The 69,868-nt window shown below is 33.7% G+C and overlaps 8 protein-coding genes, 1 long non-coding RNA gene and 1 pseudogene across 14 annotated transcripts; 6 read left to right on the top strand and 4 right to left on the bottom strand.

The window, feature by feature from the left end:
• Positions 1-1,891: 1,891 nt before the first annotated feature.
• On the top strand, positions 1,892-2,590 carry LOC130494921 (uncharacterized; annotated as a pseudogene).
• A 2,880-nt stretch (positions 2,591-5,470) lies between these two features.
• LOC130494920 (uncharacterized) lies at positions 5,471-6,779 on the bottom strand. The gene is made up of 6 exons (XM_056985761.1): positions 6,715-6,779; positions 6,210-6,259; positions 5,954-6,101; positions 5,781-5,863; positions 5,597-5,687; positions 5,471-5,525 (listed from the first exon to the last, which is right to left on the bottom strand). Exons 1-6 carry the CDS (start codon positions 6,777-6,779, stop codon positions 5,471-5,473), a joined length of 492 nt encoding a protein of 163 aa, XP_056841741.1.
• A 12,849-nt stretch (positions 6,780-19,628) lies between these two features.
• On the bottom strand, positions 19,629-22,753 carry LOC108834840 (uncharacterized). Of its 2 annotated transcripts, none has more exons than XM_056986794.1 (5): positions 22,693-22,753; positions 21,598-22,191; positions 20,586-21,317; positions 20,345-20,506; positions 19,629-20,261 (listed from the first exon to the last, which is right to left on the bottom strand). In XM_056986794.1, exons 2-4 carry the CDS (start codon positions 22,177-22,179, stop codon positions 20,402-20,404), a joined length of 1,419 nt encoding a protein of 472 aa, XP_056842774.1. In that variant the 5' UTR covers positions 22,180-22,191; positions 22,693-22,753; the 3' UTR covers positions 19,629-20,261; positions 20,345-20,401. The 2 variants fall into 2 exon arrangements, with proteins under 2 accessions (XP_056842774.1, XP_056842773.1); XM_056986793.1 differs by lacking the exon at positions 22,693-22,753 and adding an exon at positions 22,363-22,476.
• A 113-nt stretch (positions 22,754-22,866) lies between these two features.
• On the top strand, positions 22,867-26,000 carry LOC130495275 (uncharacterized). Of its 5 annotated transcripts, none has more exons than XR_008934542.1 (6): positions 22,867-24,102; positions 24,364-24,470; positions 24,559-24,583; positions 24,681-24,816; positions 25,246-25,431; positions 25,863-26,000. XR_008934542.1 is itself a non-coding variant. In XM_056986795.1 (6 exons), exons 1-5 carry the CDS (start codon positions 24,040-24,042, stop codon positions 25,288-25,290), a joined length of 330 nt encoding a protein of 109 aa, XP_056842775.1. In that variant the 5' UTR covers positions 22,867-24,039; the 3' UTR covers positions 25,291-25,431; positions 25,863-26,000. The 5 variants fall into 5 exon arrangements, 1 of the variants encoding a protein (XP_056842775.1); XM_056986795.1 differs by having other exon boundaries at positions 24,689-24,778; XR_008934543.1 differs by lacking the exon at positions 24,559-24,583 and having other exon boundaries at positions 24,689-24,816.
• Positions 26,001-37,188: 11,188 nt separating this feature from the next.
• Positions 37,189-40,355, top strand: LOC108863445 (leucine carboxyl methyltransferase 1 homolog). Its single transcript, XM_018637874.2, has 13 exons — positions 37,189-37,349; positions 37,436-37,655; positions 37,738-37,785; positions 37,868-37,949; positions 38,051-38,153; positions 38,290-38,410; positions 38,524-38,571; positions 38,749-38,832; positions 39,217-39,281; positions 39,555-39,606; positions 39,770-39,808; positions 39,929-40,038; positions 40,152-40,355. Exons 1-12 carry the CDS (start codon positions 37,282-37,284, stop codon positions 40,001-40,003), a joined length of 1,005 nt encoding a protein of 334 aa, XP_018493376.1. The 5' UTR covers positions 37,189-37,281; the 3' UTR covers positions 40,004-40,038; positions 40,152-40,355.
• Positions 40,356-40,931: 576 nt separating this feature from the next.
• Positions 40,932-42,754, bottom strand: LOC108863446 (ras-related protein RABD2a). The gene is made up of 8 exons (XM_018637875.2): positions 42,666-42,754; positions 42,480-42,552; positions 42,351-42,398; positions 42,220-42,267; positions 42,004-42,075; positions 41,750-41,905; positions 41,543-41,646; positions 40,932-41,254 (listed from the first exon to the last, which is right to left on the bottom strand). The coding sequence occupies exons 1-8, from the start codon at positions 42,677-42,679 to the stop codon at positions 41,158-41,160; spliced, it is 612 nt and encodes a 203-aa protein (XP_018493377.1). The 5' UTR covers positions 42,680-42,754; the 3' UTR covers positions 40,932-41,157.
• A 490-nt stretch (positions 42,755-43,244) lies between these two features.
• LOC108857435 (protein mago nashi homolog) lies at positions 43,245-44,473 on the bottom strand. Its single transcript, XM_018631423.2, has 3 exons — positions 44,178-44,473; positions 43,768-43,944; positions 43,245-43,502 (listed from the first exon to the last, which is right to left on the bottom strand). The coding sequence occupies exons 1-3, from the start codon at positions 44,391-44,393 to the stop codon at positions 43,443-43,445; spliced, it is 453 nt and encodes a 150-aa protein (XP_018486925.1). The 5' UTR covers positions 44,394-44,473; the 3' UTR covers positions 43,245-43,442.
• Positions 44,474-44,552: 79 nt separating this feature from the next.
• On the top strand, positions 44,553-48,508 carry LOC108857290 (dol-P-Man:Man(7)GlcNAc(2)-PP-Dol alpha-1,6-mannosyltransferase). Its single transcript, XM_018631250.2, has 20 exons — positions 44,553-44,675; positions 44,756-44,841; positions 44,936-44,977; positions 45,057-45,102; positions 45,184-45,270; positions 45,369-45,424; positions 45,512-45,629; positions 45,730-45,788; positions 45,885-45,956; positions 46,044-46,107; positions 46,217-46,320; positions 46,547-46,618; positions 46,730-46,816; positions 46,903-46,970; positions 47,116-47,184; positions 47,271-47,353; positions 47,556-47,655; positions 47,905-47,970; positions 48,058-48,151; positions 48,237-48,508. The coding sequence occupies exons 1-20, from the start codon at positions 44,633-44,635 to the stop codon at positions 48,312-48,314; spliced, it is 1,494 nt and encodes a 497-aa protein (XP_018486752.2). The 5' UTR covers positions 44,553-44,632; the 3' UTR covers positions 48,315-48,508.
• A 3,637-nt stretch (positions 48,509-52,145) lies between these two features.
• On the top strand, positions 52,146-57,033 carry LOC108856796 (very-long-chain aldehyde decarbonylase CER1). The gene is made up of 10 exons (XM_018630682.2): positions 52,146-52,301; positions 52,457-52,674; positions 52,771-53,003; positions 53,107-53,326; positions 55,173-55,551; positions 55,651-55,758; positions 55,843-56,043; positions 56,230-56,337; positions 56,417-56,590; positions 56,671-57,033. The coding sequence occupies exons 1-10, from the start codon at positions 52,242-52,244 to the stop codon at positions 56,854-56,856; spliced, it is 1,887 nt and encodes a 628-aa protein (XP_018486184.1). The 5' UTR covers positions 52,146-52,241; the 3' UTR covers positions 56,857-57,033.
• A 5,550-nt stretch (positions 57,034-62,583) lies between these two features.
• Positions 62,584-63,627, top strand: LOC130512742 (uncharacterized). The gene is made up of 3 exons (XR_008946331.1): positions 62,584-63,020; positions 63,087-63,182; positions 63,283-63,627. It is a non-coding gene; the product is annotated as an uncharacterized LOC130512742 (long non-coding RNA).
• The last annotated feature ends 6,241 nt before the right edge of the window (positions 63,628-69,868 follow it).

Genomic DNA, 69,868 nt, shown 5'->3' with positions numbered 1-69,868 from the left:
TCCCAACAAACATTAAATTTTAAGATTTATCCAAGAATTTCGGATTTATCCAAGGGTTTAGGGTTTACCCAAGGGTTTAGGGTTTAGGATTAGGATTTAGGGTATAGTTTTTTGTTGATTGTGTTATAAATAGTTTTTTTTAAATCAAAGTTTTATAATTTATCCAAAGGTTTACTAAAGGATTTAGGGTTTAACATTTAGAGATTAGTGTTTTTTTGTGGTATTAATTTATTTTTTGAAAGAATATTTATTTTTTGCATTTTTAGTATTATTTTATTTATTTTTACTTTATTTTATTTATTTTTACTTTATTTTTATTTTTAAAACGTAATATAATTTGACAATATTTTATTTCTTTTTTTAAATGATGTCAAATTTGAAATAACTAAATCCTATTGGTTGGTGAATCTAGAGGTTCATCCTAGGGGTTGAACCCAAGAATAACTCTTAACTAAAGGCTATGAGGATGATTCTTATGGTGACACCTAATAATGGCACTATTGTTATTAACACATGTGACAAAGGTTGTTTACTAAAAGTTCTCCTCAGATGATAACAGGGGATTGAAAAAACTATTCTTATACTATCCAACGTCAGACTAAAAATCAACCAATAAAAATTGACATGTCAGTTTCACTTCGGAGCAATCCTCTGATTTGTGTCCATGTCTTTATTTCTATAAATTCAACCATTGACAAATATGTCGTCATCACTCTTGACCCATCCACTTCTTCTTCCTTCTCATCGGAGAATTGCTCATAAATCACTACATTATCTTCTTCACCAATTCACTTGTGTAACGTCTTATTTCGAGACTCTCACACATAAAGACCCAATCATTATTGCATTAACACAATGCTAATCAACTCTTCCAATTCCCACACCTAAAAACTATATTATATATGGCTCTCTTTTACGGTGCTCTCATTTACCAAGATGATACTTTCATCAGTTTACAACTCTTGCCTAATGCTTCTTTTCTACATCTATCCTTTTGCTCCCTTCTTTGCTTTACAATCTTTGTCAAGGTAGTTTGGTTTGATTTTCTTCTGGCTCAATAGATAGCATGTCCACGTTGGATGAAAAAAATCAACCAATGAAAGAATTGTATGCTACCATGTTACAACTTCTTTGTCGACTGAAAAGGATACTAGGCCTTCCGTGTGATCTTCATAAAATAAATCATGGCCTGGTCAAGCCTAGCTTCCCAAAATATCTTTGTAATCACTGTTAGCTTCACCCGCTCCTGATCAATCAATTATGCTATTTACTTCTTTATTTATGATTTATTTCCACCTTTCACTTGATCCTACTCTATAAATCGCTAAACAGCAACCTCTAAACTTAGTTTCAATAAAAACCGTAAGCCTCCATTGAAATTTTTTAAGTTATGGCAATGGAATATAGTTTTGGATTTTGGTTCTAATCAGTTTTCTCCAAATTCCCTTCTCATGATTCCTATTAGTGTAATTCTCATTGAGCTTTTGATGCAAATTGAGTTTCATATCCATTATTGTCTTTCTCTTCCGAGAACTTTCTCAATCCATCTCTGCCTCAAGACTCTTGGTAAGCTTATTTTAGTTTGATTAATTTTCTAATCTTATTCGATTTGATATGATTTAAGACTAATATATTTTTTTGTTACATATAGTTATATGTGGTTTGGATCATGAGGATCTGAAGAGTATTGCCCAAGGCAGCTCTTGGGTCGATCAAAGGCCGTGCAATGCCAACGGGCACAAGCAATCATTGAGGTAAGATGTTGTTAACAAGTTTGATTGTGTCACTTTCTGTTTATTCTTCTCAATTTTCATACTTGTCTTCAGCAAAGCTGAAATAAGTCTGGTTTGTTGAGTATTCATTTCAATTGTGTGTTGTTACTTGATGCTAACATGGTAAAGATGAATCTGATCGTGTTAAACAAGCCGAGAAAATAAAAAGATGTCTATAGAAATCTCTTGCTACTTCTGCAGCCATCTGGGCTGAGCTGGAAAAGAAGAAGCAGAATAAAATGGAAGAACAATAAAGGTCAGATGAAGGGGACTGCAATAGCAGAAATTGTTGCTCTGCATGTCCAACTGGGCGGAGATTCTGATTATTCATCTCGAGTCATGCTTGGTGAAGAAAAGGGTTTCAATATGGATCTGTTTAGAGGTCAAAGAACAAACTTCGCAAAGTTGCGCTAGCTATGCGGTTCAAGGAATTGGGACTGTGTTCAACGGTTATGGACTAAGAGATAGTAAATGGTCGCCATTCATGAAGGAATCTTGGGATAACAACTTGGGAATATCAGCTGATTTGATTGCTGCTCAGGCTGTACATCACTACATATAACTGTAAATACCGAGGGAAATGTCTTTCTGCTCAATGGAAGTTCCCTGGATGACAAATGCCATGATTCCAGATTTGATTGCTAAAATTCAGCATTTGTTATGTACAAGTAACGAATAATGTTGCTTATTCTTGTGTGAGATTGCTGTATTTTCTTATTCTTCTAAATGCTACATGTTTAAACCTCTTTTTTATATTTGTTTTTTAACACTCTTTTTGTAACACTCTTCTTCATATTTGCAGTGCAGCTATTTTCTTAATGAACATTGAACGAATGGTGTTTAGACTTGTTTGGTTACTTGTCATTAACATGTTGAAGATATCCCTTAACAAAATCACAAAAGAGAGAGAGATTGGTTCCAATGGTGGGATACAAAGTAATGGATACATATGAATAGCTTTTGGACTGGATGGATATACAATCAACCAAGTGAATGCATTATGGTGGATTATGGTTTCTACCGAGTACTGACACTAGAACCTTACAGCTAGGTCTGGGCATAAAATCCGGAACCTGAAATCCAAACCGAACCCGAACCGAAAAGTCTGATCCGTTATCCAACCCAAAATGTAAAAATATCCTAATGTGTCTTGTAGGGTGGTACATAATCAGAACCTTTGATCACACGCGATGATACTCCAAGGCCGCATATGGGGAGCTTCTATAAGAACATGTGGAGTGTAGTAGCACCTGAAAGAGTAAGAATGTTTTTGTGGCTAGTTGGGAATCAGGCCATAATGACAAATGCAGAGAGGTTTAGACGGCATCTTAGTGGGACTGATGTTTGTCAGGTATGTAAAGGAGGGATAGAAACAATCTTGCATGTATCAGAGACTGTCCTGCGATGAAAGGAATATGGGATAGATTTGTGCCATCTACGAGGAGACATGCCTTTTTTTCAATGACGCTGTTTGAATGGCTCTATTGGAATTTATGTGAGAAGGATGCAGGGAGTGGAGTTCTGTGGGCCACGATATTTGCCTTGGCTATTTGGTGGGGGTGGAAGTGGAGATGTTGGAATGTGTTTGGTGAGAACCGGCTATGGCGAGACAGAGTAAATTTTTTAAGAAACTTAGCCAAAGAAGTGATGACAGCGAAGGAGACGAAGAATGCGAGTATGGAGAATAGTGGAAGTGTTGAGATCATGATAAAATGGGAACCACCTAGGGTAGGGTGGATGAAGCTTAATACGGATGGAGCATCACATGGAAATCCGGGATTGGCATCTGCAGGGGGTGTGTTGCGAAATGGTGATGGTGAGTGGTGTGGTGGGTTTGCACTTAACATAGGAAGATGCTCTGCCCCTTTAGCGGAACTGTGGGGAGTCTATTATGAACTGGTGATTGCTTGGGAGAAAGGTATTAGTAGGCTGGAGGTGGAAGTTGATTCTAAAATGGTGGTGGAGTTTCTTACAATAGGTATTGGAGATACTTATTCGCTGTCTTTCCTGGTATGATTGTGCCATGGCTTCTTGACAAGGACTGGTTGGTCCGATTCGTTCATGTGTACAGGGAATCAAACCGCTTAGCTGATGGTTTGGCTAACCTTGCATTTTCTTTGCCGTTTGGTTTTCATAAGTTAGATGATGCGCATTTGGATGTTGTTAATCTTTTGTTAGAAGATGTTGATGGTCCGTTAAGGCTAAGACAAGTTCGTTTGTAGGTTGGAGTTGTTGTTTGAATAAAGTCTGGGAGTCTTTTCTCCTAGTTTCCTACCAAAAAAAAAAATATCAGAACCTGAAATGTTATTAACCGAATCCGAACAGGTAACCCAAAAAATTCGAAATTAATAGTAAATATAAATATTTTGAAATATATATAAGTATTTCAATTACTAAATTCAATATTTGTAGTAATATGATATATAATAATAAATATTAAAATTTTAATAAATGTTTGAAGTACATAATTAGTTATAAATAAGTATTTTATAATTTTTTCATTGAAATAATAAGTGTAGTCTCTATAAGGAAATACATATTGTTTACAAATAATGTTCTTTTTCATGTTTGGTTTAACATTTTATTGTTATTTTATCAATTTTCTGTGTGATAGATTAGTTTTTATTTAATTTAGTTTTTTTCTTTATGTTTTGCTTCAAAATTTTATTTTTTTTTACTTCGGTTATATCTGAACCGATATAACCCGAATCCGTATGATATATGGTTACTTTATGAGTTTTTAGGACGCAATACAATTTTGAACCGAACCTGAAGTGTTATTATTGAAACCCGGTCTATATTAATAAAATTTTAGTATGGGACCTAAGAGGGTAAACCCGAAAATCCGAAAACGCGAAAAACTCGACCCGGATACCAACGGGTATCCGAACACCCAGACCGACTTACAGCCACAGCTTTGTTTCAATACGAGGAACTAGATAAGACACATAAACATCTACAAGCAAATTGTCATGACATGACTGAAGTATAAAAAAAAGCAAACACAAACACATCAACCCAAAAACATAGGAGTATAAAAGAAAAATCATGACTTCAAATATAACACATGCATATACTGTATCCTTTTTGCAGGATTAATGTCTACGAAAAAAAATGAGGTAGCAAAGAAAAGAAACATGATAGATATTGTTGAGTTTGAAAACAACAAAATTATGCATGCTTGTTTAATAAATTTGATCTTTATCATACGGATTTCAGAGAAATTTAAAACAACGAATTTACCTTTCAACTCTGAAGAGACTTAACTGTATTATAAGTTTATAACTAAAAAATAATACATACATCTCAGAGCTTCTAACGAACATCTATTATCATGCCATCATTTTTAGAGGCATCAAGTCATATAAATTCTAAGTTAGAACTTGATTGTTAGTAAGAAAATTCAGTCACTCTAAATTAAAAACAAAGTTTGATCAGTTGTTTTAACAATTCTTTTCATGAGAACCATAATATATAAGATAAAAAAATATTTGGATTTGTGTCCACAATATATATAGATATTAGATACAAATATACTTTTCCCGCCTGGGATAAGACCTAGTAGGTTTATAATAAAGAGTATTAACTAGTGGATATTAAAAACATCAACAATGACTTTCTAATGTACATATGATATGTAATACTCTACGATATTTTTGTTCTCGTTTGCTTTATTTATGCAGAGTTTAACTTCATTTTTAGAGTCCAATGGTTTGTGTGAGCCAAAGACGTATCTGAGTCATCACATGATCGCTGCAAATGACATAACCTAAAATCAGAAAATATGAAAAAGAAAAGGAGAGAGAAGTAATCGATGTTTATACCCTCCACATTGTTTGAACATGGTTGGGAATAGATTTGTTCGAAGGGAATCCACACATTTGTATACAAACTCGGAGGGAACTACATCATTGGCTGTGACAAACAAACGAAACACAAGATGATCACACAGTTGATACTTAATTACTAAATCAGATGTGTCTAGAGTATAACTTATATAGCACATACATGTTCCGTGTAAAAGTAAGATTCGTTGCGATTCAGCACGAATATAAGTCCCAAAAGCATTATTCATATTGGTTTGTAAGCTCCTACATAATTGAGTTTCACTTTCCATTATTAGACGTATGTGCGTAACTTAAATTTTAGAAAATTTTGATTAAAGGGCTTATGGAGCCTACGTCAAGCCTGGAAGCCAACCGTTGATCCCTATAACAATTTGTGGGTTAATTATTTGATTTTCAATCTGGACCTGGCCAAATGCGCATGAACTCGCAAAATATAGAGCTGCTGCTGCTCCCAAGCCGACACCTCCTACACCTTTAATAACTACGTACCAAAAATCCAACGATGAAAATTCACATTCTTATTAAAAAAAACAATGATGATAATAATTATTATGAAATTAATTAACAATACATATTTGATGTACTATACATTTTAAATGACTCATGGTAAGAGCCTTTCTAATGGCAGGTGTTGACCAACTGAATAAAAAAGTAAAATGAAAACCGTTTATGAAATGAGAAGTTTTGAGAACCATATATATATAAAAAAATTTCGCCATATTTCTTCTTATACATAATACTATAATAGTATTAGATTTAATGATAAATTTCAAGGAAAGTTGATAAGAAGGAGATTTTGTGAGTTCTAAAAAGAGTAATTTAAAACCATGGAGAGTTGATAAGTGTATATATAATTCCAGATTTACCATTTGTTGGTTCGGTATATAAAATTTCAGCAACACGTGAATTTACACTATCTAATGATTCGAAATCATGTTGCATGCTCTCTGAAACTTTTGTGATGTCGCACCCTGATTCATTATAGGTAATTATAAAAGCAATATTAATAGTTTAATTTTTCCATTAGTATTTTATAGACATCGAATGTTAATTTAATAAAACGAAAACGAAAGACTAAAATCAATTAATCTTACATGCAGTAGCGTTTTTTCCACCCAGGGAAGTAACGGGAAGTCTGGGAGCAGTCGGACAAATCCATTTTATCTATGACAAATCATATATTTGTAATAGAGAAAAAAATTCAGTTTTCTATTTTGGCTACATAAAGTTAACTCATGGAAAAAATGTATGTTAAGTGATCGATCCGTACATTTGGAAGATTCAAATCTTCCAGAGGCTTCATACAGCTGTAGATTTAACATTCGTAGATATGAGTAGAAGTACATAAGAAATGCTAGTTAATGTATATACTAATTTAGTGAAACAAAATTAATATCTTATAAGAAAAGACAAGTTCATAGGAAATGTATGCTTCTTTGAATTTCCACAAGTTCATATATGAATAAATATTTAATGTTCAGAGACAACTAGATTCACCAGAGATGCCAAACTGATAAACTAGTATTTGCAAAATATGGAAATCGTCGTGTTTTAAAAAGTGTTTCAAAAAAAAAGAAAAACAACTTTTAAATTTTTTAAAAAAAAACGTGAATGACGTACTACCAGTGCATGCTGGTATAATTAACACGAGAATGAATTGCTGGACTTTTGTATACAAAAGAACACAAGATAAAGCATGAGAGATTGCTACCGGCGTCCGATATGGTCAAGGTCATGCAGCCATACTATAGTTGCTTTATGGGTTCCTATGGGCTCAATAACATGAGTCGTTCCAAAATTTAATTGTCGTACGGTTCTACTACCTGCAGAGAGTTATTATACGCAAGCAAATTCACTTATCAGCTCCACGCAGAAAATGTGAGAAAAATAGTCAATGATTTTGATAACTATTGAAGAAGCATAAGTAATTAGAACAAGAAAAAAACACAAACCAGAAGCCATGCTATGCTGAGAAGTACTCTTGCTTTTGATGAATTTTTTTTCTTGAATTATTTCGTAAGTTTCTAACTTGCTTTAAGAAAAAATGGTAAGCGAAGGCAGGGGAAGAGATTGTGTATTTATACAAGAAATGAGTGGTCAACTTTTTGTTAACGAATAAAATTAAAGCCTAATGAGTTATTATAGTAATAAAAGTTGAAAAATCTTACTATTAAATGTTGTATGGAAAACAAAGATCTTGCACTAAACTGGACGACACATATTTTCAGATAAATCTTCATAATAAATTTCTACTAGAGCATGCATATCTATCTTATTAAAACAGAAACATTCTGTTCGACCTATAACATTTATTTTGTAAGTTTTTAATTAAATACACCTTTATAATTTATAGTTAAACATACATTAAGTCACTAATGTTCCTTTCTTTATACTACTATCCATGTTTCCAAACAATATACTTATTTCTTTATACTACTATCAATATTTCCAAACAATATATTTTTTATACTACTATCAATGTTTCCAAATAATACAATAATTAATCTTAGTTATTTTATATCTATCATTTTTTCTTTAAAATTTTATAGAAACGTCATAATTTCATAAATTGCAAAATAGTGAACTTTAAAATTTCGATTATAAGATTACAAATTTTGAAACTATTATAATTTAAATCCAATTAGATTACATATCGGTCATCCATCAATTCAATCGGTTAGTCTCGGGTTTTAGTGATTTTTAATATGAATATTTTAAAAACATAAATTGAATTGTCAGATCTCCGGATTAACCGGTATAATCACAATCGGGTTGAATTTAAAAATACTGATTTAAATGCAAAAATATTTTAAATACACACTCTTTAAAAATAACCAAAATATTTATTAAATTATTAGTGAAATTTTTCATCGTAAAATATTCTGCGCTTCAAAAGCGCGGGTCAAAATCTAGTTATTTAGTACAATTCATACGTGTATTCACAATTAAATGATTTCAGTTTTAAAAGTAATTTAACAGTTATGAAGTTTAAGTTATAATATGATTGTCACTTTTAATTTACTAAGGCCAATTAACAATTTACTAAATATCAAAACTATACTAAAAGGAGAATAACAAGCATCATGAGACTGTCCACGTCGACACAAAAATTCAACCACTAATATTTGAGATTTTTGACACGTCATGCCACATCGACATGAATTTTAAGAGCTAACCGTTTGGGTCTGCGGATGTGCAAGGCAGATTCTTAGTGTTTTTTTTTGTTGGCCCAACAGAGCCCACCTTATACCTATCCTAACTAAGTCACGGTTCTGTCTCTGATTCAACTTCGTTCTCTTCGTCTCCCCCTCTCCATTTCGGTTCTTCAATCAATCGATCTTCTCCTCCATTATTTGCTGTAATAAAAGCTCTGTTTAATTTCATCAATGGATTCTTTTCACCTTCCTCTCTATCTATCTATCTATCTATTTATACAACTCTTATTTTTTCTTTTGTCTCCATCGAACTTCATAAAACTCTCTCGACAATCCATCACGATGAAATCCACTGTTAAATCTCAAGTTCCCAGCGATCACAAGGCAACCGGCAAGACCCCTGCTTCTTCCGCGGCTACGAGGAAACCGATCATGAAAAACGCTTTCCTCCGCGATTGTGATCAACTGAATCTAAAGGCAAGACCGCCGTCTGGATTATTACCAGTGGTTTGACAGGCTGCTCAGTGTACAGTCAAAGCATAGCCGCATCGGAGGGGTCCCGCGGCCACATAACGCCGGAGCCATAAAGAACACACGACTCCCGTACTCTTCCACTGTTGACTGCCAAGGGTCTCCACCGTCTCACAAGCCGGAGCAATCACATGCTCCTCCTCCTACGCACGGGTCAAGAAGCAATCACGCCGGAAAGGAATCGTCACCGGGAGAACCACCATCTCCTACTAACGAGCACTCTCAACAATCGAGACAAACCCATCATGATTTACATATTCGGTATCGGCTGCTGCTCCACCGTCCTCAAGCAGAGCCACCAGAAACTCCGAAACGGAAGAGGAAGAGCACCACCAGAAGTAAACCGGACGCCATCTATTCCGACATTAAGCTCTGACGCCTAAGGAAAGGGCGCCGTTGGTCGGAAGATCACCCCAAACGCAATCTCGAAAGTCGCTTAAAGGCCTTAATTATTTTGATAATATGAAATTATGTATCCGTTTGCTGTTGAAATCTGTGAAAAGCTGGGAACTTTTGGTGTAAAGCTACGTTTAAATGATAGGATCCGACTATACTTCTCTGTTTCTTAGTTGATTTAGCATAAATATTGCAGGTTACTAACTTGAGTAAATCTGGGAATATTGTTTTTGTCTTGACCTTGGTTGACTTGTGGAATCAGGGGTTAGAAGCTACTGGTGTTGGGAAGTTTAGAAACAAGAGATTAGTTAGATTTATTGGTTGTTGCGTAGAAGGAGACGAGAGATAGTTGGTAAGAGTATGAGCTTAATGATACTCTCTTCAAGTATCTTATTTACTGTAGTCTGTAGAAGCCTTTTTTTCTTATGTCATGAGATCCCTATTTTGATCTTCTTTATATTATTTTTTGTCTCTTTATGTCTTTGGATGCAGGGGAAAAGCAGCCACTAATGCGTGTTCGAATCACAGACTTAAATTGCACAAGCACTTGATCACTTTTATAACGAAAACCGAAAGTGTCTTGTGACCTGAATGCACACAGAATCTTCTTTAACGAGGAAGGTGATCCTAATATTGTTGCTTTCATAATATTTAGGGTCCTTAATATTTAGCATGTTGATTTCATAATATTTAGGCCCAATGATTAATACATCTGTCTTTGGATACCAAAATGTAATTGCTTGATTGTAAACAACACTTGCTATACATTATAATAAGGTGCTAAAATTCGTATTTGTATGAAAAACAACTACCATGGACTTATTGAGCCTCTTAACCCATCCACTACAGATCTCAAACGTTGCAGTACTCATGACTTAAGATGAACTTTAAATAAGTGTCACTTAACTCTTCCCATTAAGAAGCAGAGCGTCATAACCTCAAAAGTTGTTTCAATATAAATAAAATCTTCCATGAATGATATTTACAATTTAGCAAAAAAAGAAAGGATCTCACTTCCTAGATCGGGTAAATGGTCATCTTCTGCAACCAGTTCATCTCACACCAATTGGCTGCGTTTTCTAAAACATAGTTTCATAATTTCTAACTGACAGTCACCATCGCCTTAAGCCACCTGCACATGTAGTTCCGGAGAGAAATGAGGAATTTGAGGTCCCCAATATTGTATTGTGAGAACTGGAAAGGCCAAACTCTTAAAGTAACATGAAAATAATTATTTTGCAAAGAAAGGTCTGAGCTCTCAAACTATTGTATTACTTCATTTTCTCCAAAGTTCTTTTACAATTCTCTTTTCAGTTTTCACTAATAACACCAACCTTCTTCCTTTTTGTTCTGGCAAAAAAAAAAAACACTATGACTATACACTAATACCTCTCATATACTTTCTTTTTGCTTAAAATACCTCTTATATACTCGAAGAAAATCATCACCGAAAGTTTGGTTAACAAGTTATAATTTTGTGAAAAATACATAATTTAATCCAAAGAAATAATATTAAAAATAAATATAAAAATCATTAGGAAGAAAAAGAATTGCATTAATGATATTACATTTTCATGTTTCATCCAACCCCGACAAACTAACAAATAAAAGAGAAAATCTTGCAGATACATTTTTAATGATTATCACATTGGCCTTAGAGAAGTTGAGATTTAAATCATGAAAAAACACAATAAAAACTTATACATATTCAAAATATTATATTTTTAAAGATAACAAGATCTAATAAATAAAACAATCTAAAATACCATACACACTACCAAGCATCTATACACTCCTAAACAAACAAAGTAAAAAAACACCACAACGTCTTCTTTTGGATTTTGAAAATAAAGTAAATAGTTACAAAAGCTAGATATTTGCCCCCGTACACAACAACCCTCACAAATAATGTAGAAGAATATCAATGATAGTAAATAACAAAAAAGTTCAAAAATAGGGTAAATTTTGTAATACCACAACATTTAGCCCGAAAACAATATAATTTCTGCAATGCATTTTTTTTATGACCCTGGTATCCGAATGCCTCGAGAGGAATTCAACTAACACCTAATGACCATCTCAGAAATCTGGGCATTACTCGCCATAGAGCCCGCCGAAGGTATCCAAGAAGGCTGGTGATCACTCCATGTTAAGCCACCAGTGGCCACGCGCAGCAGATCTGGGCTTCTCCGTATTGGGCCCAAATATCCTTCAAGATAATCACCACAAATCTGCAAGAGGTAGGCTCGAACCCTCGACCTTGCGGACAATAGAAGGGATCACATATCACTTGACCACTGACACGTGGTTTCTCGATGGATTCTGCAATGCATTTACAACTACACAGTTCAAAAAGGATCCCTCTGTTCAAACTCTCAGAACCCTACAAATGTAAAACTACGTTCGGACCACACCTACTAACGAACATATAAATGTGATATCAGACAATCAGCATTACAAATATTATTGAAAAGAACTTAACTGGATACATTTTGTCAAAAAAAAAAACTTAACTGAATACATTAAAAATAACTTAATAAATAAATAAAAGAAATAATGTAATAGTTATAGGACACTAGCATAAATACAAGCTTTCATAAAACAAAATACTAATTTACTTCGACGAATAGACGCGCGCTGCACCTTGAATTTTCCTACTTTACACATAAAACCAGATATAAATTAAAAAAATCTTCTACTACATAACACAATGATATAAATTAAAAGTCTTCCTCACAATAAAAAAGAGATCAAAATGCTACACCTGATAACATCATATAAAAGATAACTATAAACTGAAACAAACATATATATATATATATACATATTCTATTATGTGTTTTGTTTGTTAGTTTATAATATTGTTTTCAGTCTAGAATGTATATATATATTTAAATGCTTCATAAAATTTTAAAATATATTTCAGTTTTGAATATTTTCTTAAAAATGCTTCATATAATATTTTCATAAAATAATACACCCCGCCCGTAGGGCGGGCCAACCACTAGTAACTATAAAGAAGAAGAAGCGTAAGATTCATCATCACCAAAACTACATTTAGAAAGAATCAAGATTGTTTCAAGTACCAAAGTTTGTATTCATGATCATAAAATTGAGGCTCTTGATGAAGCATTCCTCACACATTATCATCACGACAACATGTAAAAGTTAAAGAACCTCAAGAAAAAATGTTAGACAATGGATTACATGGCTTATCCCTTTCACGAGTTGTTTACAGGCAAAACAGCTTGCGTCATGTTGCAAGATAAGGCAATAAAATAGCTCATGCCTCACCCAAGATCATCAAATCTACGACAGAGGTCATTATAAAGTCTACAATAACAATATCATGCTACAACTCTCTTCATCCACACAAGCAAAGAATGGTGATGACAAACCAAGCAGATTGTGAGATTGGATTCTGCAGTGCAGTATCGGCCCTTGGAGGAAGCAAAGGAAGCACTGACTTTCGGCCTTCTAAAATATAAACCAAATTTTAGCCGTCATTTAGCTAAATTTTTTATAGTTCAGTCCGGCAAAACAAACTTTTAAATGTTAGTCTCGGTATGGATTCATATCTATGCATGTATGTTCATTTTTTTCTTACTTTTCAGCAACATTATCCCGGCCCAAATATTTTTTTACAAGTTTCAGGGCCGGGCCTGCTGCATAGAAAATGCAAATTGTGCTGCTTCGAAATCAGGTCACCGATGCAAGGACTTGAAACAAGGATAGTTAAAGTCAAAGATTGTCTTTCATTTGCAAAGTTATAGAAATTACTGCCTTTTTGTCAAAGAAAAAAAGTTCTTGAAATTACTACATACTTGAAAGGAAACATTAAATCTATATATATAAAAGAACCTTTTCATCTCTCCCGTGATGTCCACATCAGCATCCACCTAAGAAATAGGCGAACCCAGAGCGTGACACGTCAGAAACTCACCGTTTCACTAAAGAGTGATTTTATTGTTACGGGCTTCTTCGCGGTGGGCTTCACGGTGCGTTTCTTTTGCGGCCCATCGCCACAGTCTTCTACGGGAACTCTAATCAGATGCTCTCTTTCGTGTTCTTCGTTCGTCTTGAATCGGTGCAGAGACTATCTAGCTTCTGTAACGGTGATTGTGGTTTAATCGTCTTTATTCCCCATCTCACTACGAGTCTACCTCTTGCACTGTCCGTCTGCTATATTTGTATAAATATGCTGCAGCCTCTGGCGATCCCTTTGATGAAGCTGGTATGGATGAAAACTTCGGAGACGGAGAGCGAAGGGAGACTCTCCACTTTCATCTTCAATACTGTAAGTCATTCGATCACCTTCCTCGGTAGAATCATGTGTCTATTCTGATTACTGTATTTTTCATCAGTTAAAACATCATGAAAAATATAGTTTTTTTTTTCTGATTACTGTCTAATCATGTGTCTATTCTGATTATTGTCTATTCTGATTACTGTCTATTTGTTCAGACGTTTTTTTTGAATTTTCTCCTCAAATATTCAACTCCCTCTCCTCTCTCCTCCCGAAACACTCCCTCTTCTCTATAGGGTTTCTCTTCCGAGACATCATCTCTATCCCCCTCATATGAACATTTTAAATCACTTATATCCCCCTTAAATCTTCATATCCCTCTGATTCATTAAAAGAATGACAATTACCAATTTAGCCTCAGATAAAAAAAAAAAAAAAGAAATTGAAAACGAGAAAAACGTCTCAAAACGCAACTCACTCTTTTGCGTTGCGTTTGTGAAAAACGAGAGAGACCCGACGTCGGAGCTGAGATCTCGTCGGAGCTTCTTCTCTCCTCCAGAGCTCACCCATTCGAAAGCTGCGAGTCAGGCTTGTTATTCCGTCGTCTTTCGACGCTGTGCAAGAGGCAATCTTATCTCTGTCCATCGCCGGTGTATTCTTCCGCAGAAGAGGTATGGTTTTGGTTCCAAAGCTCTTGAATGAGCTGAGAAAGCTGATTTGAATGGATGTAGATGTTGGAGGTTGGTATTGGAATGGAAATGAGTTGAATTGAGTAGGAGAATGGTTGCATTGTTCGATTCTCTCGATTCGTAGGCCAGTGAATGTAGATTTCAAATTCAAAATCTGTACGACTGTAAAACTAGGAAAACTAGTATAACTGTAAAACTAGGAAAACTAGTATAACCGAAATTGTTGCATAGTAAAACTGTTATAAAACTGGTATTCGCAGGGGTGATTTTTCTATGAATAATGGATTGTATTGAATGGTTTTGGCAGGTTAGAATGAGCAACGTCGTCATACACTTCAGATGCGAAGGTCAGATGTATTGTTTAGTGTTCAAGCATGCTGCTGAGGAGATAACTCTTTCAATGCTAGAAGCACGCATATGCAAAAAGGTCGGGGTTAATGAATGTAATGTGAAGTTGAATTTGAGCTACATTCCACTGCTGATTGGGAGTGACGAGAAATTCGCCATTTGTGATGATGAGGATCTGCTGAGTTATCTTTTGTCCCTTGATAAAGATAACCGGAGGTGCATTTTGTTTGTGGAGGTGATCAAAATGGCAGTACTAGCAGAGCAGCTTTCAAGAGTGGGGAAACGAAGTTCTCTAGGTATGAATTATGAGGTGTGGCATGAAGATGAAATCGGAGATAAAGCCATAACTTTATATGGTGGCAATAATCAAGTGGATAAACAACCCGAGGGGGGGATTGTGGCGATTGAGGAGATGTTGGAAAAAGGTGATGAAGACGTAAATGTTGATGGCAATGTGGAGGCAAATGTCTATGCAATTGATGATGGTGATGCAATGTGGATGAAAATGTGGATGGCAATGTGGATGAAAATGTTGATGGTAATGTGGATAATGGTCGCGAAGACACAGAAAGGAGGGATGAAAATGGCGATGTTCCACATGTTGGCAAAGAGATCCCGTTTATGGAGGAATGGGAAGACGGTCTTGGTTTGAAAATACAACAAGAGTTTGCTAGTAAAAAGGCAGTGCAAGAAGTGGTGGATAGAGGCGCATGCACGAAAACATTTGGGTTTAATGTGGTGAAATCAGATAAGGAGCGGTTAGTGCTAAAATGCATTAAGGAAGGATGTAAATGGGGACTACGTGCTGCGAAGATTAAAAAATCTCAAATGTTCTCTATTAGAACGTACAACAAGATGCATACATGCTCGCATGGGAGTCAGAGTAATTGCAACTCAAAGAGGAGAGGCTCGCCACAGCTGGTTGCATCTCTATTGCGTGATGATTATCCAGGGCAAATGGAAACTCCTCGGCCTAGCAGTATCCAGGCTCTTGTGTGGACAAAACTGGGTGTCAAAATATCATACTCCACTGCTTTGCGAGGTAGAAACGAAGCTGTAAACGTTTTGCGTGGGACTCCCGAAGAAAGCTATCAGATGTTGTATTGTTATTTGTACATGTTAGAGAAGATCAATCATCAGACAATCACGAGTGTGAAATTGGATGATTCTGACAGATTCAAGTACTTGTTCATAGCACTGGGAGCTAGCATCGAAGGTTTTAAAGTGATGAGGAAAGTTGTAACCGTGGATGCTACTTTTCTGAAAAATGGATATGGTGGTGTACTTGTTTTTGCAACGGCCCAAGATCCTAATCGGCACCACTATCCTTTAGCTTTTGGTGTGCTAGATGGTGAGAATAAGGACAGTTGGAGTTGGTTTTTCGAGATGTTCAAGACTGTTGTGCCAGATTCATCGGAGTTAGTGTTTATGAGTGACAGAAATGGAAGCCTCATCAATGCGATAGCTAATGTATTTCCGAAGGCTCATCATGCGCATTGTATATGGCATTTGGCTCAAAATGTGAAAGGTCATGTAAGTAACGTCAACAAAGAAGTTGTGCAATGGAAATTTATGGAGATTGCTCGGATTTACACAGTTCCTGAATTCGAGACTGAATATGATGCTTTCAAGATTCGATATCCATCAGCTGCCAAGTATTTGGAGGAGAGCAGTGAGAAAGAAAAGTGGGCGAGGTGTTGGTTTCCGGGAGAAAGATACAACATCGACACAAGCAACGTTGTCGAGTCGATGAACAGCGTTTTCAGGGATGCGAGGAAGTACTCTTTAATACCCTTGCTAGATACGATCGTTAAAAAAACAGCTGATTGGTTTAATGACCATAGGAAAGAAACCGTTAGAGGATCCACTGAGCGGAAACTAGTGCCTCTTGTGGAAAACTATGTGCATGACGCATGGTCAGAGGCGAGGAAATTAATTGTTTCGGAGATAAACTCTTTCGACCTGGAATACAGTGTCGTCGCATCAGATGGGAAGCCATATTCGGTGAATTTACGTGGAAAAAGTTGCAGTTGCCGGTTCTTTGATATTGAAAAGTATCCTTGTGTCCACGGACTAGCGGCTTACATTTTCTACTCTAGCAGTCATGGTAGTGGCTCTGTTTTCCAGTTAGAAGATTTGATCTCTAAATACTATTGGACAGAGCTGTGGGCATTGGCATATTACAGGTCTATTTATGTGGTTCCTGATAGGAGTCAATGGGATGTCCCAGATTACATCAAAGAAATGAAGATCATAGCTCCAAAGCGCGTTGAGAAGAGGGGTAGAAAGAGAGTGAAAAGGTTTCCATCTGCTGGTGAACGGCGGCCAAGGACGCAAAATAAAAGGCGTCCAAGACAAAGCCTGCAGTGGTTGCTGTTTGGAAATCGAAATGTATGAGTTTCACTCTGTATTATTGGGACAACTATGGAAAACTCTGATTTGTAATATAACTATGGAAAACTCTGATTTGTAATATCACTATGGAAAACTCTGATTTGTAATATAACTATGGAAAACTTTTCTTTGTAATATTACTATCGAATTAAAAAACGAAATTATTTCTCTGCATCAGAGATTAGCATTTTGATAAACCCGCCAAAAGTACAAGTAGTTGTACCCAGGATAGTAGTTGTACAGAAATTAGAAATAGTTGTACTTCCGGTGAATTTCAATAATTTTGGTTATACATGTACTTATGTTTTGTTTTCATAGTTTTACGATGATGAAATTGTTCTAATAATCTGATTCTTGGTGTTTCCCGTACTAAATTGTATACATAAAAGAGTTCTTGTAATATTTTTGCGGCCACATTTACTACCCAACATACACTTTTGTAGTCACCTACACTAGAGGTCTTGTATTCCATCTAAGATCGATTTGGTAAAACTCTTTTATGTATACAATTTAGTACGGGAAACACCAAGAATCAGATTATTAGAACAATTTCATCATCGTAAAACTATGAAAACAAAACATAAGTACATGTATAACCAAAATTATTGAAATTCACCGGAAGTACAACTATTTGTAATTTCTGTACAACTACTATCCTGGGTACAACTACTTGTACTTTTGGCGGGTTTATCAAAAATTTCAACTTTTGGCGGGTTTCTAAAATGCTTAATTTTGCCGACTCACAAATCGAGGGGAAAAAGTGAGAAAAAGTAAAAAGTAGACTTCTCCTTTTCTCATACATCTCGACTCCTCTCATCTCTCTCACCAGACTCATTTCTCTCTTCTCCATCCCATCTCTCTCATCTTCCTCATTTCCTTTCAATTCCGAACAAGAAATGGATCCATGGGTCGAGAAACAAGAAAAGAGGGAGATGAAGAAGAACAAGAAACACTATGACATGCTCCAGTTTGTTTGCGATGCTCAGCACGGGATTCCATCTTCCTGCCCATGTGGTGGATTCATCAATAACGAGGTTTCTACTAATCCAGCAGATAAGGATTGGTTACCAGGCCGAAGGTACTTCACGTGCAGCGCGTACAAGGTAATGTTTGCAGTTTCTCTGCTTGTTTAACTTACTTCAAGATGTCAAACTGAGTCGAACTCTGTGAAACTTGCAGAATGATGGTCTCCACTTCCGTCAACCATGGGTTAACGGAGTTGAGGAAGAGGTTTGCCGCCTTAAGAGCGAGGTGGCGAAAATGGCGGTGGAGATTGCTCATCTGAAAGACCTTATTACCCATAACTAATGAGCCTTATGTTGTGTTAAGACTTGTGTAAGACTTATGATTTATGTTGTTTCTTTCCTTATGTTGTGTTAAGTCTTGTGTGAGACTTCTGGGAATGATGGTATGTGATGTTGTTCTCTAGTTATTCTCTAGTTATTCTCTAGTTATTCTCTAGTTATTCTCAGTAAAACATACATAGTAGTTATTCAAACGAGATCTCTTATTGAAACTCAGTAAAACATACATAGGTTTTTTTCAACAAACTTAAACATAGAATTCTTCAAACTTCCTGAGAATTTCATCTTCATTTTCATCATTCTTGCCCAAATCGCTTCTCATTTGTAAAATGGTCTGCTTCAACTGCTTAATAACTCGATCCTTCTCACGGATTTCATCACGAGCTTCAAGCAATGCTAATCTCTGCCAATTTGTACCATCCTCTACATCATACCAACAGAAGTATTTGCAGCCTACCTCCTGTCCAGGCTGCCAATGTCCAATTCGAAAATATAAATATTCCACAAAAGAAACTCAAACTCAAGCTCAATTACAATTATCATACCTTAAATCGTGGACAGCCATAAAATCGACGCCCTGGGTTTTTGTCAGTCCACGATTGCACTACTGTCGCCGGCAACCGACAAAAGCAGCGTCTCCGACCAGAATTGACCCTCCTCGATGATCCCGAACCCTCTTCCATCACAACTTTTAGATCTGAGAATAAGAGAAGAGAAAGAGAGAGAGTTGATGGAGAGATGAGAGAGAGAGTTGATGGAGAGATGAGAGAGAGAGTTGATGTCACGAGGAGGGAGGAGGAGAGGACCACTTGTTTCTTTATTGCAATAAGAGAAGAGAAAGAGAGAGAGTGACAGAGACTGACAGATATCAGGAAGAAATGATGTCTCCAATACCTACCTACTTATACTACTCTAAGCAAGAAAACAAAAAGGAAGAAAAAGGCAAATAAAAGAGAAATAAAATGCAACATTTAATGTTTTACATAAATTTCTTACAAACCAAAAGGAGACATAACCTTCGTTTTCGTTCAAAAGATAACATAAGTCTAAAAAACAAACATACCAAAAGCAACCAACATAACATAAGTCTACTTTTAAAACAAACCAAAAGGAGACATAACCTTCTCACTTTTTCTTTGACCTCTTATTACAGCCAACCTCCTTATCAGGCCTCTCCTGATTACTCCTCTTACCAAGTGCTATCTGCTCGTGAATATAAGCCTCTGACACTGCGAGTCTTAAATCAACTTCTCCAACCTTATTCTCAATCCTGTCCATCCGCTCTCCAACATCTTCTCTGAATTTCTTAACGGCCTCTAATATTTCTTTTAGCTGCACCGAGTTCTCTGCTGATTCATTGGCTTCAATGCCGTTTCCACCTGTCTGAGGGGGAGGGCCTTCTCGGGCTGCCACATCCTCCGCAAACATATCGACAAATCTTACAACATATCCACGAGCCACCCTCTTCATCCAGCTATCGACAATTGCATCATCCTTATCTCTGTTATCCTCTGGTTCTGTTATCCGCTCTAGTAGACTCCGTTCCTCTTCTCTGACAGCCAAAACGTTATCAATGTCCTACAGAGTAACCATGTTGAGTCAATGCCTTATTCAAATTTCAAAGAAAGTTTCTTTGTATATTTTGAGGATGGATAACTAACCTGAGTATTACCAAGTGCTTTGTTTATTTTCCATAGCGGAAATCCCTTCATCTCACTTTACTTGAACTTTGTTTGGCACATCCTTGGACATGTTGGGTCTGGGTCATCAACGGCCTCTCTGAATTTACTACCCAATACAGGAATAGCCTCAAATGCTAGCATCTACACATGTACAAAAAACAAAGTAAGTCTCAATATCACACAGGAAGTCTCTATTCGAGTTATTACTTATAAGACTTACCTCCATTGGAAGACAGAAACCAGGAATTGGCCATATCACACCTTCTTTCACCTCCCCATCGAAATGAGCCATAGTGTGTGCAATCTCTTTCATCATGTAATCAAAGGACAGTCTACCCCAAGGGAAAGTTCTACATAAATTCAGATCATCAACTGCTCTCAGCAAGAATGGATCCACGGGAGGGGCTTCATTTCCGCTCTTCGTCTGTCCAAGAAGAACACTCGATAGAAAATACAACACCAACAGCCTCAACCTATCACGAGAAGGTTCCATTCCCTCAAGAACTTTAGCTTTCACGTCTTGATATCTTATTATTCCCCTCCCAAAACATCTCCTCACAAACTTCGTGTCTCCGGCCTCCTTGTAGTTCAATGGATAGTTCCGACAGTTCAATCCAGATATCAAAGCATGTTCTCTGATACCATAGCGGATCGGACAACCATTCACGGCAAACCATGCCTCTTTTTCCTTTGCAATGCGAGTGGTTCGGAGAAGGAGCATCCACATGCCCATTACCTTGTGGTTTCCAGCCTGTGGCATGTGGAATATGTGCTTGAATTGCGGATGATTCACAAACCAATTCTTCTCTGTCGGAGTTATTGGAGGGACTAATTCGGCAAAGGTTTTCATTACATCAGCAATAAAACACCTAGTCGAGATCTTGATCTTCTTCCTATACTCAGACGGTTGGAAGTACATGCCCAAGGGTTTTAACGCCTCATTGTCGGAATCCTACAAACAACAAACAAACACCAAACACATCCTCCATCAAACCGAAACAAAGACATTGTCATTCTTCCTATAACAAACAGACGAGTTATCCACAGTTCTACCAGTTATCCACAGTTCTACCAGTTATCCACAGTTCTACCAGTTATCCATAGTTCTACCAGTTATCCACAGTTCTACCAGTTATCCTTTGTTCTACCATTTATCTTAATTTTATCCTTAGTTCTACCAGTTATCCTTAGCATAATTGACACGGGAAAATAAGGAACATAGAGATTCTCACCTCGCTTTCGGTTTCACTGCTACTTCCTCCATCTCTACCGACATCTACTTCTTCTGACCTCTCTTCCTCTCCTACTCTGGAATTTCCATCCAAGTTTGCCGCTTGCTCCTCTGAGTTCTCTGCCTCTCCTTGTACTCCATTTCCATCCAAGTTTGCCGCTTCCTCCTCTGAGTTCTCTTCCTCTCTTTGTACTACATTTCCATTTCCATCCACGTTTGCCGCTTCCTCCTCTGAGTTCTCTTCCTCTTCACTTTGGTTCTCGGAGGCTTCTTCGTTTCCGTTCTCTTCATCTTCACTTTCGTTGTGGGAAGCCTCTTGATTCTGGTTCTCTTCATCTACACTTTCGTTTCCTGGAGAGACCTCTTCGTTCTGGTTCTCTTCAACTGGGTTCGCATCTTCAATGGGGCTCTCAAGGCTCTCGTGAGACTTCTCGTTCTCTTCATCTTCGTTGCGGTTCACATCTCCATCTTCAACAGACTCCGCTTCCGGTTGAGAAACATCAGTAGCTTCTTTTAAAGGAGGAGAAGTTATATCCTTCAGTGGTTTCGTTCTTCTCTTCTTAGTCCACCTTATCTTTGCCATTCGTCCCTAAACCTAAAGATATAATTAGAGGATTAGGAAATGGAGAAATCGTCTCCAATGAGACCAGAAACCAGAAACGAATCGATACAAAGCAAAACGAGAGAACCGAGACAAATCGAAAGATACACGACGGAACGAGAGACAAACGCCCAGAAATCGAATTCAGAAACCCAGAAACCTTACCTCAAGATCGTTTTCCCCCTTAGCTCTCCTAGTTTCGCGAGAGAGATGAGATAGAGAGGATGAGGAGAGGATCGGGATCGAGAAGGAGAAGAAACTAAACAGTCACTTAGAGAAAATAAGGGGAGGAAAAGAGGGGAAACGAGAGAGTGATTAGAAATCGCGTTTGATTTTAGGGTTGGTTTACTTTTTTACGGTTTACCCATTTAGGTCCGACGGATTGCTGGATGGGTGGGTTTGACCCTGGTTTTCATTGTAAATATCTCCACTTTCCATTCTTTGTTCGTAATTTACTTATTTCTCGATTCAAAAATAAATGTAAAAGAAAATCACCTTATAACGAGGATATTGTAGCTTTAAAATTTTCTTCCACGGGCATTGGAGACGATTTCTCTTTCTTTTCCTTATCTTGTTTCTCCGGCGTCGCCGTCGCGCCCTTTTAGGCGGTTGCCGGAGCCCCGTTGTTTTTCTTCTCCTCCGCTTCTTCTTGTTCTCTTCTGTGGTCTTCGCTTGTTCTTTTCTCGGTGGAGGAAGTGCTTTTCCGTAGATCTCCGGTTCAGATCTGGTTAACTCCGGTGTAGATTTGGGCTGTGCAAGGCGTTGTCGGTGAAGCTTGAGGACGGCTTCCTGCTCGTCATGTCCTTCTCCAGGTTTTCATTCCGGGTTTGCTGTCTGGAGGGTTTTCCAATCTCTGTGGTGGAGCTCTTCGAGGCGGTGGCGCGTGAGGCGTCGGGTAACTTTGCTCGAGGCTGTATCCCTCGTCGCGTGATACGTGGTGTCCGGATTCGTGTCCTCAAGTAGGGTTAGGGTTTTGAGATTCTTGGATCTCGGAATTTTCTCCCTTGGCTTTAGGTTCCTCCGGTGGTCTCCGGTGGTTCCGCGTTTGTCAGTTCGTTCTGCTTTTGTGGTGGTCACTGGTGGCAGTGTGTCGTGATGTCGTCTCCTCGACTTGCGCTGTGAGTTCTGCTTCAGTCGCGTGTTGTTGTAGCGTCTCCTCTAAGCTGTTGGGTTCCGACGTTGTGGCCCTTCGTGTCTCCGTCTCTCTCTCCTTTGTACCTTGCTGCTTCGTGATCTCTCTTGGAAGCGGACGGGTCTCTGATAATGAACAGACTTCGGTTGGGTTTTGGACCTTTTAGCTTGCTTGGTGGCTATTCTCCGGAGATGGTGTTTTCGACCGGTCTCACCGCCCTATATGGGTTTTCGGGTTCAAGAGGTGTACACGGTCCCGGGCTAGATAGTTGGAGGCAGCAATCTTCAGTTCTCTTTTCCGAACGACGGCATCGTCGGTTGTGAACCCTCCTCGTGCTGCCGGTGTTGAGCTTCTTGGGTGAGTTAGCAGGTTCGAGTTGTAATTCTTTGGACAGGTATTGGCTTTTGAGTCTTCTGGAAGTTGTAGGAGCCGGCTGCATCAAGGTATGAGGGCGTCTTTCTCTTTGGTGTCTCGTGGTAACTGGGAGTTCATATTGTCCAAGCTTAGTCTTCTGGTTCTTCACTGCTTCATTGTCGCTCTGTTCAAAGGCTTAGTCTTGTCTTAATTCATTTTGATTATTGTTTGTTGTTAAGGTCTTTGTTTAGTTTAATTTCTCGTATCTCTGCTACTAGTGTCTATGTAAAGTCTGTTTCAAACTTAAAATCTGGTATAATATTTAACATTTTACCAAAAAAAAAAAACATCATCATATGGATACTGCCCAAAACGGAGCCAGGTCTGGTGATTTGAACAATCAAATCCGCCGTTCAAAGGTAAATACATCATGATTCTTACAACAATCGAATCCTTTGCTACTTTTGTTTGCTGTGTCCATCATTCTAATATAGATTTGAACAAGCTAATTGGTTCTCATGTTATAAAGACTCATGTTATAGAGTCTTGCTTTAACTCTAGAACTGCTAAAATAAATCATGCCTTTTCTTTTTGTAACAAATACTTGATTTAGATTTTACAAGCTCAATTTTGTATATATAAAAACTTGGTTTTGTCTGAGAAAAATGATCTTTTACTAGCCAACAATGGAGTTTCAAGACTTTGTCGGGGACGAATATTCAGAAGGAATCTTTTGCTCGAGCTTCCTTCCTGTCGGTTCGACTAAATTACTCCTCCTTTACGAGATGTAATGATTCGTCACCGTTAATAACCATCTTTACTTCTTCCACCCACGATCATGATGATTAATCATTCACTGCTTCTTATCTCTCTAGATTGTGGATCTCAACCTGTAAAAAAGTCAGCCCTTAACCCTTTAGCATCATCCTCACAATTCTTAGTATTTCTAGAAATTTCTTTTCCAGTATAATGGTTAACCCATCAATCATTCTCTCAGATTTGCAGGCTAGCCGATGTTCTTCAACCGTCAAGGTCTCTGATTTTGGAAAGCAAACACGGTGGAGAGCTGACGGATGTGGACATGCTCCTGCTAAGGTGATTCTGTTTTTAAACAGTTTATGAGCTAAGAACAGGTCTGTGTCTATTGTTGTTCTTTTTTTTTGCATCCAATATTAAAGATCTTAACTTTTGAGATCACCTTACTTTTTGTCGTTACTTCTTTACTTATATCAAGAGGATCTGTAATCTACATCATCGGATTTGAGTTTAGATTGTGAATGGAATCACTTAAAGTATATGCTACAGTAGAATCTGTGTGGGTTTGAGAGATACGAGATTCTTATTGTTCTATCATGATCAAATCTTCTGTCCTTTTGTCTCTACAGATTTAGATTTCTGTGTTTAAAAAGTTTCTGGGGTACTTGAAAAAGATTTCAACGTTTCTTATCATGAAAAGTAGGAAACTTAATTACTGGATTGTTGATGCTTGCTTTCATAAGAGTTGTACTAGCTTTGTGAGCTCATAGTACTTGCTTTCATAAGACATGTATTTGATCTTACAGGTATTTGATCATAAGAGTTGGCGTGTTTGGAGACGTGTGCAATGAAAAGAGATAAATGCGCAAGAGAATGGATGCGGATTATGTTGAATATTATGAATCTTTGTGAATTGGATTTGTTAGGTTAGTGGGAATAATTGTTTTCAGAAAAAAAAGGTTAGTGATAATGATGATGATGATAGGTGGAAGGTGATGAGTCAACTTTTCTTGTACGCCCTATTTTCCTACACGCAATTTCCTATAGGTTTTCTTAGTTTTCTATACCCTTTTTTCATAATTTTATTTTTGATCAAAACACAAAATCCCTAATCAAAGCTTCCCCCTCTTCAAAACTATACCCTAACCCCCTATGGATTAGTGAACCCATGGGTAAGTATTTAACTTCTATACCTTTCAAAAATCGTTTTTAACCATATTTTGATGATTTTCGTGAAACTATGAAAAAACAGTTTTTTGACTTTTGAAATATTTTTATCAAATTCTATAAATCAAATAAAAAATATTCACGTTTCCGATTTAATTTTATAATTTTTCGTTAGACACATAAAATTAAAAGAAGAAAAATGTCTAATAGAGATTGAGGAGTGAAAAATAGGGGCATGAGAGGAATTGCCTAGAAGGTGATTATGGTGCAGTTGTCTTGAGAAACACCAAGCATGGCATGATACGCTAGATTTGATCAAAAAAGGCATGATGCAGTTGATATACACAACATTGTTGCTTTGTAATCTATCTTTTTTTTAATGGCTTTCTGCTAATTAATCTCTAACAATTATTCAATCCAAATTCTAATAAACACATTTCTTCTCATATATAATTTACAAGAATTTCAAATAATACCAAAATATCTTATTATAGCAAAATTAAACTTTTTTCTTTTCAACTAAAAATGATTATAGTAAATTATATTATATTGATATAGCAAGTTAGTTACATATAATATATACATCTATCGGTTATTATACTAACTATAGTCTAAAAGTTAATCATAGCATTTATTCTGAAAATTCTATTGGTTATTAGATTACATGGACTACTTGATCATAAAATAAGAAAACATAAAAATTATAAATAAATATTAAATAGTAACGAACAATACTTTTTGTGTTGTATAACTAATTAAGATATTTATTTATTTTGATACATCCATATAAATAAAGTATGATAATAAAATCGGTTATATTCACCTTACAAAAAAAACATTGTTGTAAGTTAGATAAATATTGTTGTAAGTTACATAAATTTTATAATTTTATATTTTAAATTTAAAATTATTAATTTTTTAATCCAAATTGAAAAAAAAATATCTTCTGATATTTTATACACAAAACAATTTCTAATAATACCCAAATATCTCATAATTACAAAATAAAAAAAAACTTTATTCTCAACTATAAAGATTATAGTTACAAATATATTACATCTAATGTTATAAAAATAAAAATAAAATTTAATAGAACAAATTAAAAAATCACTCTCTATGTTCTAAAAATTATTCACAAGTCAATCCTTTTGGACCACAAATAACTCACCGAATATGAGATCAAAATTTTGTAGAAGAAAACAGCATAAAAACTATTTGTTGCCTTCACAGCATATCAATGTTACGATATTAGAAACAACCTTTTTTGGATAATAGAAACAATTAGCGTAAACAAGTAAAATGTATCTTACCACATATAATCTCTCTTTACCTAAAACTTTATAATGATCATATACATTTTTCAACAAATGCAAATCTAAAACACAAACCACAAAATTATACAAAACTTAATAACCTAAATCACAAGTAAAGTATATTCCACCCGTAGGGCGGGCCGATTCTAGTGTTCTATACTTACACGTTGGAAAGAGTAATATTTGCAAAACAAATATTAGCGATGCAAAAAAAATAAAAGAAAAAGCAATACCAAAAGTTATGTATGTTTGTTTTTGATTTAACAATACCTAAGTATTACAAAAGCTTTTAACATTTCATAACGTCTTCATAGACTTTATCATGGTCTGTTTCATATAAATGTGTCGTTCTAGAGAAAAATTTTCGTTGCAAAATAAGTGTCGTTAGCATTTCAATAAAAATTATTAATTTTATTTTCCATTTTATTTTTCTATTGGTTGAAAGATAAGTAGATGTATGAGTAATGCTATTTTATATAGAAAATATGCAAAATTAAATTATTTATTAATCTGTGTGTACAAATCTAAAACGACAATTAAAATGAAACAGAAAGAGTACTTGATAAATTAATAAGCAATATAAATTAATAAAAATTCTGGCCCGAGTTCACTCGATTTAAAATATAATACAAATCAATAAAATAATAAGATAATATTTTTTTTGCAAAATCTTATGTAAACACACAGTCTCATTAAAATCATAAATTAATAATTATATGTATATAAATTTTATTTGAGTACAAACATAGCATTTTATGTTTATTTTATCTTCACAATAAAATTATTTTTACATTTTCTTAAATTTTCAATATATTTTTATAATATTTAAACTTATATCTAAAACAGCATTTAAATTTTATGAAAGGTATTTTATATACAACAATAATATTATATAAACAATATGAATGTAGAATTTCTAAAACTTCATTTAATATAATATTAGTAAAATAAATTATTTTCTTATTTTATAAAAAATGCATATATTCTAAAATAGAAAAATATAATTTTTCTAAATTAATAACTCTAAAAGTAATAAATCATCACAATCCCAAAATTGTTAGTTTATAAAGTTTTTACCATAGTAGTTTAGAATTTGAGCTCATAAGATTCTTTGAAATTAATTCTAATTTGCTAAAAAAATATTTAAAAATTGGGTTATACGTCTATGAGATTATAAACTATTTATATGTTCTTTTCGAACATCAACTATTTCTATGTTAAGTTCAAAAAATTTGAGTTCCATGTATAATTCACGCAATTAATTTTATATGCAATGCAAAATCTTATTATTCATTTCTAAATCCCATTTAACTGTTTAATTAAACAAGTAAAAAAATTATACAAACCAAGAGAACATAGAAAACCAAGAGTTATTCTTGGGTTCACTCCATAGGGTGAACCCTTAAGTTCACTAACCAATAGTATTGTGTTAATTTATATTTAGTATATTTTATAAAAAGAAATAAAATAATTACCAAGTTATATTGTGTTTTAAAAATAAAATGTTAAAATATATAAAATAGTAGTTGACAAAAAAAAGAATTTTAAAATAATTTTGATGATTTTTAAAACCGTCAGAAAAAACAGTAAATCCTAAACCGTTGGATGAATCCTAAACTCTAAGATTTATGGTTTGCTGACAAAAAAAAAAGATTTATGGTTTATCCAAAGATTCAGAGTTTAGTGTTCAAATTTAGCGTTTATGATTTAGGGTTCAGGGTTTTGTATTTTGGTGACGGTGTTAAAAAAATATATTTTTAAATTATTTTTATTTTGACTATTTCTAGTATTTTAATTATTTTATCCTTTTTAATTTGAAAACATAATATAATTTTACAATCATTTGTTTCCTTTTTTAAAACATACTCAATATAAAATAACACAATACTATTGGTTGGTGAACTTAAATGTTCACTTAGCCCTCGATTGGTACAACAGATGAAGAAGCAGTAGCAGTATGCCCTAAAAGCAGTATTCTGCAGAAGCTGTATGCTTTCTTTAAAACTTTTAATAAATGATTGGTAAATCAGTAGCAGTATACATTTTTAATTTTTTTTAATAAAAGTTATCATATAATATTTTTATTTTAAAATAATATAGATTAATTATAATATATATATATGTTAATATGTATTAAATTATAATATATATATATATATATATATTTGTTATTAAAAATAATGAATCTTAATTAATAACATAAATTAAATTAATTTTAAATGTGAAATATTATTATTTTAAAATAATGAAAAATTTATTTAAGATAAAAAATTATTTTTGGATATAAAATCATTTTGAATATTATTAAATAAATAAAATAATATAAAAATATTTTTGGAAATAAAATAAATAAATTATCATTATATATATTTTTTTATTTTATATATTAATATATAAAAAGATATAATTAATTTATTTTATTTACTAATTTCAAAATTATGTTTATATCGAGAATTTTATTTTAAAAAAAATTTACAATTAAGATATCTATTTTTAAAAATAATATTTCACATTTAAAATAAATTATATTTTTTGATGTGAAATACTAGTTTTTAAAAAATATTTATATTGTAAATTTATTTTAGAAATCCAAATTTCATTTTCTGGATATAATAATTTTATAATATTATTAAATCAAATAAATGAATCAATTATATATTTTTTTTAAATTTATAAATTAGAAATGCAAATGTTCTTTCAAAAGCTTCATATGAGAGCATTTGCCAATGAGCATTTAGAGAGCATTAGCATTTAGTAAGTGCTTTTCTAAATGCTTTTGTAACAACTGTTGATTGGATAATATATAGCATAATGCTAATGCTAATGTTCTACCAATCAAAACTTTAGAGGGTGAATCAAAAAAAAAAAAAAAGTAGAAAACCACGAAAAAGGCACATGCTATTCATCTTCTTTACCGTAGTAAATATTTTTTATATATTAGCTGTACAGAGTTGATCATCATATGTAATGGAATAGATGTTATCCCTTTATTATTATTAATAATAGGGAAGTAAAATAAAAAAGTAACTTTTAATTTAATATTTATTTACTTCAGTGTCATTCTGACATGGTGACTTAACAGCCCTTCTCAGACCATATTTGAAAACACCATTTATTTAGGGGGTGTATTCAATTTAACATTTGATGTGATTTGATTTTTAGTGGAGTTTTAGATGATTTTAATAAGTTGCAGAGATTTAGGTGATTTTTGTTAAACTACTCTAGAATATCACATAAAACTATGAGATTTGAGTTTTAATTTTTTTAACTAATAAACTCCACCCAAACACCCTAAAATCACCTCAAAACTTTAAAACTCCACAACTTAAAATGTTTTCAATAACAGTGGATTTTAGAGTACTTTAGGAAATGTCAAGTTGAATAACAGTGGATTTTAAATGAACTTTTAAAATTCATATTTGAATAATAGTGGATTTGTCATTTTATTACAAATCACCTAAAACTCTCGGTTGAATACACACCCCCCCCTTACTAGATTTATTACGGATTTTGCCATTGGTATTACTACTCGAATATTGAAATACACTAAAGTTACAGTCATATCAATAAATCGTTTCTTTCTTGGGATTATACCAAATATGACTCACAACTTGATTTCAAATGCAAAACTAAACCCAAACTTGAATCAAATGCAAAAGTAACCTAAAAGACTATTGAAATTACAATCAGTCCCTTGTGAAGAAACAAAAAACTGATTTTTTTTTACGTTTCTAACTCCCGTAAGTCTTCTGTCCAGACGACTTTTCAGTAAGTCGTCCAGGCGACTTACTTGAAAGTCTTCTGGTATAGTTCTTCTTAAAAATAATTTAAATTTTTTGTAAAAAATATTTTGATAAGTGAAAAACTGAAATCATGTAATTAACATATGTTTTAAGTGATATAAATTAAGATATAACAAAAGTGAATTGTTTTCAACATAGATGACAGAAAGTAGTGAATCATGATATTCTTTGGTTTAGGTATTGACAACATATGTTGTAGTACTGTATGTGTTCTAAGGGTTAGATTTTTGGAAAGCTTAAATTTTTTTAAAAAAATTAAATTTACCTAAGTATATTTATTTCTGTGTATAGTAAACATTTTTTAAGTTTAATTTGATTTTGTAACGTGTTTAATTAGTTAATTTAGTCAATTTAGTTTAGAGGTTAAATTTAGGGTCTGGACGACTTACAAGTAAGTCTTCTAGACGACTGGACGACTTACAAGTAAGTCTTCTAGACGAGACGACTTACAAGTAAATCTTCTGGACGAGACGACTTACTTGAAAGTCTTCTAGTATAGTTGATCTTTTTTTTTTGTCATCAGCGTAAACAAAAACTCTCATCTAAACTCGGAAAACCAAGCCGGTAGCTCTGCACCCATGTGAACAACAAAAGACGGCTGTATCCTGACACTTCGTGCTAGTTTGTCCGCCTGGATATTCTGCGCTCGTGGTACATGAATTATCTCTGAGTTGACGAGAACGTCTCGAAGGGTCTTTATATCTTCCAAATAACTTGCAAAAGCTGGCCATTCCTCTGGTTCCGAAACCATCTTCACCAATTGAGAACAATCCGTTGCAAACGTAACCCTGAACTGACGTAAATTTTTCATACATTCCATTGCCCATATCAAAGCCTCCACTTCAGCATGAAGGGAAGAGAGACTCGCTCTAACATTCCTTGCTCCCATTAAACTATCAAAGCCTTCTAAAGTACTATACCAACCTTGTCCTGAGGCTTTGTCTTTGTCTTTCCATGAACCATCGGTGAAACACCATCGACCCGGTCTTGAAGCTGTGTCACTGCTAACGGCCTGTTGTACCTGACTCTGTGTATTCGTATTCTGTGCTTCAATCCATAATGCTGATTCTGTCTCCGCCAGCTTCAACGTATCTCTCGGGTCAACATCAAGATTACTAAAGATCTTTAAATTCCTTCCTTTCCAAATATACCAGAGAATCCAAGCAAATTGATGATTTTCCATTTTTGGATCAATTCTCCAAAATAAATAATCCATGTTGGTAAAAAGAGATTGATATGGGAAAACATCATGATTTGATGGAATCAGTATAGTTGATCTTAAAAATAATTTATAAAATTTTCAAAAAATATTTTGATAAGTGAAAAATTGAAATCATGTAATTAACATATGTTATAAGTGATATAAAATAAGATATCATAAAAGTGAATTGTTTTCAACATAGATGAGTGAAAGTATTAAGTTTCCCGCTAAAAATATTTAGTTTCCCGCTAAAAATATTTTAGTTTTCCGCTAAAAATATTGAAGTCTTCTGGACGACTTACAAGTAAGTCGTCTAGGAAGTCTTCTATTCACAAGATTTACTTAAAAGTCTTCTGAATCTAAAATATTTAACCTTATTAGATTTTTTGTCTCCGTATATAAAGAAAAATTTACACATTCTCTCTCCTCCTCTCAAATGACTGCAACAAAAATGTAATATTCATCATTCTAAAACTCTCAAACCTCTCTCTAATATCTTTGAACTTATAAACACCAAGCTTTATATCAATTGGTTATTTTTGTCTCATGTCTTTTTCACTAATTTATCTTGTTTCTGCAGGTTTTTCAGCACATGATTCTCATCTTCCACTCATTTAAAAGTAGATCTATTAATTTTAGATATGTATTTTTATGTCTCATTTTTCTTCATTTTGTAACTTCTTGTTGCATAAAGGCTTTACCTTTTTCTCACACTAAAACTCTTCAAACCACTCTAATCTCTTAGACTTTAAAACACCAAATTTTATATGGATTTTTTCAGTTTTGTCTCATGTCTTTCTCAATCATCTATTTCTTTTGCAGGTATTTAATCAGATGGTTCTCAACTTCCACTTGGATATGTACATTGTGTGTTCTATAAAAGTATATCTATAGAATCTTCCACTTATTTTATATGTTTTTAAGTCATTTGAACGTTTTTGGATGTGCAGATTTTTTCAGATCTGGATATGCAGGTTTTTCAGATCTGGAAGACTTCTAGGACGACTTACAGGAGGTCCATACGACTTCCAGGAGGTCCAAACAACTTCCAGGAGGTCCAGACGACTTCCAGGAGGTCCAGACGACTTACAGGAGGTCCATACGACTTACTGGACCTCCTGGATGTCGTCTGGACCTCCTGGAAGTCTCCTGACGAAGTTTTTTTCCATATCAAGTGGAGTCTAAGCTTGTCTTTATATATGAATGATATATAATAGTTTTGTTTGTGGTATGTTTTGTGATTTGCATGTGTATTCCCTTAGTTGTGATTTTTTTGTAAAATCATTAATAATGTTTCCCAAGATGTAATATATGTGCTAACAATGTGTTTACACATTTACAAATCAATGAAATAATAGATTTCGATAGATTTTCTCTTATCTTTGGATTTCCATATGCAATAATAAACTCAAATGACCTTCTTCTCATCTTAATAAATAAGAATTTTGGTAGCCTCATACTCATACTGATATAACATTTTAAGAAGTATTTTAACCATTGTTCCAACTCATAACAATAATCATCATTGGTTTCTATAACAATAATACTTAAGAGATGGAAACAAACAATAGTAACTAGTCAAAGCATATCACATTTTTTACAAGTTTGTGTTGAAAATGTTTTTTTGTAGAAGACTTACCAGTAAGTCTTCTGGTAACCTCATAAATATCACCAATTATGTTATAAATTTCATTCAATATTCCCAATATTGATTAATATACATGAATTAATAAAAAAATGTTAAAAAATCTTTATATTATTAGAGAAAATGAAAGTTTACTAAAGATAAGTCTGGCGTCTGGAAGACTTACTAGTAAGTCGTCCGGAAGACTTACAAGTAAGTCGTCTGGAGAGGTCTTTTTTGCAATTGACTTTTAAATGGGACGACTTACTTGTAAGTCGTCCAATTTTATTTGTTAAAAAAAAACTCCAGACGACTTACCAGTAAGTCGTTAAGTCGTCCATGATAAACATGTTATTTTTGCATGTGACCGAATTGTGTCAGATATTTTGACTTTTCCTGGACGACTTACTTGTAAGTCGTCTCTGAGAAAACAAAAAAAAACTCAATATTTTATTATTTCTAGACGACTTACATGTAAGTCGTCTGACGATTTTCAAGTAAGTCGTCTGACGATTTACATGTAAGTCGTCATAGGTTAATTTAAAATTTGAAAATAAAACTTAAATATTTACTTAAAAGTCGTCTGAGATAAGTAAGGTTTGACCAGAATCTCAGAAAATTTTTTTTGGACGACTTAACTTAAGTCGTCTGACTGGACGATTTTCAAGTAAGTCGTCTGACTGGACGACTTACAAGTAAGTCCTCTAGGAAAAATTAAATATTTAAGTTTTATTTTTCAATTGCAAAACTAACCTGAGAAGACTTACTTGTAAGTCGTCTAGAAATAATAAAATATTGATTTTTCTGTTTTCCCAGAGACGACTTACAAGTAAGCCTACCAGGAAAAATCAAATATCTGACAAAATTCGGTCAAATGCAAAACTCACTCGTTTATCCTAGAAGACTTACTGGTAAGTCGTCCGGAGTTTTTTTTAACAAACAAAATTGGATGACTTACAAGTAAGTCACCGAGTTTGACCAGAAGACTTACCTTAAGTCTTGTACAGCCAGAAGACTTACAGGTTAGGCTTCTAGGCGAACATATCTGGAAAAAAATTCAATTTCATACTTTAAATTAGTGAGATGACTTCTTTAGCACACATAAGTCTTCTCCAACCACATAGAACCTCAAACAAAAGTAACCCACCAAGAATGATAAGCTTGAATGGTTCTATCAATCATAAAAAAATTATAATAAAAAACTTGAGTTTTTTGGATGAATATGGAGACAAAGTGAAAGAGATGTTGTTTTAGTTCATAACAATTGGGAAAAAGAGAGTGTAAATCGATTTGAGATGCATTAAGAGCTTCAAATTGGTTGTTCATGGTAGTTGGGGTATTGATGGCAATGGTAATCTTGTAAATACTTGAAGATGATGAGGTTGAGAGAGTAAAAATACCATTTTCGAAAAGAAAAAAATAAATGGCATTTTTATAAATAATGTGAATTTGTGGGATGAAGAAGACAAAGAAAAAATCCAAAAAAAATATAGATTAATTTTGTATTTGAATTTGAGTTTTGAGTCAATTTTCAAAAAAAAAACCCTTGTTTCTTTATATAAATGGCTACAAACATGATGGCCCATTAGTTAAACTATTTTGGTTACAATTCTTTTAGGTCCATAGTAATATACAACTACTATTAAGTAATTCAAAGTCGGCATAAAGCCATAAACATACAACATGCAACATCTTCTTTTTTTTTCGGCGAGCAACAAACATCAAGAATGCATGCCTTTAGTTTTTTATAGATCAAACATATCATCCCATATATATTACACAAGCAAGTAACCATTGGTTATTTTTTGTATATTAGTAAAGCAAACAACTATATATATATATATAACAAGAAAAGAGGATTAATAAATTTTAAAAATATGTAACACCTATTTCTTCCATTCCATCAAAGTTATAGTTTTAGAGTTTCCTTTCACACATTTTAAGAATAAAATTACAATACCCAAAATAACCATACTTTAATACATAACTTTCTAAAATATACTGTTTTATGTAATAATTGTTTTAATTATATGGACACAATAGAGAAAGAAGATACAAAATTACATTAAAAACACATAATATTTTTTTTTTATGAAACGAATAAACATCTCAAAACTATTATATTCGTAGAACGTAAAAAATATAAATTAAAAATCGTTTTATCCTGCGCAAAGCGCAGGTCTTAACCTAATATGATATAATACAGTTGATACCAATGTTAAAAAGCTTTAAACAATGAAAAATGTTTTAAATAAAATAAAACAATCAAAGAAAATAATATTTATATTACACAATACATGCGATCATATGTAATAGAATAGATCCTATATGATAATGGAGTTGATACCAGTGTTCAAAAGATATAAACAATGATTTTTTTTTAAAATAAAATAAAAAAATCAAAGAAAATTAATATTTACATTACACAATCGCTGCGAAGCGCGAAAAAAAGATCTAGTATTTAATAGTAGTTAATACTCCTTCCGTTTCATATTAAGTGTCGTTGTACATAAAATTTTTCGTTGCAAAATAAATATCGTTTTATGCATTTCAATGTAAAATTTATTAATTTTATTATCTAGTTTATTTTTCTATTAGTTGTAATATGGGTAGGTGTATTGGCAATGATGTTTTATATAGAAAATATGCAAAATTAAATGATTTCTTAATAAGTGTGCACAATTTTTAAAGTGACACTTATTATGAAACATATGGTGTAGTTTAAGGGTGTATAAATGAGTTATAACTTATAAGCTGATTCAATGCAGTTCGATTTTTCATGATCTCTATTTTTAGGTTCATTTAATAAATGAGTTTAATGATCGAGTTTAAATTAGATCATGAGTTATATGAACGATCTTTAATGAACATGCGTTAATTCATGAATTTTGTCGTTTTTATACTATATATATATGTGTGTGTGTGTGTGGATGATTTCTAATTTTTCTTATGTAAGAAAATATATTTTCTATAACAATAATCATATTAATCTTCTAGAATTAAAATTTAAAACCATAAAGTAATAAATATATATAAAATGTAAAAGAATATTGATATCAATCCTCAGATCATGTATCTTTAGAATTAAATATATTCCTATGACTCTCATGCGGAATATATATTTTTACGATTTGAATAGATGAAGAATTTGAAGATGAATAATCACAAGAATTTTATGTCAAATATATTTTTAGATCACTAATTAAGCTTTGATTTAATATATTATTATGTCTTGGTTTTATTCATTATTTAATATTAAGGCTTTTGAAATTTAAAATTTAAATTATATTATAAAAATATTATTCTATATAGTTTTTTAATTTATTTTTATAATTTTTTTTATATATTTGATCGGGAGTTAGCTCAATTAACTCATAATCTAGATAATTTAAGTTTGAGTTTGTATATTGAAATTCATATAATAAATAAGCTGAACTGAGCTATCTCATGAAAGACCGGAGCTCACAATAATCTAAACTGAGTTAATCGAGTTAGCTCATTTTAACACTCGTAGAAACAGTACCCAAACTTATTTTTGGTCCTTGTTACTTAATAGTTAGTTTCCTTTTTTCGTTGCGAACTTACTGGGCCTAAGCCCAAAGCAAATACCATATACCACGTTTGATGATCATCTCATATTTTAGGCCCAAAACCAGAGCCAGAGGGTTCGTCTTGGAGAAACAATCGGTAATTGCTAGGGATTGATTGATTGATCGGAAGGAAGGAAGGAAGATATGGCAGAATCTCGCAGCAATAGAGCGGCGGTTCAGGCTACAAACGACGATGCATCCGCCAGTAAACTGTACGCTGCCCTCTTTCCTTTTTCGTAAATTAGTAGATCGTAGATGGGGAATAAGTTTGTGACTGTGCTATTGGATTTTTTTGAAGGTCTTGTGTCAAAAAGGGTTACATGAAAGACGATTATGTTCATCTCTTTGTCAAAAGACCCCTTCGAAGATCCCCGATTATTAATCGAGGTTACTTTTCCCGTTGGGCTGCCTTCCGAAAGCTTTTGGCTCAGTTTCTGGAAAGTGGGCCTCCTGCTCAACCCAAGAAACAGATACTCTCACTCGGAGCTGGCTTCGATACTACTTACTTCCAGCTACTGGTGCCTCTCTTTTTTTTTCTTCTGCCTCTGAATTCTCCATTTTGGGAGCTTCTCTTCTCATTTTCCCATTTTTTTTTTGTAGGATGAGGGGAAAGGGCCCTATTTGTACGTGGAACTGGACTTTAAGGAGGTACCCCTTCTTGTAATTGGGCACAAACTTATTCATCAGGAACACTTAGTCTGTTGCTAAATGGGTTTGCTTCTTACGTTAGGTCACAAGTAAGAAGGCTGCGGTTATAGAAAACTCCAGCCAGCTGAGGGACAAACTAGGAGCTAATTCATCTATTTCAATTGGTGAGAATTGTAGAATGTTTCTTTTTTTTTATACAGTTATCTTGTAGTTTAGTTAGTTACACTCTTAATTTATTATGTTGCGTTGCTGTTTAACTCTGCAGAGGAAGGCCAAGTTCTCACTGATCATTACAAGTTACTTCCAGTTGACCTGCGTGATATACCAAAACTAAGAGATGTTATATCATTTGCTGGTATGGATCCTAGGTATGCATGAACAGTTTCCCTTTGTTGTTACACACTGTTATGACGTATTTTATGAACCCTCAGCCCTCAGTCTTCTACTGGGGTTACAGAGATGCTGACTGATGATAAACCTACTTGATCCCTAATATCATTACAGTCTGCCGACATTTATTATTGCAGAATGTGTTCTGATTTACCTGGATCCAGATTCAAGCCGTGCCATCGTCAATTGGGCGTCAGAGGCTTTTTCAACTGCAGTATTTTTCTTATATGAGCAGGTTTTTCTGGGATTTTGTTCTACGTAGTTCTCAACTGTGTGTGTTTTTTTTTTAATATTGTAGATATTATCTTACTGCTGATGTGTCTTAACTCGTTGGGTTTCGGTTTGCAGATCCGTCCAGATGATGCATTTGGACATCAGATGATTATAAACTTGGAGGTAAGAATGTCTACTTTAGTTGCAGCGACATCTCCATGAGCAAAGCTTAATTTGCTGAGCTATGAGGAATCTAGTAAAAACATTTAAATGTCATCATTTTGCCTCTGGGGTACATTTTGTGTAGCCTTCACTGAAGCTCGTTCTGATTTATTTTACCCGTGTGTTTCTGTGCTTCAGAGTCGGGGTTGTGCACTCTTAAGCATTGATGCAACACCGACTTTACTTGCAAAGGAGAGATTGTTTCTTGACAATGGATGGCAGGTGCGCTTTGCAGTTAGATATCAATATGATTAAATGCAGACTGGTATATGTATTAATGCCTCCAATCTTGCATCGAGTTGCTAAACAATTTGACATACGGCTTCAAATTGTAAATGCGAATGTGCTAGGGTTTGAGTGCAAATTCAACTAACGAAAATGTGCGGTGTCAAAATTGTATGTTATGTTATTGAATATTGGATTTTCATCAAACCGTATCTGTTCGAAGGACCTTAATGCAGTTTCCAGTCTTTCGTTCTGCTTGTGATGGCTGGTTGTAGCTAGACAATGTTGCATTGTCTGATGGACGCAGGGCTAACTTTCAATTATAATCTATAATCTATGGTCTTCTCATATATTAATGTACTCTTTGTTCTGGCATATTAGAGAGCTGTTGCCTGGGATATGCTAAAAGTGTATGGAAGTTTTGTTGATACTCAAGAAAAACGCAGGTCAGTGCTGAAGTTACCCTTAAAAATTATGTAACTGTGTTATAATTTTCATATCGATTATCTGGTCTGAGTTCTTTCGAAAAAGTTCTCTTTCACAAGAAATGCCTAGTAATTGTTGTTGAGTTCTAAGCTGACCCTTGTTTTTAAGCTCTTGTTTTATCCTGTTTTTTTTTATTTTTGTATTCTCTTTTTTTGGGGTCTCTTATATCTCCAAATTTTGACGTTTCTTCAGAAACCTTGCTTATATTAAATAAGATAATTGTGTGTTTTCAGGATCGAGCGATTGGAGCTGTTTGACGAATTTGAAGAGTGGCACATGATGCAGGCAAGTCCATCTCCACCTTATTAACTTAGTTTTCCATCCATTTTATGTATGAGGGGTATTGAATAGCAAGGATCTCTCCAAGTATATATGTTAGTTCTGGATGATTCGTCACTGTTGATATAAATGTGGGTAAATAAGTGATTATGGTTTTGTTTTTGAACAGGAACACTACTGCGTCACATATGCTGTCAACGACGCAATGGTACGTAAATGAGACATGCGCTCAAGTAGTTATAACTCAAAAATATGATTTTTTAGTTCTGGTTATGATGAGTAGGTTTGGGGGAAAAGTGTTTTAGTAAAGAGCGTTCTGTTTTGACAGGGGATATTTGGGGATTTCGGTTTCACAAGCGGAAGCCGTGAAAGCATGAACATCTCATCTGCAATGTCACCTTGAAAAAAGAATGGGAGGAGTGTTTTTGTTTGAAAACGGTAAGTTAGTGTTTCTTTCTTTTACATTTATTGGAGAAACTAAGAACCCTGGTGGGTTGATATGTGCGCACTTTGTGGATTGGAAGTTGAAAGCATTTTCTTCGTCTTTGCAGGAAACAAGCTGCTTTTGAGATTAAGCTGAATGAATGCTACCGACTTTATCTCTTCGAGTTACGTGGGCCCGTCGTCGCCTTCGACTTTAACTCAGTTTCTTCTTCTTTTTGTTTCTGCTATTCTTGTTTGTCATACCAATGAACGACGATGCAAATTCAAATCTTCTTTTTTTTTTGTCATCTATTGGATTAATATTGAAATCACCTTGCATTACACAAAGCCGGCAAAAGAACAAAACTTTTCCGGAATCAGAAGCCGACGAGGTAAACAACACCCCTCAATACCAAAAGAGAAACAACAACGAAAAAACTAGCTTAAACTAAAACAAGGAAGGCAAATATCACTACCGGAGAGAAGAGCTCCACCACACATTCAAAGGCGAGCTTACCATACGAGAACTCAACCATAGATAGTACCATCACTCTACGGTAAAGCCTATAGAAACTTTCTAAACACGTCTTATTCACACAACCGGTAAGAGGATAAAAACCACTCCAATCCTGAACAATAACAAACAAACCGATGACAAATGCAAATCTTCATTGTCTGTTTAAACGTTTCTCTTAAAAAATTAAAAGTAACAGAGAAAATAGAGATTTATTTTCTTACGTAATAATAAATTTTGCAAAACAAAAGCTGACAGCATAATTAATGACCAGTGAATCGTCAACTTTCTTACCAATTTAGAAATTGCTTCCAAGTTAAGGTAATTTGTTATATGTGAACATGAAAACAACATGAAAAGACGCGATATAAATCAGTGGGTGTTTCGTAAGAAATCAGTGGGTTTTCTAATAAACATTGTTAAGCAAAACGACAGTATCGATATGAATACACTGAAGGCAGCCATAAAAATGTGTTGGTACGGAAATGTTGATACGCAAAGAGAAAAACAACCACCAAAGGACACTTGAGCTTAATTACAGACCAGATATTACATACAAAGTACAAGTGAACTGAAGAGAAAACAATATTGGACTCGAAGAAAAGGATATTGCTAGACAATCAAGTTGAGCAACAGCCATTCTTTTGGACAACAGGCTGTCCTCTGATCTGCACTGTTGGCGGTCTGGCATTGTTCCCAGCTGGTTGGCTTGCCATACTGCATCCAAACCACAAATCAATTACTTTCCTTAGCACCATAGACATTAACTGGTTCGTTCTCTATATATACTGATTGGCTACACCCAAACTACATGAAAGTTTAGAGCTTCTAGTTGAATTTTCAAAATTCGAACACTGCAGGGTCAACATCCCTCTGCTCTTAAAGTTTTTTTTTTATTTCCCTTTGCTATTATAACAAAATATAGCAATGACCACTTGCTGGAGTTCAAAGTTTGTGTCTCCTGAATCTTACGAGAGCATTAATTAGCCGCCAATAGTAACTAACCTCTGTTTGATCGATGCGGACATCGCCATGAAAGCCTGCTCCACGTTCGTAGCATCTTTAGCACTAGTCTCCATGAAAGGAATTCCAATTTCATCGGCAAAAGCCTTGGAATGTACCAAAATTTCATCAGAAGAGCGATTAGCCATACAAAAATAATAATAGATGACATGACCCACAAAACTGGAGAGGGAGAGTCCTGTACTGTACCTTTGCCGTTTCATATGGAACGGCTCTGTTTTCAGTAAGATCACACTTGTTTCCAACCAGGAGTTTGTTCACATTGTCACTAGCATAACGATCAATTTCACTCAACCACTGCTTCACGTTGTTAAAGCTTTCTTGATCTGTGACGTCGTAGACAATCTACCGGGGGGAGGCCACCACGGATTAAGTTAGCACAGAAAAAAAAAACAACGGAGAGAGAGAGAGAGAGAGAGAGAGAGAGAGAGTAAGTAGGTTACAATGATTCCATGTGCGCCGCGGTAATAACTGCTAGTAATTGTCCTGAACCGCTCTTGACCAGCAGTGTCCCACTGAAAAGTATAGAGTCACCATTGAGACTAGTTAATGAAAAGCAAGAAGACATGAGGAACATATGCAGAGTTAAGAACTTAAACTTGTCATTGGTTAACTACTGTTTGGGAATAAAATACAAAGAGGAAAGTAAGGTTGCATACAATTTGGAGCTTAATCGTCTTCCCGTCTTGCTCCACAGTCCGAATTTTCTATAGAAAAGAAAAATTATAGAAAAGTGAGATTAACAACAACAGGGGCCTCCAGGAAACAAATAACTGTGAAACAAACTTACAAAATCGACTCCAATAGTGCTTATGTAACTTTCTACATACGAATCATCCTGCAAACACCAAGGCAGAGTCACATGAAGTATCCAACAAGAAGGAAAGCAACAGTGGTTCGATTAGTTGTACAAACTTACAGAGAATCTCAACAGTAGACAAGACTTCCCCACGCCAGAATCCCCGATGAGCAGGAGCTTAAAGAGGTAGTCGCTACACAGATTAAAAGGATCAAACACAAAGATCTCGAAGCCTACACAATCGTAGGATCTATGTGAACTGAAGAAAGAGTAGATGGACATAAAGGTGATGAGAAAGGAACTTACTACTCGGGATTCATGGTTGGAACAGAAACTAGAGCAGAACAAGAGCAAAATCTAAAGGGTGGGAGCAGAGATCTGTTAAAAGAATGAGGAGATCTAGAAAGAGGCCAACAACTGGGCCTTGGAAGAGAATCCTATATTCATTTAAATAAGGCCCAAAATAAACAAAGATGGACCTGCTTCCACACGTAATTATCTGCTTTTCGGGCTCCCTTGTGAAAACAACACACCTCACATACATAATCATGTGTCCATCACCCCCCACATATTGGTTGCTCTTTCTTCTTCACTCCTTCCCACTACTTTACCAGCTCATCTTGAGGTTGCAGTGCTACTAGGTACTTAAACAATCCAATATGATAACAAACTAGGTATCTACGAGAAACTGACTGGCTTTAAATGTGGAACTTATCTAATTTCATTACTGAGTTTATTTACCAAAAGTGTTCTTCAACACAATGGACCGGCGGGGCTTTGAGTAAATATATAGCTAGCTGAAAGATAAGCTTGGCAACTGATTACGCATGTTCTCAACATAGTCTCGAAAATAACAGCACCGGGGCAAAGCCCACTGCTTACAAGTGCCAAACCGTTGTGTCCATTTCCAATACCAACGCTCATTTAAGATTCATTGCAACAACAAGAAGAAGAAAAAAAACAGCATACGAGTGAAACACCCAGGGTTTTCAAGTTAACAACACAAGAAACAGGCATGAGCCAGAAACATAAAAGCAACTAAACTTCAGGTCCATGATCCCAGTAGCTAAACTGGTTTCTTCTCTAAATAGGCTTGATCTTGAAGTGCAGCGAGATGAGCGAAAAAACCAGACATTTCAAGTCCTGCAACCAAAAAGGAATATGTCAAGAGCAAAGAATAAGTAACAGATGTATGCTAATGCAAACAGAGTAACTAGAGAAACATTGTCAAATCAGCTGACAGAGAACAAAACCAGAATATGCCTCCCCAACAAACATACGACCCCAGGTAAGAATCCCCCGCCAAGATTGATGATTAAGAGTTTAGAGGAATATCCTAAAGCACGAATTTGCTATGTTGGTATAAAAAAATTCAACAAGGAAAAAGAGAGAGAGAGAGAGAGGTGACCTGAACAAGATAGTAAAAGATGCGAAGACCTTCAGGATCATCACTGCTCTGGACATCAACGAGAGAACCAATCTTAGATGTAGCAAAGGAGATATGCTCATTTCCCATCACGATCTCAAGCTCTTGCCTTCCAACACGGTCAGGTTCCGGCCACTTAAAATCATCTTCTTTCATTATCTATAGCAAACAAAACAAAACAAAACAAAAAAGCAGCACGAGTCAGACACACAATATACTGAAAGCGCGCATGATAGATCAATCATACCCTAAGAACACTAACTAAGCCCAAGAGAGGAATTAAAACATAGATAAATCAAACTCCAAAACAAAACCCTAATCGAGCTGAGAGGAATTAAAAAAAAAAATTAGAACCAAATCTGAGGAGTTAAGATAGGAAAGAAAGAAAGAACCTCGCTCTCGGAGACGATACGCTTGCACTCGTTGAGAACGGCGGGGGTGAGAAACACCTCCTTCCGGATCATCGTATCGTTCTTGTAGTTCGAGTTATTTGCGTAACGGAGCTTACCGTCCGGTCTAAACTCGAACTCCAGGAACTCGTGTCCAAATTTCCCCTTGTGTCCCACATAGTACCTCAGGTAGAACTCGTTTTCTTCTTCCGCCGCCATGCCCTTCCTTCCTTCTCCGTCTCTCCCGATTTCCCTTCTGCCCTTTTTTTTCTCTCTCTTAATAACCCCCAAAAGGAAAAAGAAACACTAGCAAAGGCTAACTCATATTAATGGGGTTAGCTATCAGCCCATTTAAATAAACATGAGCCCAACAAGCAGGCCCAATTTTAAAATATCTGTCCCCCATCGAAATCGTCAGCCTGATATCGATTGACATCGAGAAGGAAGTTGCAGAGACGATGCGGACGGATTCGAAAATGGCTAAGTTTCTTCAATCCTATGGTAAATTGATTATTGTGCATTCTCTTTCACTTTTTTTTTTCTTGTAAATTGAAACTTTTGAGATTCTGTTGTGGGAAAAGGATATGATCTGATCCTGGGAGCTATAGCTGCAATTTATGTGCTCATGGCACCATTCACTAAAGTGGAAGAGAGCTTTAACGTACAGGTACTGTGCCTCCTTCTTTTCACTTTCCAATCTCTACTCTCCTTTTCTTTTTTTGTACTGAGTGCTCTCTCGTCTCAATTTGCATGTTGACCAGTCAATGCACGACATTCTTTACCATCGCCATCGTTTGGACTCGGTGAGTGACCTCTCCTTCTTAAGGCATGTTTGAATTCTACAAAATTTTCCGACATGTGTTTTATTTTATTCTGTGTCAGTATGATCATTTGGAGTTCCCTGGTGTTGTCCCTCGAACTTTTATTGGTAAGGGGCTGTTGGCTGTTTCTAGTCATTTCTCTTTCTATGGACGATAAATATCAAACTACTCTGTGGTTGTTCTTGCAGGAGCCTTTATAGTCTCTTTCTTTGCATCACCCGTTGTATTCATCATCAGCTTCCTTGGCTTCCCCAAAATTTATAGTCTTGTTGCAGGTTCGATTTCCCCTTTAATGAATTCTCCAACCAACCAACTAACCACTGTTTTCTTGATTTCTAAACACGGACTAAACCAGTTCATTTGACTTATGTAGCTCGTTTAGTGTTGGGGTGTATCATACTATCCACACTTAGATTTTTCCGGATTCAGGTGTGATGTTTATTTGCTACTTCTGCTTGTTTCTATTCCCACACTTCTCTATCTGCACAACTGAGCGAAAGCTACCTATTTTAACAGATAAGGAACAAGTTTGGACATCAAGTGGAGTCTTTCTTCGTACTTCTCACCAGTCTCCAGTTTCATTTACTTTTCTACTCCACTCGTCCTCTGCCTAATATTCTTGCTTTGGGATTAGGTGATTCTTTTCTCTTCATCTTTGTATTTGTCCTAGCAATCTTCCACATGGCCTATCTAGCGTAGGCCTCTGCTAATGTTGTGAAATCTTGTTTGCGCAGTTAATCTGGCATATGGTAATTGGTTGAAGGGAAACTTCTATTCAGCTTTGAACTTCCTGGTATGTATTATTTTTGTGGTACCGGTTATAACTAGCATCATTCATGGCCTTCCCGGAACTGTGGATTTTCTGACATGCCTTTCATCTGATAATCAGATTTTTGCCACTGTTATCTTCAGATGCGATGTGATATTACTGCTTGGCCCTATCGCTCTCGAGTTTTTATTGGTGAGTTTGTGATGAACAGTTTGGTTTCTGAATATTATGTATGTGTAATTTGTTGCATGAGGATGCTTTACATTTTATTAATTACAGACCAGATCGATCTCCTTCTGGAAAACGCTCAAGTATTGTGTTGGAACCGCTGTGGTGGCTGTAGGTTAGTTAAAGTCCCCCCTTCTTTCATTCTGTGATATATTTTTGTTTTTCCCTTCGGATACTAGTTTCCGAGTCAGGCTCTTGTGGTCATGGAATATTCCTTAGCACAGGTCTTACCATTTGCGTTGACTCTATCATGTGGAAGAAGTTTGTTTGGCCAGAATTTGAAGTTTTCTGGTTTAACTCCATTCTGAACCGGAGTTCTGACTGGGGTGTATCCTTCAAAATTTGTTTCCTATGTTTATTTTGTATGATGGATAAACCTTTTAGCATCTTTTCCACTGCCTGGTTAGAGAATTTGGATTCTTTACAATGATAACCGTTTTAGATCTTCATACTTCAGTGTCATTGCCAGTGCAAAGCTTATTTTGCAAATATTGTGGCGCTTGTAGTTTTTATTAAATTCTCTGTTGTTCCTTGAAAATTATTTGCTAAACCAGACACATTCCATTCATTGGTACTTCACCTCAGCACTCCCACGGTCTTTACTTGTAGCGTATCCTCTTTCTCTGGTAATTATCTGACCTCCTAACGTCTGTCATATAGCCTTATTCCATTTGAGTTGGCAGATCTGATTGTTTCTCTATTATTTTTCTCATTTGTTTTCTTTTTGGATTATGCAGTTTGGTATTTTACTTGACAGGAGGGTTCCATTCCATATTGTTCCAGTTATATCATTTGTTATGCTCTACTCTAAGCTTCCACACAAGGTATTCAGATGAATTACTTATCTCAGTAGCCAAGGGATTTTCTTTTTTGCTGATGAAGGCTTCCCTATCTTTCTTGCTATATGTAGGAACTCCGTTTTATTATTAGCTCAGTGCCAATGCTCAACTTATCTGCTGCTGTTGCTGCTAGCAGAATGTATGAGTCCTATCAGATGTTTGCTAGCTAAGCTCTCAATCATAGCTAAAACGTTTTTTTTTATTCAGTCTCTCAAGAGCTATTTTTGATACACTTACACTTACTACTGACGAGCCTCGTGCTATAATCCGGTTTCCCTGTACAGCTACAAGAACAGGAAGAAAACTATTTGGAAACTGGCAAACATGGTTATGCTAGCATTATTTGCAATCAGGTATAAATAGTAGGCAATTATCTTTGATATATGCAATAGAAGGGAATGTATTTGCTAGTCTGCTTAACCCTATCATTATCATATAGTGCAGGGTGCACGGTTCTCACATTCATGGCATCTTACAACAACTATCCAAGCGGCTATGCTCTTAAGCGCTTGCATCAGATAAGTGAGTGACTTGTTCTTTTCGGGGTATCTTGTTATTGCAGCAGCGTTTGCTTTGGAACCGAACAAGAAAATATGGTAGCCAGTCTTTGTTCGTCTCACATGCCACGTATTATATACATAATCATCTTTGTTTTGTGGTGATAAAGGGTTGATAATTTTCCTACGATATGATTAGTTTTACGGGGTGACTTCCATGTTTTCAGGCCATCCTGCAAATGTAATGGGAGAAGAGTGGGTTCACATAGACACCTTTAGTGCTATGAATGGAATATCTCGCTTTTGTGAAAGTGCTTTTCCTTGGAGGTGAGTGTGGTTGATTATTCTTTCTATTAGCTGTCCTAGCCCGTTTTAGTGTTGGTAGAAGTAAAAGAGACATCAAGGTACCTGGATAACAACTTGCCACTTGTAAAGGATCGAATTGTGCCTGAGAGATGCATCTGTTTGTTTGCCATATTCATTTTCTTGGAGACAGTTACCACTAACTGGGAAAATATCATATGTTACTCCACGGCCTTTGAATAAATAGCTATTTTTTTCTCGTGTGCAACGCAGATACTCAAAAGAGGAAAACATTGTGGTGGAGGAGTTACGAAACCGAAATTTCACGTACCTTGTGAGGTGAGTATATTCATCATAGAATAGAAAGCAAACTCTTAGTCAAAGAAGATACCATTTAATAAAGTTGTAATGTTTTTTTTTGAGCAGCGAGCACCCGTCTGTGGATGGATACAAGTGCTTGTTTTCTGAAGAAGGCTTCGACAGAATCGAACTGCGGCGAGGTTTCCCTCCCATTGTTCTGGTAAATTTGTTAGCTTTGGGGAATATTTCATCAGAATAGGTGGTGCGTTGGAATGCAGTGTTGAGTTTAAAATGTTGAGTTGCAGGTGAAAAGAGCCAAAGTATACGTGCACCGGGATATGAAGACGGATGACCAGTTGCATAAGAAATGGCCAGGATGTTAGATTCATTGTTTTTGGTCGATGTAGCACGGCTTTGTTATCCTGAGAGAGAGAGGAGAAGATGTAACGATGTCCAGATATTAGTATACTTCCTTCCATATGTCTGTCGCTTTTCTGATTCGTTGTTTTGGTCGATGTATCACAGCTCTCTGAGTTTACTTTTTTTTTTATTTTGGTTCGAGACGCTCACCATTTCACTTGCCGGGTTTCCTACGACCATTCTAACACTTATTCCGCCTTGGTCGATGTAGCACAGCTTAGTGTTGTGTGTACTTGAACATAATTCTGATTGAGATTATGGTCCTAACTAATGTAAATTAATAATGTTTACATTGTTTTTAATCTTCAAAAAGGATTATATTAAACATTGGAGTGATGCAAGGTGAAACATTTAAACTGGATGTGTATACGGCACTAGGAAGTAAAGCTTGCGGTTCAACAGATTTTAACCGCATAAGCCAACAGATGAATGAAGAATGAAGGAGAGTACAAAATATTTAATTACTTCATTAAATGGATGGCGTTGTTGGCCGGTGGAGGTGGGACAATTGTACATTGAGTGTAAAGCCGATTTTTGGCAGGGCATCATCACGTTCAATGTCCTTTGGTTCCTCTCCTACCATATTTGAAGTTTGAGGTTTCTCTTCTCTTTTTTTTCTTCGCGTAATTAATTAAAGTTGTAGTAGTTAAATATACTAGCTACGCAAAGTGGTTCGCCCACATGGTGATATCATGTCACGTATTGTACCCAATGCACGTCCTTTACTAGAGTTATTAAACTGGATTGTGAATGTATGATTGAACTGGTATTAGCATTGTATATAAATAGGTGTACAATACATTGATACAGTTACGAGATTCAATACATAATGTTACAAATTAACAATTTTTTGCTCTCACTCTCTCTCTCTCATCACCATCTTCGTTGAGCTGGAGCCTTGCTTTGAGCTTCACCATTTCTAGTATCTTTCAAACTTCTTTGGACATTACATATACTAGCTACGCAAAGTGTACCTTTAGATGGCGTAGAGGCCTAGAGCTCTGACGGAGTGGCCAAAGCTAGAGATCCCCTTGGTAGCTTCAAATATCTCTTGGTTTCCCGCTGGTGATAGTGAGCATGCATGTACTCGTACGTGACGGTTGAAGATGAGGGGAAAGACCTTGGGAGACCGATGATAGTGACGCTGATGCATGCTGTGGAGAACAGCCTGATATCATGGATCAGTGCGTCTCGTCAAAGGATGCCCATGGGCCATGGGGAGGAAAAAACTCGTGGACAACCTAGTTACCATAAATAATTATTTCTAATATTATGTAGATTATTTGGAAAGTGGTAATAGAATTATCATTTCTTTTTAGATATCAAATTATAACAATTTTAAGAGTTCATTTATGATCGACACGTAATAAGGTGACTTCTCAATCAATATATAGTAGGATTTATATTTTTATAAATAATTTATAACATTCTATAAATTATTTTAAAATTCTGATAAATTTATTCTGTAAATTTAAAAATAATATTAATAAACATGTTTGGATTTTGTAATATTTAAAATAGTTATTATATAATTATATTTGAATACAATTCATCAAGTAGAGTATAAAAATATTATAATTATCTTATATAAAAATTCGTTCATTACATTTTATAGTTTATAAATATTAAAAGTAATAAATAAAACATTATTAATCTTTCTATAATTTCGAGAATTAATTGCCATGAATGTTATTTGTAATGTTTTTTAAATTATATGGCAAGTGATGTTAAATAATTTTATATTTATCTTAAATTTTTAGATCTAATTTAAATAAATAAAAATTAAAAATAATCAACCAATCAAATTATAACAATTTTTTAAAACTTCAGTACGAAAGATCTGTCACCTGAAACCACTAAAATGACTTTTCATTTTTTATATAAGGGGATGCGTAAAATACTAAAACCTGTAGCTGGCATTAATTTATAAAAAAACAGCGGGCCCTTTATACACAAGCTCTGGGCCACCGTTCTGTTCGCATCTGTAAGCGGTTAAGCCGGCCTTGATTGTTCTTGTAAGTGCATACATGAGTAAAAATATATATTGACTTCATGATGAACAACATGGGAGTGCAACTTTGAGCTTTTCCCTAAGCGTCTAAGGTAGAGCAGTCGTTACAAGGGAGGCCGTTAGGGAGAGAGTAGGAATCATCCGACTTTATCCTCCTAACACACTACTCCATTTACCAGAAGCGCCTTGGCTTCCCGTCACTAGATTTCCTCTCTCCCCTTGTAGTCTTGGTCCCCATGGCACCTCACCTGGTTCATGTGTCCCTTGACTCCCCTCTTCTCCCTCGTCCTCACTTCTATTTTCTCCTCCCCAACCTTTGTCTTCGAGAGAAACAGTCTCCCCAAACTCATCTTTCACTCTAACCGTATTCCCAAATCTGCTTCCCTTCCCTTCCAGATTTTTGCAATTTATAATGTTTTAATCGATAATATATGAGATATATACTCTAACCTAACTCAGTGTGGGTGCACACTCTAAATTTTACTAGGTGATCCACCAATTTTTTAATGAGCTATGGAACAAAAACTGAAACATATGCAGGGTCTGTCCTGAAATCTTAGAGTATATTGTAATGTCTATGTAAAAAAAAAATTTGGGACTTCATTTTTTTTTTCTGAAACTTATATTTTTTTTCAAAAATTTTGGTGGCCTGTTGCAAATGTTTGATTACACATAGTATATGGTGGCTTCGCCCCTAGCCTGCCTTTGTTAAGTTTGCTGCCACATGGTGAGCTTCATATGTATTAGAAGGACAAACAATTAGGCCCATTGGAAAATAAAATCAGAAATATTAGCGAAAAAGATCCAATGATCTGCATCTGCTTATTGAAACAATCCTCTTAATAGGAAAACCTTTACTGATAAGAAATGAAAAAAAAATGAAAAATACTTAAGAAACGCTAGCCCATAACTATGTTAACAAAATAATATCTAGGTGCATCATCAGATCAATAGTTACAACCACTTTTACGAGGTATTGCTTCAAACGGGCCTTACACTCATGGTATACCTAATCAAGGAGTGAGTAGGGTATTCGTAGTATATTTGTGGCGGTGGGAGAGATGGAGTTACAGAAAACGAAAATGTAGAAGTATTTAATGCTCGCTTAAGAAGGCGTGCCCTGTTTTAAGTTTTCATTCATTTAATGTTGGAGCAACAGACACTAGCTGGCGCTCTGACGTGAATGATCTTGATTGGCTACTAGTTGCTGAAGCATCCATCAAGACCATCACCTAAGAGCATAAATATCGGTTGGTTCTAAGCTTAGTCCTAAGTGGTTTTGGTGTGGGATCCACCACTTTTTCTCAATTACCCAACCCATATGTCCTAATATAAGAAACGTCCTAAACTCTATCCTTAACTTTTTTCTCTTCTTCCTTTATCTGATTGGTTTCTCTCCATGTGATCGGACAAAAGAAAATTTAAAAAAAAAAAACAATTTACTTTAGGACTTTCACAAGTCCTATTGATAATGATGCTCTAATGTTGCCTAACTTGGTTCATCAGTATTTAGATGGGAAATTGACAGTCTTTCATTATACAAACTAAAAACCACCGGATTTAGAAAGCCATATCTACGTTACTGATGCATATTTCTGCTTACGTCGAGGATATGATATAATCGGCAATCGATATTCGATAGGTGTCGGGGGAGATTAGCTGAGTGTCATAAATAAGGATCCATGTGGGAAGTATCGAATGGAGGAGTACATGTTTGGTCCAGGTAGGGCCCTCACAGGGAAGTGGGCTGGTGGGAAGATAGGGGTTGGCTTCGTCATTCTACATCTACCCAAGAGTTTGATAGTACCTTTCTATATAATGTACGTGACAAAGAATTGGAGAAACGCACCCATATTCCCTTATTACACTAGACGGTATAATGGCTACGAAACCAGGGATCCTCACCGATTGGCCTTGGACACCCCTTGGGAATTTCAAGGTGCACTCTTTTCTCTCTTTCCTTTGTCTATTTAACTATTATATACATTGTTCTACTAAAAACACTATAATATAGTGTATATATATAAATCTTGCTTATGATTGAATCCCGTTTTTGATGCATGATATGGGACGTGGAAACAATTAATACAATAGTACATAGTAATTGCACCATGGGCGGTCCATAGCACATACAAGTTTGTGACTGATGATCCGGTGGATCTCGGGTACTCCCTCGTATTACCCTTCTTGCTCTTCAGAATTCTTCACAACCAGGTTTGGATCTCTCTTTCCCGTTACTATACAACCAACGGAAAGAGGCGCATCCTAGACAAAGGTATCGACTTCAATCAGGTCGACAGGGAGACTGACTGGTTCGTTTTCCATTTTGTTTGTTATTATTTATAATTGCGTCGCTTGTGATTTATGCGAGCCAAGTATGTATTAACTCTTGATATTTACACGCGCAGGGATGACCAAATATTATTCAACGGATTGCTGTTCTATATAGGGATCCAGCTGTTGCCGCAGGCGAAGCAACTTCCCTTGTGGAGGACAGACGGAGTGTTGATGGCGGCGATACTTCACGCCGGGCCGGTGGAGTTCCTCTATTATTGGCTCCACAAAGCTCTTCACCACCACTTCCTTTACTCCCGCTACCATTCCCACCACCACTCCTCTATCGTCACTGAGCCCATCACTTGTAACTCTTATTTCTTATCTTTTTTAATTTTCATCAAACATACGTAAAAAATATACTTTTTCACGTCCTAACTAGTAATATATATTTTAATCATTATATGCAGCGGTGATACATCCATTTGCGGAGCATATAGCATACTTCATTCTTTTCTCCATACCATTGATGACAACGTTGTTAACGAAAACGGCATCCATAGCGTCGTTCGCCGGATATGTAATCTACATAGACTTCATGAACAACATGGGGCACTGCAACTTCGAGCTCGTCCCTAAGCGCCTTTTCCACCTCTTTCCTCCCCTCAAGTTCCTCTGCTACACTCCCTCGTATGTTGTTGCACTTTCTGTTAATTTCTATATATATATTTATATACATTTATTTTTGATAAAAAATATATTTATTACTGTCGACTGTATATAGAGGGAAATATCAAATTTAGTACCAATCTACTCTTAAAACAATTTTGAAAAGAACCTACGCATTAATTAGAAATCATTCTTTCTATATAAAAAATAAAAACAACGATTTTATTTCCAATTATTAAATTTTATTCGTACGCATCATAAAATTTAAGCAAATAAAAGATATTGATGTACATGTATATAAAAATATCAATATCTTTTATTTGCTTAAATTTTCTGATGCAATGGCCCTGGTTTGTTTTGCTAGTTACTTTTTTTTATCGCTATTTAATGGTCATTACTAGTCTCTACCTTTATTTAGATAAGGTCTAAATATTATACAAAATCTGTTTCTTACAAACTTTATTTTACTATAAGATCCGAAGTTTTATATTTGTAATACTTATGTTTTCAAATTGAAAGCTTTTATCGAAAAAAGAAAAAAATTTCTGATGCGCATAAATAAAATTAATAATTTGAAGTAAAATCGTTGTTTTTTTTGTTTTTGAAGTAATAATTAGGATGCATTGGTCCGAGTGGTCAAAGAGTTCCGTTGGAACTACTGTCATCCGGATTTGATTTGGACTGGCCATCTAACCATGTATTAAATAGAATTAACGTACTAATGATTAGTTATTGAACCTAAAAATTCTTTGAACATTACACTACGATTATAAAATAAAATAATAATACATGCATATATATCACGTGCATTTGCATGTAAAAATTCTTCTTTCATCTATAAAAGAGGTGGCGTGATATACTTGTACCCGTTATTTGGTTGCTAACTACCGAATCCGTGGACCACATAAAAAGACAATTTAATCTTATATCTCTCAACTTATCGGCACATAATTTCAGCACTCACAATTTATGTATTTAGAGCCTATTTAACGAAACAGCATTTGAAAAGTAAAATATCAAATTCATTAGGGTATATATGGCCGCTCTAAAGTCTAGAGTTATTAATAATGGTGAAAAAAAAACAAACCGAACCAATCAAACTGAAACCGGTTAAAATTAAACTAAAGTCTATTATCAAATAGTTTGGTTTAAGATTTTTTCAATCCGAACAAACCGAACCAAAGTCGATCCAAACTGAACCAAGTTAATCCGAACCGATAAACCAATGTTTTTATTTATTATTTGAATTAAACATATACTAGTAATATACAATATACTAAAATCTTAAAATTAAAGTCACTATTAACTTTATTTAACAATGTTAGTTTTTTTTTAATTTTCTATTTACTTTAATTAACTTTGATTTGATTGTGTTCTTATAATTTTTTTGTGGTTTTTAAGATTTTTGTTTTTGTTTTATATTATATTTGTTTCTTATTAAAAATTTTGTATTCTTTTAAAGGTTTTTATTTCGGTTTACATAATTTTTTTTATAATTACCAACATGATGATTTCATAACCATATGTTTATGTTTAAAATTTGATTTCTCTTAAAAGAACTAAACTAAGGAAACCCAATTAAACCGAAACGAAACAAAAATCGACTGAACACAAAGCAAACCGAAACCGATCCAAACTAAACTAAGTATGGTTTATTTCAGCTGAAAAATTCTAGAACCGAATCAATCAAATAACTAAATTGAATCGAATTCAAACCGAACTAATAAAATAACCGAAGTGTCCACCACCAGTTATTAACACATCCTTTTGTTTTCCTATGTATCGATAGCAAGTGCAATGTGATAAAACACTCTTATTGTCATAATATCATTCTTTTGGATTATAAAATTATCATGATGAGTTGCAGATTCCACTCGCTGCACCACACCCAATTCCGGACCAACTACTCCCTCTTCATGCCCTTGTATGACTACATCTACGGCACAATGGATAAATCCTCGGATACATTGTATGAGAAATCTCTAGAAAGAGGAGAAGATAAAGTGGACGTCGTGCACTTAACTCACCTGACGACGCCCGAGTCCATATACCATTTGCGGATTGGCTTGGCTTCATTTGCTTCCTATCCCTTCTCTTACAGATGGTTCATGCGCCTTTTGTGGCCTTTCACATCTCTCTCCATGCTCTTCACTCTCTTCTACGCCAGCAGCCCCTTTGTCGCTGAGAGAAACTCTTTTGAGAAGCTCAACTTGCAGTCTTGGATCATACCCAGATATAATCTGCAGGTCCTTCCTCATCTTCAGCTTTATGTTTTGACTCTTTTGCGAATTTATTAGCTGTATAAGTAGTATAGGTTGGTTTACTGATGCATCTGATGCATGCAGTACTTGTTAAAATGGAGGAAGGACGCGATCAACAACATGATTGAGAAAGCAATACTAGAGGCAAATAAAAAAGGAGTGAAGGTGCTTAGCCTGGGTCTCATGAACCAAGTACAGAAACAAGCTTTCACTGTTTTGGTTTTACATTGGTGAAATGTGATGTCATAGTATTAAAACTGTGGTGGGCTGGAACAGGGGGAGGAGCTAAACAGGAATGGAGAGGTGTATATTGACAAGCATCCAGAAATGAAAGTAAGATTGGTGGATGGCAGTAGATTGTCAGCAGCCGTCGTGATCAATAGTCTACCCAAATCAACGACAAAAGTAGTGATGACAGGCAATCTCACAAAGGTGGCATACACCATCGCCTCTGCTCTTTGCCAGAGAGGAGTTCAGGTTGTGTTTTTCTCCTTCGTTTTCCCTTTTTTTTTTGTTTTGCTTGTCACTGCCTAAATTAAAAAAGAAGTTGGTTTGAATTCCTTATGTCCATAGGAGAAAGCTTAAGCCCGCACCTTCACCTATCCAAGCTTTTTTTAAGTTGTATTATAATTCATTACTTTTGCTTGCAAATGTTATCTGCAGGTCTCGACTCTATTACCAGAAAAGTATGAGAACCTAAGATCATTTGTTCCACAAGAATGCAGAGACCGTTTGGTCCTTTTAACCTCTGAAGCACTCCCATCAAACAAGGTAACTAAGTATACCATTAAACAGTTAAAGTTGCATAACAATCGAAGAGCATATTAAACTAATGGAATTTTGGTTGAAGATATGGCTGATGGGAGAAGGAACAACTAGAGAGGAGCAGGAAATGGCCACAAAAGGAACGTTATTTATCCCAATCTCACAGTTCCCCCTCAAGCAGTTTCGTAGAGATTGTACCTATCATACACCACCGGCTTTAATAATTCCAAAATCTCTAGTGAATATCCACTCCTGTGAGGTAAGTATACAAAGCTATCCAATCCAGTTAATTTTTTTTTTTGTAGATATCCTAACTAACTAAATAAAACACATATTCAGAACTGGTTACCGAGAAAGGCGATGAGTGCAACTAGAGTGGCTGGCATATTGCACGCCTTAGAAGGATGGGAAATGCATGAGTGCGGTACATCCATTCTTCTCTCAGATTTGGACCAAGTATGGGAAGCTTGTCTCAGCCACGGCTTCCAGCCTCTGCTGCTTCCGCATCACTTCAAATACCCCTGATTCCCTACTTTCAAATGATGTGTGTTGTTTCCGTAATTGATCATATATGATGTACAATAAGCTTCTAGACAATGGATCCAGAATTTCACCTCTGTATTTGTTTTCATACTTTTAAATGATGTATGTTGTTCGCTGATGGTTTCACTCAATCTATGACAACCTACTATACTATTGCAATGCATGTGTTATACGCTGCTGAATATCTACTTCTGATTTGGCATTTTCAAAGCTTTTTCTTTTCTTCCGAGAGTTTTTTTTTTTTTGATCAAATTCTTCTGAGAGTATAAAATGAAAGAATTATGTCGTATGCGTTTCCTTTTTGGTCTAAAAACTGTTTGTGAAAGAGCTTGTCGGAAGATGATGGTCGTCTTGTTATAAACCATGGATCGATATGGACGCCTCTAGAATCTGCCACTCCATATATTGATTGGAAAATTACTATTACCTGATCATTTCATTTTGCTTCAGATTGGAGGTTTGCGGGTACAGTTCGAGTTTGGATATCCATTTAAATTTATTACACAAATTCAAACATTCCTGTAAAGAACACTTTTCTTCATGGAGATCTGAAAGAATATATATAGTGGAGCAACCTGAAAGGCTTGTTAGGATAGGAGAGGAGAAGATTGTGTGCAAAATAAAGAGGTATATCTCTACATATTGAAGCATGCTTCTAGGTAGCGGTACAGATGACTTGACTCTTACATGTTAACTAGGTGATAACCCGCGCCCTGCGCGGAGTGAATAGATTTTTAGAGATGGTCAAATTGAATTAATATAAATTATAAATATAAAATTCACTAAAAAAAAATTAAACTGATCTTCGATTTTATTTTTAAACTTGTGTATTAGTTTTACAATTTTACTTGGAACTTGTATCGTAAAAGTGAATCAATAAGAGTAAGCGGATACTAATAAAAAAATTATCATTTAAAGATACATAAAACATAGATATAGAATATAAAATTGTTATCATTAAAAAATCATAAATAAAAGATAAAACGAAACATAATAAATAATAAAACCATGCTGAAACAAAATATAACAAAACATAAAATGATTAAAAATTACTAAAAACTGCTGTGAATAGTGCCATTAGAATCCTTCATTTGCAATCCTATTATGAGGAATCCAAAAATCATTTTATCGAAAATTTAAAACATCATTGAACAAAATCTGTTAACAAAATGTAGTACCTCAGTCTAAAATCGTCGATTTCTGAAACATCATTGGACTCAAAGACAATTTTCGAAAAACCATCAATGTTAATAGTATTCTTCAATCGACCTTATTATGAAATTTTTTTAACAAAATGCACATATTAAATCAGCTATAACATATTTTCAATTAAAAAATAAAATAAATTATCTGCTCGCCAATGGTGAATCGGTGTGTGTTCATGCCTTCATGAAAGGGGGTATGTATACGTATTTGGCTGATTATGTCAATCAGAGAAAAATTGAAATCTCCCTAATTATGGCTAAATCCTGACTACAATCACGCAGTTTGAGGTTGAAGATAATTTAAAACTTTCCATGACACAGGTTATAAAATCACAAAGAACCTCTAATTAGGTAAATCATTTCATATATAAAGATAACTGTAATCAATTCATTTTTCTATTAAAACATTGTATTTATATCCATTTGATTTGGTTATGTTACCTCGGCATCAAAATCTTTCCAAATTTTGTTTAATAAAATATTAACCATAATCTAACATTCTCTATATAAAAAACCATCATTATGAATTGATATACAACCTGTGAATATCCAAGCAGAATCGGCAGACTTGAATTAAATCATTAATTTTATACACTTATACTCCACGATTTTCGCTCTAAGCATTTATAATTAGTATATTTAGTTTTTTTTCTTTCTTCGATTGTAATCATAAATATAGAGATTTTTCATTAATATAACTTCTATTTAAATTTATTTTATATTTACGATTGAATAAAATGCGTTGATACGACATAGTTAACTTTTTTTCAAGACATAACCTTGGTAGATAATATGTGAAGTTATATCTCATGAATAATACTTGAAATATTTTTCGGTGGATTAGTTTTATATATCAATCCGACGTTTGTCTTTATAGTAGTGACGAAAATATACAATATGTAGCCATATATTAACAAAGTATCTCTTTTCTAATTTTTAAATCATATACCAAGTATCCCTAATATTACCAATTATATGTCAAAGTCTACATCGAATTTTTAACATTTGCACCAAAAAAAAATCTACTTCGAATGGAACTCTTCATAAAATATTTAGACAATCTTAATTTATCTTATATTGTTTCATATCAAATTACCATATTTATCTTCCTTTGTTGTATAAGGATTTAGAGAAATATATATTTGTATTTATGATTGTACTAAAATGAGGTAACTGAATTGCTCATAGTTTGTAAAGGAGATGTAAGGATTTAACATATATATATATATTTTTCAAAGAATAATTGCATGATACCTATCAAAAATGGTAACTCTCAATCTAATATATGAATAAATGCATGATATGTTTTGAAAAAAGGAATCAATATGGAGTATTAAATTCATCTTTTGCATTGCACATGAAGCCATGGTCGACGATGATTAATAATAAGAGGATACTTACACATTTAGCTGAAATATGATAGAGTTTGATTTCAATTAGCTGGAATATTCTGTATTCATGGAAAGATCATTTTGTTTCTATCAGCTTCAGCCCTTATTATATTTATAAAAAGATGCTCGAACTTAAGTGGAGAAAAAAATATTAAAGGTTCATACAAGTAAATGAATCTTTCTGAAAGCTTGAATCAAGAACAGTTTTCAAACAGTCTTTAATAAGGCTGTAGTTCTACGTTTTGACAGGTTATTACGAAACGCATACGTTAACATTATGCAAGCGTACTCCAGCTTTAATAACGCTGATTTGAAATCACAGGAACTTTATTATTTAGTCCATATTAGTTTTTTATACATTGTTAAAAAATATTTATGGTTTATGAGCATTATTCATTGTTTCAGTATTTGATAATGGGGTACGGAATGTTGAGTATCCGAACTTTATATACATACAGTATCAGTAAATTTTCTTATATACATATAGTATCAGTAATTTTTTTTATATAATTGCACTTTAGAAATGAAAAGTGCAGTTACTATAAAACAAACCTACTAATAAATTTGTCTATTTTGAATAAGAAATGAAAAGCGCAATTATATATGAAAAAATTGGTCAACCTGAATTCTCACAACATTCTACGAAATGGTTTAATATGGAAACTACGTGACTTTGTTATATATGGAAAAACAAAATCAAACATAAATGATTGATTGAAAAATTAATCATCTTTTATTATCTTTAATGATAGTAACAATGATTCATATGTTATAACAAAATTTGGTTGATTTAACAATGGCAAAATAATGTAATTAGTCTAGTAATGAAAGGGTTTTATTAAGATAGGGGTGAGAGTGAATGTGAGGATGCCACCTAGGAAATGGCATTGTGTAAATAACACATCAAGTTAAGGTTGTTTTCTTTTAGTGCTCCTAAAATAATATATAGGGGATGTATGATTGTTCTCTTTATATGAAGTTCCTTGACAATCCTCTCATATTCTTTTTATTTTATGTTGATGATATGATCATCACCGGGAACAAAAAGGAAGGTATTGTTCAATTAAAAGGATTATCTGGAAATTAGTTTGAAAAAGATTTTGGTGCAGCAAAGATGACTTTGGGATTGAATTTCACATAGACAAAAAGATCATGTGAGATTTTGGCTATTGGACAGGCGTTACATAGAGAAAGCTTTAAAACATTTTGACATGTCGAGTGCAAAACTGGTTTCTAAACCTTGAATGAAACAATTGTACTTTCAATGTACTAGTGTCTTTAGACTGATAAGGAGATCAGAAATATGGCACAAGTTCATTATTCAAGTGCAGCTGGATGTTTGATGTATGGTAGGTGTGCGATAGACATGATCTATCACAAGTAACTAGTCAAGTAAAAAAGTACATGTTGAATCATGGAAAAGGCCATTGGGATGCTATAAAATGGATTTTTACATACTTGATAGGTTTACATACTTGATAGGTACAAGTGATTATGAGCTTATGATTGGATGTATAAAGTGTGGTTCAATTTTAGGATTTGATGATTCAGATTATGCAGATCTAAACAACAGGAAGTTTACTACAATGTATGTTTTTTTCTGTTCCAGGAGGACATTATCTTTGAAATATGCAAGACAGTATATTGTTGCAATGTCTACTATGGAAGCTGAATAAATAGCGCTGGGAGAGACAGTCGTCAAAGAAGCAGTTTGGGTCCAAAAATTAAGTGCATCATGCCAGGACAAACTATATAGTTTTGAAATTTCAAAAAAACATAGCGTTGCAACCTAATGAAAAGTTTTACTAACGAACAGCATAAGTTGGAAAATGCAGCATATATTGACCATGTTTGTTTATAACAAATAAGTTCAAGCATTTCTTAAATTTACTCAATGTGTTTCCCAATATTAAAAGCATTGGTTCTCTATAAAATAGATGAAATACAAAAGTTTTGAAGAGATTATTTGTCAAAACAAAATTTCTTATTTGCAACTTAAATCTCACTACAAAATAGTTTTATGTATGTATCAATCAAGCTTCCTTTCTTAAATTTCGTACCTTAAAAAACTAATGGCGGTTCACCACACACGAAAATATTGTTATTTTGGGTGTTTTAAGATCGGATAAGATTTAAACAAATACACTGGTTTTTTTTCTCGGCTATCTATTTGGTTAGACTAAATTTTAGTCAGATGAAGGGATTTTTCGAAGAGAATTTCTATTTGATTGTGTCTAATATATATCTGAGAAACTAAAACTTCTGGTCTTAGTCTAGTTGGTCCGTCCAATCATTCTCGTTCCAAAGTGTTGGAAGATGGGCATTCGGCCCATTCACGAGCTGGACATGAGATCACTAGGAAAAACTCCAACGACAAAATGCCGATTCAACAAATCAATAACCTAACGACACATGCAAGGAACATACGCCTAGAAGTATAGACTGAGCCGATCACCGATCAAATGCCTAAAATCTGCACAAGCAAAGGTACAATGATGATCGCAGAACTAACTCTCTGACACAATAACAACTATGAGGAAGGAAGAGTAGATCAAAAACGTATAAATAGAAGAGCATTCAATAAGGAAAGGGGACAGAGAAATATCGGGAAAACTAGAGAAATAATAGAAAGAGAAATAGCTTTGACCAACGAGTCAGTATTTACGACGACAAGTTCTTTCTTTCTATTTCCTTTCGGTTTTTTGTTTACACTTTGATAAATGAAACATTTATCCTATTTACATCCAATTACCATATTCTAAACTCCATTTCCAGATTTAGGATTTAACACAAAGAATATGATGCAGGTTCACCCACGCAAAGTTAATTACCTGTAGATTCCAAAAATTATCAATCTCTGAAGTAATAACTGTTCCATCGAAATGTAGTCATATCTACTAGATTTGAGCAGTCTGTCTCGAAGCGGATGAATGAGATCTTCATGTCTTTATATATAAAAGAGAGTTTGAATCTCTCCTAGGGTGTCCACCTAGGATTCCAGGTCACAAATTCAGCTCTTGAGAGAGCGACACCTGTCCAGGCCAATGATATTCTGCGTTTCATTTAATCTCTTTCTATTGTTTCCATGTGTTTTGTATGTTTCCTGGCTTTTCTTTCAATTTTTTGGGCTTTCTACTCTTCTAAGCCCAGAACGTTACCTCATCTCTTCCCGTGGTCGTCGAATCAGTTACCTAGCTCTAGCCGACTTTGCAAAACCTCCATTGAAACGCTTCACTCTGCATTCATACCAAGCAATAATTCTTCTCATTATTTCCTCCTATCCACGAAACCCACTACGTCCTACTTAATTTTCCTTTATTACCTTTTCTAGGTTTCTGATCTTATAAATAGGGATGAAAGCGTCACAAATCTCATCGCTTCTTAGCTTCTATGCTTTAATTTCTTTTTAAACCATTGTTACGACGATGGCAAATTATTTTTAGGTCGTTGTATGCAAACTGTTGTGGCGCCTCATCTTTGCTACTGGGAAGCCCGGAGAGTGAAGAAAAGTGGGGGAGTTTATGGGTACTTGCTACTTCTAGATGGGAAGGTTGTCTTACTAATTTTCAAATCGCCGTTTGATCCTTAATTCTCACTAACCAGGAATCCATCACAGTTCATCGTCTAAAGATGCCACCGCTGAAGAGCTAGAGCGCTCTGTGAATGAACGCCTCTCCAAACCTTATCGAGGATCATTGTTCTAGAGGCCCAGGTTTTGTATGATCCCTGACACTGTTCTTCATCAATGGCACATATTTTCTCTAATTCTAGCTTGCCCGGTTCACCTATCTAGCTTTCATATCTTAGAGCAGACCAGGGCCAGTTAAACAAGTTGCTCGAAAAGGAGAGGCAGAGAGCGGCAGAGAATACACAAGAGTATCTGGCAGCTAAGGAGGAAGCCGATACCCTAGAAGGTCGAGCAAACCAACTTGAAATGTAAATTAGGAAACTGCGGAGAAAACATAAGCAAGTGTTACAAAAAGGGCAGCTCCAAAACGAGCTTATTCAGAAGGTGCTACATAGTCTTACAGAAGAAACAATCACTTCAGACTTTCAGACTCTGTGCCTCTGAGTAACTCTGCCTTAATCTTCATGAATCTGCTTCTGAGTTGTTGATGCAGTTGGGAGGTATAACAAAATTACGTTCTGTTTCAATATCTGCAACATCAAGGATATGAAAGACGAAGGAATCTATCCTTCACAAGCATGTGCTGTGTTTTCTTATTTCATAAGTTGGGTTAAAAAATTTAATATATAAAAAACTATCATGTTTGCTATCGTGAATAACCCCTTTTTACATAGATCAGGTTAAAAATGTATAGTTAGCTATAAAAAACCTGTCACTCCTCACTGTAATCATCGTACAAGATAGCGTCTCTCGAGCCTGGAGAGAAGAGCGACAGTGTTATGCTGGTGCGGAGAGGTGAAAGGTGTAACTGTAACGTCTGCTGTTTTGTGCTATCAAGGAGTCCCACCGGATCTGTGGCAGCCTCGGGGAGATGGAGTTTCCTCTAGGTTTATGTATCAAGTGTTAATATTGATGAGTTGATTTTCTCCAATAACGATATATTGTCATCTTTCAAACAAATATAAATCTTTGTCTACCAAAAATAAACCCACCTCATGAGACATCAGTATTCATTAGTTTAGTATATTTATTTATATACATATAAAAAATAGTCTTTTCTTCTTATGACACCTTATCAAGTTGTTTATAAACTTAACACTTTTGTCATAATTTATTACATATTAGTTAATTGTTTTAAAATTTTCATCTTCTTATTATTTAAACTAAATCTGTTAACAAAAAAAATTAAAACCCCTAAACCATTATAATTAATATTTTATTTTAAAATCAAACAAAAATTTAGACATTGATCTTTTTGTTAACAAATAATCATTTAGTGAAATATATAATATAATCTTAAAATAAACAAATTCAACAATATGTTAAGCAAATTCATTGGAACAAAAATATAAATCAATCTACGGTATAACATAATAACTTATAATTAATACATAATAAAAATAGTTTTTTTCATAAAAAGGTCTATAGAGAATAAGATATAAAATAGATTAATTAACATTTAGTGATGCTACATAATATTATTTAAGTTTAATGAAAATTTTAACAAAGATATTATAGTTTAGTAAAAAATGACACAATATTTAAACATATTCAAAATAAATAGAGATTGGAAAGTAGAAAAACCTATTTATCATTTTGTTTTTATTTACGTTTCATCAAACCTAAGCCAAAGGAAAAGGTGAATCTCACTAAAATAGTTTTCCATTTTTAGGTAAAAAAGATAAAACTTAGGAAATAATTAGCAAAAAAAAGAGAAATGATCCAAACAACAGATAATGAGTAATAAATAATCAAAAAAATATTTAACAAATATCAATTACGAAAAATAAAATAATAAGATACACCAAATAAAACAAAAAATGGTATTAATAATGAAACTTGATTTTGATGGAAATTTAGTCTACAAAAAATAATTTAGTAAAAGTACATAATTTAAGATCATTTCCAACCCAATTCACCTGTATTCTTCTTATAAAATAGAGATTGCTATTTTCACCTCTATATTTAGAGGAAGAAATAACATTTCCCAATAATAAAGATATTTTTTTTTACATAGTGGTCTTTTAACTTTTCAATCTTATAATTATAACCAAAAATAAAACCTTCTTTAGCGAAATACACTTTTCATATAAATCGAATAATATTTTTATTTACAGAATAGTTTCTAAAGAAATATTTAGTTTAAATAATATCATAATTTTATGAAATGTTAAAATAAATTGAGTTAGTTTTAAACTTTCACAAATAAAAGGTATTATTTGTAAAATTGAAAAAAAATATCAAGAATATTATTTTAGCGGAAAAATAGAGAAATACATTGGAGATCAATTCATCTCCATTATAGAATTCCTCTATTTTAGAGGAAAACTAAGGAAATATATAGAGATGGTCTAATCATAAAAATATATAGATTTTATGAATAAATAGCAAAATTTTCTTAATAAAATAAAACAAGAAAGAAAATCTATTTATGTTATCATTTTTCATGTGTCATTAAATCCCAACCAAATAAACTTAAAAAGATGGAAAATCACAAATAATTTTTTATGTAGTTGCCAAACTCAACTATAGAAAAATTAACAAGAGGATAATAAAAATATCAATAAATGATTAGTACTTGATAAAAATATATTTTTCCTAAAAATTACAATAATTCGTGAATTAGACAGATAAAAATATCATACATACTACTATCATAGTATCATTAAAGAATCAAAACACTCCTCAATAAAGAAAAATGACACTACACACCTGAACATTGAAATTAAAGTGAATAATTAAAAAGTCGAGATGAGTGCCACAATAGACAACAACTCCACAAAGAAAACATTTTGTATAAAGGCTTAACAAAGAAAACATACTGATAATTGATGACATAAAAAAGAAAACAAATAAAATCAAGTAATTATACTGTACAAATTTAAAAAAAAAACATTCAGAGAATCACAATATTATTATTATTGTACTATAAAAATCACCCGTAAATAAGGATTAACAAAAACATAAAACCAACCCTTTGAATCTAAGACAATTGGCAAATGAAACATTTAACTAAAATAAATATAATATCCTTCATCATTTAAAATGTCCTAAAAGACAATAAACAATATTGTACACATCTTTTGAAAATACAAATCTAAAATGCAAACTACCAAATAATTATAAAAAAAAAAATTGGAATCACCGATAAAGTATACCCCGCCCGTAGGGCGGGCCTACCCTAGTTTCTCATACATGAAGCTACCCAAAGTAATCTTTCCATCTAAGCATGTAAAGTCGAGAAACGTTTGTTGTACACACATAATCCAAATGATTTAATATCCATGTGATCTTTAAAACTTCACTCTAAACCACTAACATTGCCATTAATGATCTATGAAACACCAACTTAGCAAGTTAAGATTCGAGATATCTAAAGGAATACTATCTCAGTAACTGTAGTACGAGGACTGTTGTGATCCTCGTCCACTTCCTCTTTCTTTTGATTAGATTTTTCTAATTTTCTGTCTTAAGGAAAGCTAATTGGTGAATATCAATAGGAAACATGATTTTCCAATAAAAATAAATTTCATTCTTAATTGTGGCTTTAGTCAAAACCACATTTTTTCTTTTCCAAAACAGAAATTTAATGTTTTGGTATTCCATATACATTATTTGTAAAGTGATTTCAGACATTTTACTTATGTATCATCTCTACAGTCACTTTCACACAAAAATATGACATCATACTAAAAATGATGTTATGGACAGTTACATTTAAATGTTGATTTATATTTTTTGTAATTTTGTATAATATAATAAAAACTCATACATCATAATTAATGTAAATACATTTTAAATATGACATTAATTAATATAATAATAAAATATAACAATATTTCAAAAAATTTGAAATATTATTTAATATTGTTTTTATAATTATATAATTTTACTACTATTTTTTTCTTCAAAATTTTATCCTATTTTAAAAAATTTATAACTTTAAATGTAATACCATTTGTTTATTTTTGATATCTACAAATTTTAGAAATATTTTAATATACTTTTGATCACTATATAATATTTATGTCAAATTTTTTTCTTAATTTTCACAAGTTGATTTAATATTTTTAAACATATACTAGAGTTTTGACCTGCACATCCATGCGGGTGTTATTTTTTTATTTTTTGTGTAGATGTCGAATATTAATTGTACAATCTAATATTTTCTGTTTTGTCCTCCTTTTATTAACTTCAAAAACAGAACTTTGGTGTTTATTGATCAATATTACATTAGAGTTTCTCATTTTAGGATATCTATTTTATGTCTCTTACTGATGCTACTATTTTTAAATTTAATTTCAAAATTCTTTTGCTATGTTTACATATTTAAACTAGGTGATTTTTCCGTGCTCATGCACGGATATAAATATTTATATAGTAAATACATTATAATATTTTATTCACACTATGATAGTTTATTAATATTTTTTAATTATTCTGTTATTTATATTGTAATCAATATGCATGGTTTGTTTTAAATAACTTTGCATTATTTTAATTAGATTATAATTTTGGATAATAATATCCTGACTGTTTGGTTATTATTTGGATATATTATATAACATTTACTTTTTACGATTCAACTAAGATATTTTGTTATACAGATTAAAATTTTGATTAATTTTGTTATTTTTATATAGTTTGATTCTTGCCTTAAATTATATATATATATATATATATATATATATATATATATATATATATTTGGTCGGATTATGTATAATTTAATATATGTTGTTTTGAAAATTAAATAGTAAAAGTAAACTAAAGTGTTGATCGGTTCAAAATTACATCTTAATTGTAATAGTTGGTTAATATATTTGTAGTATAATTTGAGAATTTCATATTTATTTAGTAAAATGTTGAGAATAAATGATAATATATTACTTTTATTTATTGTTTGACTTTGTATAAAATAATTTGGATTGGTCTAGTTACTCATTTGTGGGTATATTGTGTTATATATTTCTGTTAAATTCAAGTATAACTATTTCTAATCTTATTCAACCAAATCATATTCATTGTATTCATTGCATTAGTTTGGTTTTCATATTAGATGTGTATATATATTTATGAACTGACTATTTGTAAATAGCCTATACCTATGTTAATTTTATAGTACTTGGTAATTTGGAATATGATAATTATCACAAATAAAATTATAAAAATATAATGATGATAGGTATGAAATTGCATGAAAATATAATTGATACATTCGAAAAAGGAATATTAGTTCTTTATATTAATATCAAGATTATTTTTCTAAAATTTCCTATTTATGAAATCAAATTATATATAAAAATTATTTTCGGTTTAAGTTTATAAATATTTTCTTTATCATACATGTTATTTGAAAAATATAAAAGGGAACATAAAAAGATTAAATTAAATTTGATTCATTAAAGATATCTTAGTTTATGCTATTTAAATTATTTTGTAATAATATGAGAAATATATTAATTTAAATAAAATGCTTAATACTTTTAAAAATATATATTATATTGTGAAGATTATTTTTAAAAGGGAAGATTATATTTTCTTACTTTAAAATTAAGATTATTTTGTGAAATTTCCTTATTATGAATTACACTATATATAAAAGATATTTTCGTTTTTAAATTACTATATTTTCTTTATATATAGGTTATTTGAAGAAAAAAAGGAAACCTAAATAGAAAAAATAAAATAAATGTTTATTAATGATAATTAGATATATTTGATTCGTTAATGGTATCATCGTAATCAACCACCGTGAGAGTTAACGTGAGCGCGACACGTAGGAAACTGACTTTTCAAATAATATTATAGAGATAACCTTATATATAATTAATAAAAACTGATATAAAACTGATGATTTTGAAAAATTATAGCTAAACAATATTTATAAAATTTGTAAATATATAAGAAATTAATTATTTTACGTTTACTTTTTATAAATTTTTTAAAATTGTATAAAATTTCGAAAATTTAAAGTAATAAAATTTGTATAGTTATAAAAAATATAATTAAATAATATTTCGAAATTAGCAATGTTCATATTTGAATATTTTTATTTTAATGAGGATCTTTGAGTTATTACCATATTCTAATTTTTTTACCAAAAATATAAATCAACATAAATGTAATATATGAGTTATTACTACATAATTAATAAAAATGATATAATAATGATAATTTTGAAAAAGTATAGCTAAACAATATTTATAAAATTTGTAAATATATAAGAAATTAATGATTTTAGGTTTTTTTTATAAATTTTTAAAAATTCTAAAAAAATTCGAAAATTGAAAGTAATAAAATTGTATAGTTATAAAAATATAATTAAATAAGATTTCGAAATTAGTAGTGTTCATATTTGAATATTTTATTTTAATGAGGATCTATGAATTATTACCATATTCTAAAAAGTTTACCAAAAATATAAATCAACATAAATGTAATATATGAGTTATTACTATATTCTAAAAATTTTACCTAAAATATAAATTTACATTAAATATAGTTGTCCATGTCATATTTTTCATATGCCATGTCATCAAATTGAGTAGACATGTCACATTTTTTTTTGCAAAACTGATTCTGAAGAGGACATGTGGCAAAATCACTTCGCAAATATAGTCTAAGGGACTACTCAGTTGAAAAAAAGATTTTAGATAAAATATTATAAATACCAAAACCATAGGAAAAAAAGATTATCACAATGTTGTTTTTAAATATTTGTTCGTATTTGATTTGTCATGTAGCTGCGACATGTTGCACGGTTGTTT

This window comes from Raphanus sativus, chromosome 5 (genome assembly GCF_000801105.2).
Source record: "Raphanus sativus cultivar WK10039 chromosome 5, ASM80110v3, whole genome shotgun sequence".
Taxonomy (NCBI): domain Eukaryota; kingdom Viridiplantae; phylum Streptophyta; class Magnoliopsida; order Brassicales; family Brassicaceae; genus Raphanus; species Raphanus sativus.
The sequence above is the reverse complement of the archived record's forward strand: the minus strand, read 5'-3'. Positions and strand labels throughout refer to the sequence as shown.

Bases quoted from the DNA above. Each gene is read 5' to 3' on its own strand.
- LOC108857435 (XM_018631423.2), bottom strand. From the start codon at position 44,393: ATGGCGGCGGAAGAAGAAAACGAGTTCTACCTGAGGTACTATGTGGGA. The intron at 43,945-44,177 runs GTTCTTTCTTTC...TGTTTGCTATAG, and splicing joins GTATCGTCTCCGAGAGCGAG to ATAATGAAAGAAGATGATTT. The intron at 43,503-43,767 runs GTCACCTCTCTC...TTTTGGTTGCAG, and splicing joins TCTTTTACTATCTTGTTCAG to GACTTGAAATGTCTGGTTTT.
- LOC108857290 (XM_018631250.2), top strand. From the start codon at position 44,633: ATGCGGACGGATTCGAAAATGGCTAAGTTTCTTCAATCCTATG. The intron at 46,971-47,115 runs GTATGAGTCCTA...TTCCCTGTACAG, and splicing joins GCTGTTGCTGCTAGCAGAAT to CTACAAGAACAGGAAGAAAA. The intron at 47,185-47,270 runs GTATAAATAGTA...ATTATCATATAG, and splicing joins CTAGCATTATTTGCAATCAG to TGCAGGGTGCACGGTTCTCA.
- LOC108834840 (XM_056986794.1), bottom strand. From the start codon at position 22,179: ATGGCAAAGATAAGGTGGACTAAGAAGAGAAGAACGAAACCACTGAAG. The intron at 21,318-21,597 runs GTGAGAATCTCT...TGTTGTTTGTAG, and splicing joins GCAGTGAAACCGAAAGCGAG to GATTCCGACAATGAGGCGTT. The intron at 20,507-20,585 runs GTAAGTCTTATA...GTACATGTGTAG, and splicing joins GTTTCTGTCTTCCAATGGAG to ATGCTAGCATTTGAGGCTAT.
- LOC130495275 (XM_056986795.1), top strand. From the start codon at position 24,040: ATGGATACTGCCCAAAACGGAGCCAGGTCTGGTGATTTGAACAATCAA. The intron at 24,471-24,558 runs GTAATGATTCGT...TTATCTCTCTAG, and splicing joins TTACTCCTCCTTTACGAGAT to ATTGTGGATCTCAACCTGTA. The intron at 24,584-24,688 runs GTCAGCCCTTAA...TCAGATTTGCAG, and splicing joins GGATCTCAACCTGTAAAAAA to GCTAGCCGATGTTCTTCAAC.
- LOC108856796 (XM_018630682.2), top strand. From the start codon at position 52,242: ATGGCTACGAAACCAGGGATCCTCACCGATTGGCCTTGGACACCCCTT. The intron at 55,552-55,650 runs GTCCTTCCTCAT...TGATGCATGCAG, and splicing joins TACCCAGATATAATCTGCAG to TACTTGTTAAAATGGAGGAA. The intron at 56,591-56,670 runs GTAAGTATACAA...ACACATATTCAG, and splicing joins TGAATATCCACTCCTGTGAG to AACTGGTTACCGAGAAAGGC.
- LOC108863446 (XM_018637875.2), bottom strand. The intron at 42,076-42,219 runs GTATGCAACCTT...TATACTTTTCAG, and splicing joins AGACGATTAAGCTCCAAATT to TGGGACACTGCTGGTCAAGA. The intron at 41,906-42,003 runs GTAACCTACTTA...TCCCCCCGGTAG, and splicing joins GCGGCGCACATGGAATCATT to ATTGTCTACGACGTCACAGA.
- LOC108863445 (XM_018637874.2), top strand. From the start codon at position 37,282: ATGGCAGAATCTCGCAGCAATAGAGCGGCGGTTCAGGCTACAAACGAC. The intron at 37,350-37,435 runs GTACGCTGCCCT...ATTTTTTTGAAG, and splicing joins GATGCATCCGCCAGTAAACT to GTCTTGTGTCAAAAAGGGTT. The intron at 37,950-38,050 runs GTGAGAATTGTA...TTAACTCTGCAG, and splicing joins TAATTCATCTATTTCAATTG to AGGAAGGCCAAGTTCTCACT.
- LOC130494920 (XM_056985761.1), bottom strand. From the start codon at position 6,779: ATGGATTTGTCCGACTGCTCCCAGACTTCCCGTTACTTCCCTGGGTGG. The intron at 5,688-5,780 runs GTATGTGCTATA...TGTTTGTCACAG, and splicing joins CTTACTTTTACACGGAACAT to CCAATGATGTAGTTCCCTCC. The intron at 5,526-5,596 runs GTATAAACATCG...TGTCATTTGCAG, and splicing joins ATGTTCAAACAATGTGGAGG to CGATCATGTGATGACTCAGA.